Raw genomic sequence first — 65,717 nt, forward strand, 5'->3', positions numbered from 1 at the left:
TTTTTACGCAAAAGAGAGAGAATGCAGAAGAAGCAATAGCAAAAGTGTTCAAATGATGAAGAAAGGACGTATTTATCAGATTCGGAGAAGATTTCAAAATCATCGCACCGTTTCGAATCCCACCTTTTCAGGATTCAACGGCCGGATTTTACTGTCGCATTTAATGCAGTCACGCGCAAGGCACGTCCCCTAACGTCAGCCTCCCCCGTACCTTTATCCAGAATGCCGAAGTGACTCGCTTCGATGAAGTGATTCACTTCGCTTTTCGGGGGGGGGGTAGTGATGGGGTACGTACTAAACAAGCCCAATAGCAGTGGCGGCCCATCAGCCCAAGGAAGAGTATCAGTTCGGCATTACCAGAGAGTTCGGCCCTAGCCTACAGCTCGGTAAAAGCCGACCAATCAGTTCGGCATTACCAAAGAGTTCGGCCCCAGCCTACAGCTCGGTAAAAGCCGACCAATCAAGCTCTACTCTCAGATCGGCAAAAGCTGCTCGGCAATAGTTCAGAAGTTCGGTCTCAGTATTCGACCGAACTGGGAGATAGTGGACTCATGCAGAACCTCCACGACCTCCACTACACGATCTATTTAGTGGTGTCAACTCATGCAGGATCTCATGCAGGATAGCGGACCAAACAAAGAGATAGTGGACCCATGCAGGATCTCATGACCTCCACGACATCCACTACCTAGTTAGTGGTGATGCAAGCCACGACCTAGTTAGTGGTGATGCAAGCCACGATCTTAGTTCAATGTATAAATAGAACTTAGATCAGATAGAGGAGGGGCTCTAGACATCAAATAACATATAGCAAGTCTGTATTTGTAAGCTGTAAACCAGATCAAGCAATACAATCTTGCCCTCCTTTCTTCCCGTGGACGTAGATTTACTTCAGTAAATCGAACCACGTAATTCCTTGTGTCGTGATCTATATTCATTACCTGCATTTACAACCATCAAAAATTCGCCAAACCATCAAATACCATGATATAATAACTGCATGAGCCATGATGACAAATCTTGAAATATTGTTAATATTATTAATATTTGTTATTTTTGCCACTGACCGCGAAACCGCCCCAGGCGCCAGAGCTTCAACGAAAGTGCGTCTGATTCCAATATTACCCTCAGCATTGCAGTCAAATAACATATTTGCCCCTGTGGATTACATTGAGTGTGGCCATACTGCGAGTAGGAGCGGAGGGTATGAAGGAAAGGGTAAAAGGTGAGGGACGACATGGTCCGCCACGTGGCCGGCGATCGGAGAATAAAAATGGATCGCCGATCCAAACTGAAGTGAGCAAGGAGTAGCTCCACGTAGGAAGGGGTAGCCGTTGCCACGTGGGCCCCCCCGCCTGCCAGACATGGACCGAAATCTAAGGTGCCTTTTCACGTCCAACTTAACGGCGTTAACTTTGAGTGAGGGCCCTATTCGGTGGAAAGTTTCGCATCACAGTAATTATTAAACTTTAATGCCACCAAGAAATGATAAAAAATAGTGTAGTACTCGTACGACTACGAGTAGTAAAAATGTGTGTTCGCTATAGGGAGTACTAGAATTTTAATTAAAGTATTTTCTCTATTTTATATAAAATGTCTCATTTTTTTAGATTTATCTTACTAAAGATATTATATTATATTATATTTTTGAAAAAATTCTCTCACATTAATATGGTGTAAAAATATATTTTCTCTCTCTACTTAAAACATAAAATATTAGTTTTTCAAATCTCATGTTATTCTATACAGGTATAACATCTTTTAAGGAACAAAATAATACTTTCTCTGTTATACAAGAATATGCACTTTCTAAATTTAGAAATTCTTTTCTCTTTAATGAGATGAAACTCATTCTCCACTATCAATACTTTAATTAATTTTTTTATGCATCTCTCTTATTTACAAATTGTGCATTAAAACTCGTGTCAAACTAAAAATACATGTTCTTGTACGGAGGGAGTATATACTAATAAAATAAGAAAAAGAGAGATACCCCCTCCGTCCACCATTATAAGACCATATTTGATCGGGCATAAATTTTAATAAATGTAATAGAAAGTGAGTGAGAAAAAATTAGTGGAAGGTGAACTCTGCTCTTATGCATTAGTTTTATAATGAAATGTGAGTAAAATAAAGTTAGTAGAACGTGGAGTTCATTACCAAAAATAGTAAAAGGTAAATGGGACTTATATTGGTAGACAGACGAAAATATCAAAATAAAACACTTATTAGTGGATGGGGGGAGTAAAAGATAGTTTAAATAATGTTAGTGATAAGTGAACTCCACGATACTAGTTGTAGTAAATAAAATATTGTGTAGGGGTAATATATTATTTAATTATTTTTAAATTTTACTTTTCATAGTATTTTTTAAGGAAAGACTAATTAAAAAATAGTTTATGAAGTACTTTATAAGAACGAAAGGAGTATTAGGAGTATATTTATGATGATTATTAGATAGGCAGACGTAATTAATAATTATGATTTAATTGTAGTATATGTATATGATGGGGTACGAACTAAACAAGCCCAAGGAAGAGTATGAGTTCGGCATTACCAAAGAGTTCGGAGGAGTTCGGCATTACCAAAGAGTTCGGCCTCAGCCTACAGCTCGGTAAAAGCCAACCAATCAAGCTCTGCTCTCAGGTCGGCATCAAGCTCTACTCTCAGATCGGCAACCAAAGCAGTTCGGTCTCAGTATTCGACCGAACAAGGAGTTAGTGGACCCATGCAGGATTTCCACAACTTCCAACACACCCACTACCACGTGGCGTCAACTCAGGCCACGATCTTAGGCCATGACCTACACGACCTCCACGACCTAGAGTGATGATGTAAGCCACGATCTTAGTTCAATGTATAAATAGAACTTAGATCTGGTAGAAAAGGGTTAGAATCTCTCTAGAGAAATAATCATATAGCAAGTCTGTGTTGTAAGCTGTAATTCGCAGATCAAGCAATACAAACCTGCCCCCATTTCTCCCCGTGGACGTAGATTTACCTCAGTAAATCGAACCACGTAAAATTCTCTGTGTCGTAATTTATTTTTACGAACATTTATCATTATCAAAAATTCGCGGAATCATCACTGGCGCCGTCTGTGGGAACCAGAGAACCAAATTTGTGATAAAGCGAATTTTTGACCGTTTTTTTCAACCCAAAAAATGCATACCAGATCGCAGAGTACCCGTATTCCTGCCCGTGAGAACCAGGAGGAAGCCAATCCATCCCATAGGTCTGGAAAACAGCCTAGGGATAAATCCACCACCAGTTCTCATGGCGAAGGAACAAGCCGCTCCAAAAGCCGTCACACCGAGTCTTCCCAGCAGCCCGATTTGAACGAGGCTGTCAAGCTGTTTTTGGCTGAAAAGCAGGAGGAATTCTTAACCTTCCTGCAGAGAAGCCAAAAGCCGGAGGCGAAAACGGCGGATTCTCCCTCTCCCTCCATACGAGACAGTCACTACCGCAGTAGTATCATGTCTTCCAGAAGAAAGAATCCTCGGTACCGGAATCACAGGAGAACTCCATCTCCTCCATACCGAAGAAATGTCGGGTTCGCCATGTACGGAGCATTGAGGACTCCGTTCTCGGACGATATTACCCGAACTTCCCTACCACAGAACTACCGAACTCCGTCGATAACCTATGACGGACTCGTGGATCCTCATGATTTCTTGGGACGCTATCAATATAACATGGCCAACCAGGGTCTCAACGAGGTCCACATGTGCAAGCTGTTTCCCGAACTGCTTATCGGGAACGCAAGAAGGTGGTTCGATAGCCTCCCCAAAGGCAGCATTAGATCCTATCGAGATCTAATGGATGCTTTCCACAGGAGGTTCTTTCAGAAAGCGGAAGCCAGAAGCACTTCGGATCAGCTGCTTTCTATACGTCAAGGTCGCGACGAAAAGATCAGCGATTTTATGACGAGATTCCACAAGGAATGCCTACAAGTAGATAATCTCAATGATCTACTTGTCATTTCGGCATTCCAAAATGGAATCCTGCCCGGAGCTCTCTACAGAAAGCTCGTGGAGTGCGGTCCGCAAACAGCTCAAGAGATGTGGGACATTGCGGACAAGTTTTCTCGTGCCGATGAGGCAGACCGTCGAAAACGGTCTTTAGACAGCTCATCTAGAGAAGACAAAAAGAAGCCCGGTCATAGCGATCAGAGGCATCCTCGCCGAACACCTTCTCCACTAAAGGAGAGATAGCGGTCATCCGAGGTGATCGAAAAAGAGCAAGTGTGTTCGCAGATTGCGCTTAAAAGTGCCGAGCAATCAGTTCGGCACCATCGAGCATAGCAATCACAGCAGCCGGAATCAGAGGCCGGCGAAATGACCGAAGTCACACCGGAGCCGAACTCGATGGTGTACGGCACTGAAGCCGTGATTCGGTTGAGATCGGCATATCCAGTCCCCGAACTCAATTTCTCCTCAGAAATGAATGGTGACGGACTGAGAGCCGAACTAGATCTTGCCGAAGAAAGAAGAGAATTGGCCTGCCTAAAAGCAGCCAAGTACAAGGAGCAAGTAGCCCGGTATTACAACCAAAGGGTGAAGAAGCTGCAATTTCAAGTGGGAGATCTCGTCTTGAGAAACAACGAAGTAAGCCGAGCAGAAAAGCTGGGCGAACTCGAACCCACATAGAAAGGTCCATATCGGGTGTCAGAAGTCCTCGGCAAAGGGTCTTACAAATTGACTCACGCGTCGGGAGCACAAGTACCCCGAACATGGTACGTTTCCAACCTCAAAAAGTTCCATTTGTAAGAGACAGTCCGGTCGGTCAGTCTTATGTGTTTTCTTTGTTTTTTACTTGTTCTTGTCTCTACGTGCGTTGTGTCTATGTGAGTGTCGTCTCTTACAAATAAAACTGAGGTATCTCGTTCTTCAAAGGCTGATCCCCTTTTTAGAACATACAAGCCCACGATTGTGTGTCAAAGCTTCTAAAGAGGATACAAGACCACAATTCAGCTTAAACAAGCAGTTCGTCTGAAACGAGCTGCAACAAGCCCACGATTGTGTGTCAAAGCTTCTAAAGAGGATACAAGACCACAATTCTGCTTAAGAATCAAGCACTTCGTCTGAAACGAACTGCAACAAAAGTCCGATTCTCGCGATAAAACTTGCCTGAATTAGGACAAGGGAAAGTCCAATCCACGCGATAAAACTCGCCGAATTAGGACGACCAAGTTCGGTCAAAGCAGTTTACCTCATAAGACCGAGGACGACCATGTCTAGTCAAAGAGGTTTACTGCATAAGACCACTTCGGTTAACTGGGAAAGTCCGATCCACGCGATAAAACTCGCCGAATTAGGACGACCAAGTTCGGTCAAAGCAGTTTACCTCATAAGACCGAGGACGACCATGTCTAGTCAAAGAGGTTTACTGCATAAGACCACTTCGGTTAACTGGGAAAGTCCGATCCACGCGATAAAACTCGCCGAATTAGGACAAGGGAAAGTTCGATCCCGGCGACGAAAATCGCCAAATTAGAACACAAAGACAAGTCCGGTCAAAGATGTTTATTTCATCAGACCAAAGACGAGTCCGGTCAAAGATGTTTATTTCATCAGACCAAAGACGAGTCCGGTCAAAGATGTTTATTTCATCAGACCAAAGACAAGTCCGGTCAAAGATGTTTATTTCATCAGACCAAAGACAAGTCCGGTCAAAGAAGTTTACTTCATAAGACCGAGGACAAGTACGATGAAATTTTTTCGCTAAGCTGTAAATACAGTGTTAGAAGCGAAAACAAAAACAAAATTTCATTTTCAAATCTTGTTCGGCACACAACTCCGCTACCCTACAAGATGGCGTTACGCTATTACAAAGGACTATTCTACTGTCCAGGGTTGCTAAAGTTGAGCCATCTATTCACAAAATCCTCGTGAAGCTGAGTTCGGGCGTTCCAGGCAGCTGCAGAATAAGCAGGTCGACGAGATGCTCTAATCGACCTGCCACCTCTTCTCTGAGCCCGGGAAGCCCTAGCACCTCGGCGGCGAAGAGTCTCTTCACGAAGCATTTGTTGATCTTGCTCACTCATAATCACAGCTCCTCTACGAACTTCAGCCTGTTCTCGTCTTGACGTTTCCGGCTGTTCCAGAGTTCGTTGCTGACTTGGAGTACGGTTTTGAGCAAGTGAATCAAAGGTTTGATCTGGAGTGCGAGCATCTGTTGGCACGATATGCCGAAGGAATCTTTCTATGGAGGGGCGCCGAGAAAGAACAATGTTGTACCGAGAAGCCCAGCGCCGCAATGATGTCACGACTTGTTGGCAAGCCGAGCTCTCCAGCGCATTGTTCCTCCGGAGTACATTATATTCCTCCCACAGTTCGTCAACTCGACTCTGAACATCTGATATGGTCATTCCCCCGCGCACACGGATGTAATCCTCGTACGCAGTCCTCTCAGCAATGGTCGTATTCAGCTCGGCCTCCAGATCATTCTTATCGGACTCTAAGTCCTTATTATCGGCATCCAGCTTCACCAAACGAGCCAGAAGCTCGTCATTCTTCGTCTGATCGGCTATAGCTCTTTTCTCAGCTTCGTCTAAAGCCGAAGAGTACAGCCGCTTCCAGTGAAGTACCTCCAGCTCCTTGAGAGTTAAGAATACAAAGCAGCTACGTCAGTTCGGCATTTCAGCTTACCGAGCAGGTAGTAAACCACAACAGGAGTAAGAGAGTACGAAAGGCTATACGAAGACACGAGCAGAAAGAAGAATTTTTTCATTCATAAGAAAAAAAAATTTTTCTATACAAGGAGGGCTTCAAGGCCATTTTACATAAAGGAAGAAACTAAACTAAGAGAAGGGAGACGAAATCATACTTCGCTAGCTTCGTCTCCTCCTTCTCGGTGAGGTTCAGCTTCCTTCTCTGCTTCAGCTTCAGCCTCTGCCTCCTTGCTCTCCCCAGCCTGCTCGGCGCCACCGTAGCCGATCTGCTGCGTCTCCTGATCGGCTTCCTTCTCCGGATGCCCGGCTCGCTCGACTTCGGCCTCCCGCTCCAGCGGCTCGGCCTCACCCTCTCCGTTGTAAGTCGAAGCGGGTGAAACGGGTCCCACGGAGGCAAAGATAGCCTCCAGGTTCTCGTCCCGATCAGCTCGACAACTCCGGACTCTGTCTGCAGAAAGCAGGACCGAAGATGAAGCGAGCTCCTCAAGGAGCGGCAGATTCTGAAGCCGAGCTGCTATCTCTCGGCTGTACAGAGGCAGCACGACGTCGGCCCCCTGCTCGCCCTTATCGGCAATTAGCCTTACCAGGCTACCGACAAAGGCCGAGAACTGGCTGCTCAAAAAGAGTTTCTCCGTGTAAACACGGAGAGCCTCCCCTTGGGCAACCACGGCAGCAGCATCGCTCCGCTTCGCCTGCTCTCGCTGGATGACGAGCTGGTTTTTGGCAAACTGAGCTTCATCCTGGGCCGAAATCCTAGCAGCTCTGGCTTTCTCAAAGTTTGCCTCGGCCTGCTCGGCCCGATGACAAGCAGCCGCCAACTTCCTCTGCATCTCAGCATAGTCATTGGACGCTTTGGAGAGTTCGACGGCGACGAGCTTGGAGAGCATATCGTTCCTCTGAAAATGGATAAGAAAAAAAGTCAGCAGAGGGCACCAAAAATACAGGACAGAAGCCAAGCCAAAGAATCAAGGAGACAATTCACCTCGGCGAAGTCCGTGGGCCATAAAAATGGCTCACAGATATGCTCCGAAGGAGGCGCCAAGACCACGTCTTTCTCTGGCGCTCTCGGGGGCTTCTGGGTCTTCCCCTTCCTACTTGCCGAAGTCGACTCCGGCTTCTTTGGACCCGAAGAGGTCTTTTGCCTCTTCGGATTCTTCTCGGCATCAGGCGCCGAGCTGGTAGCCTTCTCTTTCTCCGGCTCCTCAAGCTCGGAGGACTTTCGGATAGCCTTATTCAGCATGAACACTGCCAAAAAGCAAGAAAACAAGGTTAGTTTTCTTCGTTAAAGCAGTAGAGCATAAAGATAAAGAGAAATCCTCACCCTCGGCCTCTTCGTCCGAAGACGAGATATTGAACACGAGGTCGCCCTTGACGAGCTCAGTTTCCGAATACTGTTTCCTAATCATAGGAATCTTATTGAGCTCGCCCTCGAGCTCGGCCAACGGTTCTAACCGAGGATGGGGAATCACGGACTTCGGCCTTCTCCAAGGAAAGCCCGGAGCCGAAGTCCTATTATAAAAAAAGAAACGGTTTTGCCATTTCGGCCACTTGGTTTTGCAGAAGGCCCTAAAAGGCTGTAAGGGGATCAAGTAAAACCAAGATCCCTTCCTTTTAAACTGGAAAAAATTAAGGATTGCCCTCAGAGACAGATCCTTATCTAGCCTACGCAGTTCGGCAGCAAAAGCCGATAAGTGCCTCCAAGAGTTCGGAGTCACCTGACCTAAAGGGAGTTGAAAAAAATCAAGAAGCTCTACAAAAGGTGGGGGAAGAGGAAAACGAAGCCCGCATTCTAAGCAGGCTTCGTAAACGGTGGCATAACCCTCCGGCGGGTCGTTAGCCCTATGATCATCGTCGGGAACCACCGCCTTCCCCCCAGGTAAAGAATATTTCTCGTGAAGGGATATCACAGTATCCTTACTCAAGATACTGTGAAAATACTCTACGGTCTTCTCCCCGGATTCTTTCCGGCTAGAAGACCCCTTATCCCCTTTCCTACCGCTACCCGACACCGAAGAAGAAGAAGAAGACATTTTTCTTACTTTTTGAAAGTGAAGAAAGTCTGAAGAAGCTCTTGAAAGCGGAAGAAAATTTCTCGAGAAAGAGAGAGTATAGAAGACGCAACAGCAAAGGTGTTCAAATGAGGAAGAAAGAGCATATTTATCAGATTCGGCGAAGATTTCAAAATCGTCGCACCGTTTCGAATCCCACCTTTTCAGGATTCAACGGCCGGATTTTACTGTCGCATTTAATGCAGTCACATGCAAGGCACGTCCCCTGACGTCAGCCTCCCCCGTACCTTTATCCAGAATGCCGAAGTGACTCGCTTCGCCGAAGTGATTCACTTCGTCTTTCGGGGGGGGGTAGTGATGGGGTACGAACTAAACAAGCCCAAGGAAGAGTATGAGTTCGGCATTACCAAAGAGTTCGGAGGAGTTCGGCATTACCAAAGAGTTCGGCCTCAGCCTACAGCTCGGTAAAAGCCAACCAATCAAGCTCTGCTCTCAGGTCGGCATCAAGCTCTACTCTCAGATCGGCAACCAAAGCAGTTCGGTCTCAGTATTCGACCGAACAAGGAGTTAGTGGACCCATGCAGGATTTCCACAACTTCCAACACACCCACTACCACGTGGCGTCAACTCAGGCCACGATCTTAGGCCATGACCTACACGACCTCCACGACCTAGAGTGATGATGTAAGCCACGATCTTAGTTCAATGTATAAATAGAACTTAGATCTGGTAGAAAAGGGTTAGAATCTCTCTAGAGAAATAATCATATAGCAAGTCTGTGTTGTAAGCTGTAATTCGCAGATCAAGCAATACAAACCTGCCCCCATTTCTCCCCGTGGACGTAGATTTACCTCAGTAAATCGAACCACGTAAAATTCTCTGTGTCGTAATTTATTTTTACGAACATTTATCATTATCAAAAATTCGCGGAATCATCAGTATATTCGAAAGTTTGGAAACGCAAGTAAAATAGATTGAAGTAGTAGAATAATGTGTTTTGCATTAGGCAACTTCAACAGGGAATTATTAGTTTAATGGAAAATATCTTATCAAATAAAAGTTTGCTTTACATGAAACGTTTAAAAATTTGATGTATCAACTAGGATTGGGTCCCGATATCGTATTCGTACCTCATTTTTTATTAACCGGAATTCAATATATTGACTGTCAAGATTAATGTAAATAAAATATTTAGGTTTTCATAATATTATTTAGAACTTATAGTTTAAAATACAATTTACCACCAATTAGAATCCTTATTTAGGAGTAGATTTAATCTTAGTCTACTATGTGGCAGGTTTGTTTGTTTATGTATCGTAATCCATAGATTGTTTGATTATCTTTGATTGCGTATCACATATTGCTTGGAACCATATATCAATAGATTGTTTGATTATCTTTGATTGCGTATCACATATTGCTTGGAACCATATATCAAGTTGATTGTCTATGTATCGCAGATTGCTTCCATGTGAATCATAGATTGTTCGTCTAGGTTGTCATTTTAACTATGGTGTCACAATAGTGTTCTGATTTTGTATCTCGTATTGCTTGTAACCATATGCCGAATTGCTTGCTTATGTATCACATATTGCTTGCATATGTATTGCAAATTACACATTACTTGTTGATTTTGTATCTCGTATTGCTTGGAATCATATACCGAATTGCTTGTTTATGTATCATATATTGCTTGGAATCATACGTCGAAAATCACAATATTTACAATAATTTATCAGTATAATAATACCGTTATTGTGATATTTTTTCCTACCCTTAATATTAGTAATCATACTCTAATAATCATGTGACTCATGATGCACATCAAAGAAAACAAAAAAAAACATCATAGAGCTTGAAACTACACTTGAAATTGTAGTCAGTGAATTACTTTTGAATTCTTGTACTGTGTTATATATATGTCAAATCCCTTTATTTTCTCCAACCTTTTAGTCTTATTTAAGTGACAAGACATTAGGAAATTAATGTGAGCGGAAATTAATTGGACTATGACCAGAGTTTAGGTCAAAAGTTTTGGATAATTTATCCGCATTGGAGAGAATCCAAAGGGTGCATTTTAAGTAGAACCGGGGGATGCACTAACATGCGCCGGAAGTATCGGCTCCGTCACGATGGTTCCTAGAAATCAACCACGAAAAATATCCACACAGTGACCGTAAATTGAATAATTACTCCATATGATTAAAATGAACAAGGCAATAATAATTATACTGTATTAGTTTTAAATAAAAGTTAGAGTAATATTTTTGTAAAGGTATTTTGAATATTTTGTAGTGCAGATTATTGGAATGTCATCGCAACTTGAAGCTCCTAATTTGACCCAGATACTCAGCTAAATTTAGAGGATTAAGTTAAAAATTTTAATCTGATAAATTTTCAATTTAATTAGACCGCAATTCAAGTAGGGTAGACCCATAACTTGTTTTGGATGATCCAATGGAATTGTCTTGGTTAATAGTTGATTTGATGATAATTTTGATAATGAATAGTTGTGCTAAAATTAAAATAAATTTATAGTAAACTTAAATTAATCCAATTTTAAATTATTTTTTCAATATATCACTCTATCACAAAATATTCTTTTATACCAAATCATTTAATAACTTGCGAGTTTGAAGAATATGAGCTCGAAGTGTTTAGATTTAATATTAAATTGTATTACTAGTTTTTAATAAACAATTAATCATGAGTTTAAAAACTATAATCTCAAAGCACGTGATCAAATTGTTACTCAGTGTTTAATTTATACATTATGAAACACTTTGATTTTACTAGATAAGCATATTATTACATAATTTATCAGCAATTTTAAGATATTTAATTTTAGAATTTTTTGGAATGTCTTGAACCATGAATTTTATGCTTGTGGGTATAAGTTATTATCTTCAACTTCTATATTAGTTTATATATTGAAAATGTAGGATTATACAAATAAAATATACACATAAATTTTCATATATTGCTTCTGGACAGTTGGACTAGCCCAAAATATGTACGCTTAGGGTTATGGTTGAAAATTTTTAACCGATAAAAATTCTGCTCAAAACATTGACCCGAAACTCGATAGGTGACCCGATTGACATCCCTAACAAATTGTAGATCATTATATAATTACATTACTTTTTAGAGTGATCAAAACATGTGTAACAGTGTGCTCTACATTAGATATGACGACGATAAGCACGAGTAATGTCATCAATTATAAGTTGATTCATGATATTTGTTATTTATGTTAATACTACAAAGATTATATATTTTAAAAAAGCTTTTTAAATAGCCCAACGGCTACTAACGACTCTTTATGTTATTTATTTAGTTTTAATTCAGTGTTTTATTTATAAATACCAAATTTCCCAACACCATTCACACCTAACATTTGTTGGAGTATATATATAATAACTTTGTACGAAACATATTTTTTAAATCATATGCACGAAGCAACCGCCACAATGGCCTCAACCTCAACTCAAGAGAATCCAGGTCTACATTGATAATTGCGATTTCATTTTACTAATATGGGAATATCATACCATTTGATTCGCATAGGAAGTTGTCGGAATGTCGATTAACTATAAGTCGATAAATACCTAAATTCCAATGAACCCCAAATCAATACTCCACTTGTATTTCCAATATCTGTTAATTCTTGTTGTCATATTTTATATTGAGTGTGCCTCAATTCAATATGACCTCTATGAAATTAGTTAAGGAATCAAAGTAGAAGCAAATGAAATTACATGTCTTATTCGGAAAAATTAAGTTGGAAAGAATAATTCATATTCCCCATTACATTAGCTTTTCTTAGAACCTTTCAACAAATCCGAAATTTATATTAAAATCCAATATTTCCCCCTTATTTTTTTTGTTTTAGCGAAAATCCTGTTTTAATTCAAAAAAAATTAAATTAAAAATTTGTTGGAGAAGTTATTGAATTCTTATCCAGAAAGGAATATGAACCAATTAATTTGAAATTGATGAAATATTTTTAATTTAAATCATTAATTGAAAAAATGGTTTTAAATATTTTACTTTTATACAAAACGGTATTTTTATTAAGATAATAATCACTTCTAATAATTTTTATTTTTATTTTAATTTCAGATTCACTATGACTTTTATTTATAACAATATTGACTTAATTACTTTTACTTTCAAGCATAATAAGAATGATTTTTAAAAAATTATGAACTAGTACTGTAAAAGTAAGTAATTTTTCGGATTGATATTGAAGAAGAGCTGACAATTTTTTTAGGACGAGAATGTCAAAATCGCTTTAAACGCGATAACATAAAGATTTAACAAAAAGCTTTATGTAGTCGCTTTATTGGATATTGTCATTAAAGAAAAATCGTCAAACGTAATTATCGAAAATTAAAGTGGCCATTAGGGTCAAAGAGTACAACTCTGAAATTCTGAATGAAAATCACTAGTAGCAAAGTGAGTGTGAAACCATAAATTACATTTTTATTAATCTTATGAGTATTTAACAGCATCAGTATGGTTGTTTGACTTAGAACCTCAATGCTAAAGTCTGAAACGGTAAATTTGGTCTCGATATTTATGACGATTTAATGTGGCCAGCCACAATTCCACATAGACCATCCAGCTCTCTATCAAGAGCATGGATGTGGGTACAAACCACATTTATTAATTTTTTACTATCTACTCTTTTTCAAGAGCACGACACCAACATTCATGCTCTTCTACAAGGACATGATCAAGGGTCTCACCATTTAATTATTTAATTTAAATACTTCAATTACTAAAAATATATTAAAATATAAAAATTATATAATTAAATCCTAAAAAATAAAAATTACAAACTTAAAATCCTAAAAAATAAAAATTACATAATTAAAATCCTACAAATTAAAAATTACATAATTAAAGGCTAAAAAATACCCCCGTGGAAGACTAGTCCTCTAGCCCTATCCCCAATATTTTTCGGAGACCCCGTATCATTGCCAAATGTGAATCAAGTTGCTCGGGAGTCATCCGAGACCTATCGGACAAATTGAGTTGAGCCAAAAGGGTCCACAATGTGTTGGTGGGGGTTGAGGTGGCACAAAGGTAGCGAGGGCGGATGGAGTCGCGACGCGACGGTGGTTGGCTATCGCCTTCTTCCTTCCTTTGAGCCGGGTTGGGAACTGCTCGGGCCGACGTCGAGGCTACCTAAGTTAGCTCCGGCAAGCTGGCTAGCCACCTCATCCTCGCCGACGTGGGATAGGGATACCGGCCACGACCGTTTGCTGGAGGAGGATGATACGCCTCCCTTATACTTCGGATGATGGCGTACCTCCTGTCAGGCGCTGAGGTACTTGAACGGTTTGTAATGTTGGGATTGGTAGGTCGCCAACGCGGCATTGATGATGTCGAGCTTGCTCCTGCCGCTCCCCGCCAACCGCTCTTCCTGGAGGTAATACCCATGAAACTTTTTGATTTCTTCGTTGCCTCTGAAGATGACATTGCACACCATACTCTCATTGCGCTCGATGGTTCCATCCGGGCGGTTTTCATTGTACCGGCGAGAGACGCGCCACCAAAACCTATCCCCGCTTTGGTTCGTGCCAAACTCCGGATCTTCGGAGATAATCAAATAGGCTTTGAATAACTGATCCATCTCCGTCGGAGTGTACGATGTGTGGACACCACGAGGAGTATGAGTAGGAGTAGAAGGAGTTTGAGAGCCGCCGCTCTATCCCGATCTGGGTTCGGGTGCCCACCCGTATCGCCCATTCGGGGCATCTTGGTCGTCCACCGGGTAAGGCCGGTAGCCAACCAGAACTTGAGAACCTTGGGTTTGAGGAGGGGCCGAGAATTGCGTTTCCGGACTAGGGAATGGTTGTGAGCCGAACCATTCGTGGTTCCAACCGCGGGAGTCGGATGGGTGATCGCCGGAGCCAGACATTTTTTTTGTAAGAGTGAAAGATTGAGAATTGATAAGAGAATTTAGATGAGAATTGTGTAGTGTGGTAGGAAATTTTTTGTGTGGAAGTGAGTGTACTTATAGATGAAAATGTGAATTTTGGAGAAAAAAAATTGAAAAATAAATTAAAAGTTGAGAGAAAACGGATATAATTTATTGGGAAGTGGGAAAATATTTTTTAAATTAAATTCGAATTTTTTTAACAAAAATTGAAAATGCCAACGGCTTTACCGTTGGCCAATCCCGTTGCGGATACTCTTATGTTGAAAATTGGTTCATTTAATACTAATTCAGTCAAATATTTAGTTAGTTAGTATGAGAAGTCTTCAAAAATTGTGATGGTTTTACTCTTGACTCAAATATTAAGGTGAAGAAATAGATTTTTTTGTAGTAATTCGAAATACTCTTATTTATTATTTTATTTTAATAAATACCAATAATTATAGTTCGAAAATGTGATTTACAAATGGTGACCTTATAAAAAATGGAGTACAAAAGAATGAATAAAATGCTTAGGAAATCTCTCAAATAAGTAAGAAAATGGTAAATATGTAAAATATTTTAGATTTGTGACAATTAATTCATTAGTATTATTATATAATTATTGTTTTATGTTTCGTCACGCAAGGATTAAATTACTCTTTAAACTCGCAAATCGCAATTAATAAAATCTTTCTGACCTTTTGGAAAAATTATTTAATACTCCTATGTTTACTTTGGACTGATTAGAGAGGGCATACAAAATTGTCACATTGCGGTTAATGTATGGAAGAATGATGATGAGGTGGTTCGATAGATATGGACGGCTGCCCACGTAAGGCCGCACCGCAACAAATGTAGCTTATCCACAACCTAACGTAAACCCCACCACTTATATTTATTTTGTTATTTATTTTTGGCCATCAAGACAAATTAACGTTGATAGTTTTACTTTTACTTTTACTAGACATTTAATAGTAAATTTTTTTAATTACGATATGGGTGAAACGAAACTGGATAATTAATCGAGATTTTTGGATACTGCAAAAAAGCTCAACCTGCAAACGTTGCGGTGCAAATAGGATATTATTCGGAGACGAGGAGAGCAGTTACGGAGTACTATCATTTTTCTTCCAACACAAATGCTCACCTTTTTTTTGAAAAAATACACGTTTTGTAGCTATTTTTGTTGAATCAATATTGCAACCATCCAAAATTTATTTTCATAAATGCATACTGGGAGTACTATTTTTTTCATCAGTGACAACCAAAATTCCTTAAATTCGCTTTGCCAATAAACTTAGAGCATCCGCAATGGCGGATTTCCCGGCGGACGTCAGACCGGAGTGCCGGGTGTTCACGTGGGACGTCTGCCATTAAACGTGAGAGGGGCGGATGCGGACGTCCGCTGCGGACACCGCATATCCGCGGCCTTCCGGCGACGTCCGCGCGGGACGTCCGCCATTGCGGTGCCACGGCGGACGTCCCGATATTTTAATTTTTTTTAATAATTATGATGTTTTTGTTTTAAATACAGTGGTTGCATTTTCTCCGTATTCGTGTCGAAATTTTAATTCCGTAAATTGTTTAATTTGGTGAATTTGTGAATTTTTATTATTGTGGATATCCGTCGGGACCTCCTTGGGGAGGTCCGCCATTGTGCAGTGGGATGTCCTTATGACGTGGCAGTGCAGTGAGATGTCCTTATGACGTGACATGAGATATTTTTAGGAAGTCCGTCGGGATATCCGCACCATTACGGATGCTCTGAGAATGGATGCTCTTATAATGTAAATAATGTCAACCAAAAATGGCATAAAAATTGACAATAATTTTGATGCTGATGCCAGTTAACGTGGACGGTGGACTCATCTGTACAAGAAGTTTTTCGACTTGTACTCTTAGAAAGAAATGATTGAATCATAAACTTGACGTTAATTTGACTTGAGGTGACCATATGTACACATTGGAGTGGGTAATTAAGAAAAGACTAAAGTCCAATTTTGATCCCTTATATTTGCCCTAAAATTCTTTTTGATCCCTTATATTAAGTTTGTGACTTTTTTATCCCTAACATATTTGTTTTAGTATATTTTGGTCCCAAACATATTGTTTTAGTTCAAAACAATCATTTTCTATTAAAATTAACAGCCAAAATGTTTGATCAATTTAATAACTTAATTATAATCTAGGACTAAAGTCCAATTTTGGTCCCGTACATTTTCCATAAAATTCTTTTCGGATCCCATACATTAAGTTTGTGACCTTGTTTGAGATCAAAATGTACCAAAACAATATGTTAAGGACCAAAAGACCACAAACTTAATGTATGAGACCAAAAAGAATTTTAGGATAAATGTAAGGGACCAAAATTGGACTTTAGTCTTAAGAAAATTAAAGAGTGGTGATAAGTGAGTGATGAGTTTATAATTAACTAGGCACAATAATTAGGTAATTTTTTTAAATCAAGACGTGTCAAATAGTTATTAGTAAATCCTCTTACGCCGCCTCATTACATCTAACTACATGTGTAATCGTAATAAATTGAAAATGAATTACAACAATTTACTTCATTGTCTGAATTTAATCGTAATGACGGCCGATGACAGAAAAGCAAAAACATGGAAGAAAAGGAAATGCCTTAATTGTTTGCCACTTGGGCTCATGATTTATTGGCTGTAAGACATATTGTGCCAAACAAGTATGATGATGTTGGTCCAAAAATCCTTAGGGTATGGCCCTAGCTACACCTACTATATAAGATTATCGTAAGTATAATACTATCATCTTAAATTGGTAGTGACATGTGAAATTATATTTTCAGATAATTATTAAGACCAGCTTGACGCATTTGATTAAAAAAAAGAAGACATTGTTTACGTAATTTTGTTGAATGTGTATATTCTATGATTTTCTATGACGTTGCTGAACTGTTAATGGTCGCTGTAATATTTTAGAAAAGTGTAATTCTAGTGATATAGTTAAACACACAAATTACCATTTTTAATCATTTTTTATACTTGTAAAGTTAGTTGGAAGTTTGTACTATATAGTTATTCCGTTTGTCACAAAATTAATGTCAAACTCTATTTTTAATTTGTCGTAAAAATTGTCATATTTTTATTTAAAGAAATCTTTTCTCATATTAATATATAAAAATATAATTCTTTTTATTTATAATAAAATAATATATTTTAAAATCTTGTATCATCATATATGTATTGGGATGGAGAGTATATAGGAATTGGCTGCCAATTTTTCGCTCTACTCAAGAAAAAGGTTAGTGACACTTTATGTTATTTGTATTATTCATGATATAATAATCAAATTGATGCTCAATTGTCAAACTCACATGTCATGCGGAATCCAAAAAGTAACATTAAAATACAGTGTATTCTTCATTTTTACTTTTTATGGAAATGAATGGGTATTGGTTCTCACTACACTACAAATTATGATGAGAAATTACGTATAAAGATTACAGAGGAGGCACTTGAGTTTATATATATATATATATATATTATACAGAATTACATGATACATTGATACTCCTAGTAGTATTTTTTTAAAACGATCATATGATCAACTTAAATCAGGCAAAATAAAGGAGCGTGACAAATTCCAAATTCCGAATTCATCATCACAAGTAATGGCTCTGTGCTAAAATAATACCAACCGTGATTAAATATAAAATGCAATCGACAACCAAATCAGAGCCATATCCATACCTACTTTATCAAATGCATATTAACTACTAGTAGTTTTGTCCAAACAATCACAACTTTTATCAAATACACATACTGATACAGGTATAGTGTGCGTGGCTGCTACTTGCATGCCCATAATTAAATAAGATAAATAGCATAACACGTGAATTAATATGGATTAAGGGCACCCGCAACGCGTGCCGCCGGAATTCCGTGTGCCGTTCCGCCGGAACGGTTTCGCCGCGGAACGCGTTGCGGCGCACCGTTCCGCTCCCATTCCGTTCCGCGTGCCGACGGCACGGAACGCGGCACGGCTTGTGCCGCCACGCGCTCGGGCGACGTGGCGCTCCCCGCTTCGTGCGTGCTTCCCACTCGCCGGCCCGCGGGTGGGACACGTCAGCGATGACGCAATAATTAATTTTTTTTAAAAAAAATATATTTTTATAAATTTTTTTTAAGCGGTCATATTACCGTTTTTTTAACTTTTTTTAATTTTTTTTATTTTTATTTTTATTTTCTTATTCTATAAATACACCTAATTTATTACATTTCACACACAACTACACATCTACTCTTCCTAAACCAACATCAATTCCTCTCCAATTTTCTATTTCAATCTCCTTCACAAAATGTCCGGCGACGGGAATTACGGCGGTGGCGGCTCCGGTGGGTGGGATCTCAACGCGTTCGGCGATTGGGAGACCATGTACAACACACTAGGTGGTTCCGGGTCGTCGACGCCGGGCACCCAGGGGTCGGCGACGCCGGGTGGGTACCAACCACCCACTTTCGATGTGGATGCCTACGCTCGACCACCCGGCTCGCGGCTTTCTCAGGGTTTGTCCCAGATTCGGGAGGATATCCCCGTAGAACCCACCCAGGGAGGAAGCCGAGGCGGTGGAAGCTCTAGGGCTGAGTCTGAGGCACCCGAGGAGGAGGAGGAGGAACTAGAGGATCTGGGCCGGCATCCGTACAACAACGAAGAAACTAAGGCGGTGTACACCGCCTGACTCACCGTCTCGTACGATCCCATCGTCGGGAACCAATGAGCCGCCAAGTGCTTCTGGGAAAAGGTCCGTGATGTCTACCACCAGACTAAGCCGAAAGGGGCCCGGAAGCGCAAATATACAATGCTCCGTGCTCACTTTGGCCGAGTCGACGCACATGTCAAAAAATTTTGCGGCATCTACGCGGCCGAAGCGGCGAACTACCAAAGCGGAGCTTCGGGCGCCGACATTCTAAGGGCGGCTTTGCGCGTCTTCTACCAGGACACCGGCCTACAGTTCAAATATGTTTATATTTGGCAGCTCGTCAAGGACGAGGAAAGGTGGGCCGGCGGTGTCCGCTCGAGCTCGGGCTCAACCTCAAAGCGCACGAAGCACACGGCGAGCGGCCGCTACTCGTCTGGTGACACCGGTGAGGCCAGCGAGGGTACACCGCAGGTGTTTGGGGGTACGGGGGATCCAATGCCCGACGAATACGGGGGATCCAGCCGTGGGCGCCGTCGGCCGCAAGGGACGAAGGTGGCGAAGACGGCTAGAGCGAGGAAGGGCCGAGGCGAATCAAGCCAGTCGGCCTCGGGATCGGGCTCGCGGGGAGGCTCGGACACACTTATGGTGGCGTACATGACCGCCACAATGGCGGACACTTCCCGCTTCTCGTACGCCCAATTCACGGCCTGGTGGAACGGAATTGTGTATATGGCATCACAACTTGGCCTTCCGACTCCCCCTCAACCTCGACCGCCTCCGGAGGATGATTCGCCGGCGGAGTAGTTTTTTTATTTTCCCACGTTTAATTGTGTGTTTTTTATTTTGTGTTTTTTATGTTTTTACGATTTTAATTGTGTGCTTTTTTTATTTTTTTTTTAAGTTTAAGTTGAATTTTTTTTAATGTTGTGTGTTTTTTAATAAAGTGTGTTTGTTTTTTATTAAAGTGTGTTTATTTAAATTGAATTGGGTTTGAAATAAAAAAAAATGAAATTGAATGAATAGTAATTTAAGGAACGGTTAAAGAACGGTTAAGGAACGAAGGGTTGCAGGTTCCGTTCCTTAGTTAAGGAATGGAGTAAAAAAGTACAGTGGGACCCTCAATTAGTGGTTTAAGGAACGGTATAGGAACAGCGTTGTGGATGGCCTAAGCACGTACGCCACTTGTAATAAATCATTGTCTTTGTGTCAATTAGTGGTAAGTTTTTTTTATGGATTATTTTCCTCATAAATGGTGTCCAATCATAGTTTGTCGAATTAAAACTTAAGGTTATAGCTTGACCTACTAATATAAAGTACTCGTATTTGTTTGAGTGAATTACGAACGAAAAAAATTATTACTGTGGTTGGTTCATGAACTACTACGTGTACCTTTATATTAGGTTCATTATATTGAACCAGTCAAAAAGGTTGCTTCTCCAAATATGAAAAGTCACGAGGCTCTTTTGCAAGTGTTTTCCAATTTTTTTAAAAAATAAAGATAATCAAATATTTCAATTTTTCAGTAAATTGGAAGAATGAATTAGTAAAGCTTCAGTCTTAACTCTTAACTCTAAATTGGATTACACTCCTCGTGTAAAGTATCTAATTCAGTAATATATAAATGGTTAATTTTTCATAAAATCATGAAATTTGATTAAATTCTAATTTTTTTCTCATATCGAAAAAATTTTGAATGAAAAATTTTGAAGTTTAAAAAAATCTCGATTGTCAAATCTGATGCTAAATTGGTGAATGCGTAAAATTTTGGTGATAGTCAATGAAAAATGAAGATAATGGGAGTTTGGCAATGTGTGGAACTAAAAACATAGCTAATTGGAAAATTTTGAAACTTTCTAATTTATCATTTATATTTTGAAAGATAAGGAAAACTATAATTTGATCAAATGACGATAATGACTTTATTATTCCTAATTAAACGGAGGTTTTTATTTCAGTTGATTTCCTACTTTTGTAACTAATTAGAACATATCCTTATTAAATTGTGGGCTTAATTGGTGGAATGGCCATTTCGCAGCAAATTAAATTTCTCTAAAACTCTCGTATTGAGATAATCTATATACATCTATGCAGAACAAATCAACTGATAATTGATCTTAGTGGTCCTTAGAGTATCAACATCAGTGCTCTTGTCAACGAGCACGGATGTGGGCCTGACCCCACTTTTACTCCATGCTCTTAGATAAGAGCACAACACCCACATCCGTGCTCTTCCGCAAGAACGAGCAGAAGAGCCTCACCATTCCATTATTCAATTTATATAAAAACATTTCCACAAAATTAAAATTCATTAAAAATAACTGAAATAATATTACAAATTACAAAAAAATTAAAAATTACATAATTAAAATCCTAGAAATTAAAAATTACATAATTAAAGTCTTAAAAATTAAAATTTACATAATTTAAATCCTAAAAATTAAAAACTACACAATTAAATTCATAAAATTAAAAAAATCCACTACTCGTGGCCGAATTTCGCTCAAATGGATGATGAATGTGTGTATTTATATATGATTTTGAGATTAATTTTTTTAAAAAATTTTCAAAAAAAAAATTCAAAAAAATGGTAATAAAATTTGTATATTTTTGGGAATCCAAAAAAATATATATTTTTAATTTTGGTATTATTTTCGATTTTTTTAAAAAGAAAAAGAAAATACCAACGGCCAATAGAAACGTGTCACGTCGCCCTGCTAGCTGGCACGGACGTGCTCTTAGCTAAGAACACGTCCGTGCTAGCGGCAAGAGCTCAGCGGCGGACAAGCGTGTCCTTGCCAGCGGCACGGACGGACGGAGCCTACTCTCCGATGTGGATTCTCTTAATCTTGAAATTAGAGACTGTCACACTAGTATTGGTTTATATATGCTTGTATAATGAGAGAGAGAGATTGCATGAATATAATTAGTGGATCTCAGTCTCCATCACTGTATTATCGTATTCAATTTTTAATCAGTGGATTTATAATCATCTCATAAGATTGAATATTTCATTCTACCGCCTTTTAAATTAGGATTGATAATGGTTCACAATTCTTAATTACTCTCTCCGGGATGTCGTCAATTTTCATATAAAGTAGACTGTAAATAAGTCAAGCCAACTAAACAAGTTTTAGGTTGTTAAAACATCTTAATTTATCTAGACACCATTTGTTTTATTTAGGATAGAGTCGAATGAACTCAAAATGGAATTTTCAATTACAACTGACTGGGCCTTAGGTATGGGCCAATATTACTATAACGGGCTTCCATTTATCTGATTGCTTGGAGGAAAGTTTGGGCCTCATAAAAATACGTGTATTCCTATTTAATTGCTATAACATTCGTTAAGATTAGTAGTAGATGATTTGTGACCGATTAAACACTATACTCCCACTAGTAATATTAAATTAAAAAGATGAATTTGCTCTTTTATTATTTCTCGGAGAGTTTCATTAGTATAAAATATCGAAATAAAATGCAGCCCAAACCCCTGATTTGATTAGCAGCGATCTTTGATGGGATCAATTTCCTCATCGGAGAAGTAGGAATCAGTTCCAATTTCAAAATCCCAAAATTCGAACTAAATGCAGCAGCCAGCTGCTCCACCACCGGCGGGAAATGCCCCGCCCAAGCAGGTGGCGCAAGCGCTGGAGCAACTCGGCCAAGCTGGACGGCTTATTGCCGATGTGCGGCTCGGGGCCGACCGGTTGCTGGAAGCCTTATTCTTCGTGGCCGAGAAGCCTCATCGCCAATATTCTGCCAAGTGTTTGAACTTAATCCTCAAAGAAGAATCCCTAATGCGCCAATACCTCGTGAATCTCCGCGCGATTGGTCAGTATACTCACATAACGTCTATATGCATCCATGATTTCATTTATACAAGTTTGTTGAATTTTGTTTGAACCTACTATTAATTGTGTGTAATTGGAATTGATTGCTCACATTCACAAAACTTGGTAGAAAGCTTGAGTTGGGGTGTGATTTTGGGCATTTTGGTGTGATAGTTGTAATTTCACCCGCTAGCATAAGGAATGCGAATGATATTTATGCACAAATGGCCAATTGTTAGTTAGCTTAAATTTTGGTTGAAATAAAGATGGATTGTAATGTATGACACGGATATACTCAGGGAAATTAGATGTGATCATTGTATGAATCTTTCATTTGTGTTTTCCTTATGATTGTTTCTTGTGAAAGTTTAATAGTATATCACATGTTTTTATTATCTAGTGTTAGTGTGCTTTTCTCAGGCTCTGTAGATTGAGCCATTGAGGAACCTTAAATAGTAGTTTCTGGATGTTGTATCATAGGAGCTGAGATATAAAGCTGCAGCCCAATTAGTTATAATCATAGTAGTAATACTTCAATTTCTTGTACACCAAACTCCATTTTGAAATGTTTGCTAACCTTTTTGATCCATGTTGGTAGTCAATGAAGTCATGGAAAAACTTTAAAATTTGATGGGTATTTCCTATGGTTTGATGGGCTTGGATTATACAAACCTGTTGTATATATCTTGTTTTTGTTGCTCTTTCACCTTTCTTTTTGATTGCTGCATATTTGGTGCATTTTGATATGGACTTCATAATGCAAAATTTGACATATTTTGTGAACCAGCTTATAACATTTTTTTCTCTGTGGGTCTTCCCTTTTATCTCAATCTGCACGGAGGGAAAATTTCTCACTGTTTGTGGTCATAAAATGTGATTTCACATGATATGATTTTGTGTTTGTTAGGAAGACAGCTGGAGGAATCTGGTGTATTAAATGACTCTCTCCGTTCACGTAGTAATTCTTGGGGTCTCCACATGCCTCTGGTCTGTCCAGATGGAGCTGTTGTTGCCTACGCATGGAAGCGGCAACTTGCTGGCCAGGCTGGTGCATCTGCTGTTGACCGAACCAGGTATGCTTATTTGATACTGAAGCTAAAGGTGCCAAAAGTTGGCTATTGCTGGGCATGCCTAAAGAAAAGGATATGCAGCAACCCCAACCTGGGCTAGCTTTAGATATCTTGGCCTGTTCCGCTATCTGACCTGCATATTACAGATCAAGGCAGACAGTTAATCCAATTCGAAATGCTGTTATCCATGGATATTTACTCTGACTAGGAATAAAGTGCAGATAACAATTGGGACTGCAGGTATCCTAGAGCAGTATCCTGAAAATTTATATTGGATGCTTGTGACACTCTTCTTTAAACACATGTTTCTGATTTTAATCAGATTGGTGCTCACTCGTTCATGTTACCCTTGTAGCACAATAATTTATGCAAATCATTTCAATTGACGCCATTAAAAGTATAACCTTAAATATGACATAGTTATATTGTACTGGGTAAATTGATTGCTCTTGTCTCTTAGTATAATTTTAATCTGGATTGGATGGGTTTCAAATTTCAATTAATTGAAAACTAAACATTCATGCTTATATGTGAATGTATATCTCTCTAACAGAGTTCAATATATTTGTCATAAGTATTTGTTTATTTGTGGTTTTGCATAGGCTGGCACTTAAGGCGTTCACAGATCAAAAGAGGCAATTTTTCCCGCACCTTGCCGACGATTCTGTTTTCGAACCAGCAACAAAGAAGCACTGCAGTCCTCTGCCAATATCTTATGAAGAGATTGGTGATTTAAAAACCGTGAGTGATATGCTGTCTCATCTGGAGAAAGAAGTTCCAAATCTGCAAGCATGTACTTACCAGCGGATGGAGTGGTTAAAGAGGGCATCATCATTGCCCTCTTCGGCAAATGAAAGCCCCACTGAGTCAACAAAAGATCTTAGCTTCCCAAGCGCAAGCAAATGGAGAGAACGTCCAGAAATGCATGCTGCAGATAAAGCTGCTGTGATCGAGTTACTTCTCCCCTCAGTTTTCAGAGCAGTAGTATCATTACACACAGCAGGATCTGTGGATCCTGATGCAGTAGCTTTCTTTTCACCTGATGAGGTGACTTATTAAGCTATGCTTGAACGTGCTTTATTTTCTTATTCCACTAATCATTAACTATATTGCTTGAAGCGGTTTTCCTTGCTTCTGGCGAAGGCTTCAGTGAACTGCCTTTGCAGTTATGTTTTGTGCCTTAAGAGGCTCATTATCGTGAACATATAAGGAAGGAGATAAAGGCTTTGTTGTGATAGTCTGCTAGATACTGTAGTTTAATAGTAGTTTATTGAAGTAACAATGGGAGAAAGCCCAGCTTTCACTTGAAATGTTTCTGGTATGAGCGCCTACTGCTAGATGTTTTTGTTAGTCTTCCTGTTAATAATATTGCTTATTTCCTGAGTTTTATGTTTAAGAGTTGTTTTTTTCATACCCAGTCTGAATTTCAACTTATATCTGATGCATTACTGTTAAATTTCTTTTGAAGGGTGGCAGCCATTTGCATGCACGAGGTTTTTCAACACATCATGTATTTAGGCACGTCTCGGTAAGAGGGCTTTCAGCACTGACGTCTACCCATTCCCAGTACATTTGGATACTGAAATTATCTTCTTGATAAATTGTTCCTGCAGGAACATGCTTCTATGGCTCTGCAGTTCTTTATCTCCGCCCATCCAAAAATGGCCTTGCAGCTTTTGCTGGTACTCTTATTTCATCCATAACTAAATACTTGAAGGTGTTTAAGGTTTAAAATTACATTTTTCATTTTGTTGCAGCACTGGGTTTGCAGTTATCAAACACTGTTTGTGAAGGTGTGCAGGTAAATATTCCTACACTCTTTCTTTCTTCCTCGTGGAAGAGTATTTTCCTAGTAGTGAGTTTCTGGTGATTACGACTGTGCAGCAAGTGTGGGAAGCTACTAGCAATGGACAAACAATCGGGGTTGGTATTGCCTCCCGTGAAGCGCCTTTACTGCTTCACTTCTGGTACAAGTACGTCAAAGAACTCGACTACTGAAAAATGCAACCTCAGTCTCATCCAGGCTTTTCACATAGGCTGCTTTTCAGAGGATGCTTAGTTGCGGGTCTCTCTCTCTCTCTCTCTCATGTTGTAGTCTTGTAGATTGTAGAATCAGATTTTCAAAGAGCGACTTTTGCGTTGTGCTCCTTTTATGTGGGATATATTGAAGTGAGGATAATTGTCGAACACGGAATCTTTACATTGTATATTAACTCACTTGTTGCTTTTTATTTGTCTGGATTTATTGGTTTTGAAACAAAATTATTCAATATCATATCACAACAAGAATATGTAATGTTTCTATCTCCTATTTTCTTCACATTATGACATCTATTTCTGCAATTTGTTGATTGGCAGCAAATCACCACTCAACAACACATATTGCTACTGTACGAATCATCATTCAACTTTTCACCAAAAACACTAGCTCATTAAACATGATTCAATCCTCTGGAAACTTAACACAACTGTATAATTTAATAACAGAGAATCATCATCCCTTTCCAATGGAGCGAATACACATGCATATTTTACAAAGAAAAAGAAGTCATTTTTGCTTGGAATCTAGAAAACTCTATAAATCCAAACAGAAAAAGCTTTAATTACCTGGTTTACTCAGACAACTTTTCATTATCCCTTGCTAAAGTATAAAGTCATTCTCCCCAAGCAAATATGCCAAACCAGCAACACAAGCAACTTGTCCAAAGTTGATTAATTGCTGCATATTAAGTTCTATTCACTCCCTATAAATATACTCCATAAGTTTAGGCTCAGAGAAAATTGTGCACAATAAGAAATATTTGTTTGTAGCATTTTTGTTTCATATTGAGCCTCAAATAGTTTGTTCGAAAATGGACGTTGAGCGTGATAGGGGTAGGTATCATAGTTCAGCCTCGGGTCTTACCGTGGTGGCTCACTTCTTTGGCATACTAGCAACCATTCTCATGCTGGTGTGGCTGCTCCACTATCGCGAGGGCCTCGACCTTGATTCAGATGACGCCCGTCGCGTCTTCAACGTACGTCCTCGCCCTCTTCTTCTTCATTCTCAGTCACATACATGTTTGTTTCCAATTAATGTTTGTTCGTGCAGGTTCATCCTTTCCTCATGTTCTTTGGGTTCATATTCATGGCTGGTGAAGGTATGAATAAAACAATCCAAACCAACAAATTCTGTATATATACCTATTATGAAACAGCTTCGATGAATCAATTGTGTCTATTTTCAGCTATGATGGCGTACAAGACTGTTAAAGCAGAGTGGCAAGTAAGGAAATTTGTTCATCTCTTCTTCCACTTGGTGGCTATGGTGTTAGGGATTGTGGGGTTGCATGCTGCCTTCAAATATCACGATCAAGTCGGCCTCACCGACATGTATAGCTTGCATTCTTGGATTGGTATCGGCACCTTTACTCTCTTCTGCGCTCAGGTATGTATCTATCTATCTATCTATGATTCATTGTTTACTAGTTTCTTGCATCGCACGAGAGTGAAACTAGTATATTCCTTATGGCAGTGGTTGGTTGGACTCGCTGTCTTTTTGCCTCGGAGCTCCCCCTCGCATTCAAAGGCAATGATCGCCCCGTGGCATGTCAATGGTGGCCAAGCTCTCCTCTTCATGGCCATCGCCACAGCCTTGACGGGGCTCATGGAGAAAGCCACTCTCATGAGGCTGCAACACCAAAACGAGGGGCGTCTCATCAACTTTCTTGCCCTCTGCATTCTGCTTTTCGGCATCTCTGTCAATTTTTCTGTCTCTCTTGCTCGTTATGCATGAGCCATTTTTACTTTTAAAAAAAAATCTTTTTCATGATTTGGTATCATGTGTATTGGTGATTTGTGAGTGATTGTTTGTTGTAGGAATGATTGATTTGTACTATATGGGAGTTTAAATATTGTATTGTGCAAATAAATGAAAGGAATATTCATAGAGTTGTTAAAATAATAGTATTGTATTAATATGTAGTTTCGCATATAAAATGGTAGTACTATTTCCTAGATGAAGGGAAGGAAAGTAGGCTTTCTCTGTCACAATTGCTTGATCATTAAACAATTTGGTGTTCGAAATCATACAAACAAAACATAAGTTGAAACAGAGTATTCAAAAATCTTGGTTTCTTCCAAAACAAAACAGAGCATCTGAGCCTAATATAGGGAAACAATACTTAAACCAACTGTTGCTTCGTTGCTTCCATTCTCTTGAGCAATCCAGAGATCTCCGACTGCATTCTGATCTTCATCTTGTAGTAATCGCAGTGCGAATTCTCCAACATCTTGAGTTCCTCGAGCTTCTTCCTCCGCCTCTCCTCTGTCTCCTGCAGACACAGCTTTGCTAGCTTCTCGGCATACTCCTCTTCCAGCTTCTCGGTCTTCAGCCTCACCATCCGCCTGAAATTCTCGATCTCTGTCCGCGCCTCATCAGCGCGGCTCTGGAACATTCTGGCTTCGGCTTCCTTGATGCGCACGAGGCTCGCCAAGCTGTCAAAACCGTCCTTCTTTATGGGCTTGACCGACCATTCGTCCTCAACAATCTTGTCACTCATGGGAGGAGCTTTTACGTCGTTGTGGTAAGGATCAAAGGGAGATGACTCCTGCCGCCCGCGCGAGGAGTTCATGTTGTAGAAAGATGGTGAGGAAGCGAGAGCGTTGGAGGGTGGGAGACTCGAAGCATCTTTTGCAAAGCTCGGTTGATCAGTTAAATCTTTCGAAGACATGCTTGAAGCGCCCATTTCCAAGAGAGAATCTGCAGCTGCATTCAAGCAAGCAAAAAGGCAAACAGTAAAAATCGGAATCATCGTTGAGTCACAGCTGCCATGGAAACAAATAACACGAAAATGTACATAAGAAATCTATCAAAGACGAAGAAATTGATGAAAGCCAGTCTTGTTTCAGAGTTTCCAATTCAATGTTATGACAAGGGATGAACGTGCTAAACCATTCATGATCCAGATTGCTTCATAGTATTATCTTTTCCAAATGGAATAGCATTGTAAATAATCAATAAAAGTATTTTGTTAACAATGGCAACCAATTTGAATAATGAAACGATACTCTAGAAAAACCGATTCGTATAGATGACAATGAATGTAAATCATGTTCAACATCATAAATCATATATCTAACCAAACTAAAACAATTTCATGACATAATAGACAACACGAATACTATAATCATATAACCATAGCAAGCCAAGCCTTCTGATCCTAAGTATTGGACCCATCAGAATACAACAATTCAAAATATATCAATATGGTCTAACTAAGATTTCTATTTTGAATCTTTTTACAGAAAAGAACAGTTATCAGTCAAGTCATTAAATGGCCAATCAGCCGCATAATACATTGCACTCGAGAAACATAAAACCAAAAATCACTGGCACGACTTTAATGAGCATAATTAGTGACTCAGACAAGCAGGAAGAAAAGGTTTGAGAACTCACAGTTAAAAAATTGAAAGATAGAACTGCAGACTTCTGGAGGAGTAATGATATTGCTCCGAAGTTTGCTGATCATCTCATCGGCCTTGATATGCAGCTCCTTTCCTTTGCGATCTTCGCTTCCTCCAAAGACCTTCCTAACACAGTCGAGCTCTTTGATCAGGGTTTCTAAACCCCAATCCTTGGCACAAGACATGAAGACATCCTTAACGAACCCAAACATCTCAGAAGCATGGCCGCAGCCAAGGCAGTGAAATTGCATCTCGGTTGCCCCCGAAGACCCTTTCAAGCAGGGACCGGGCTTTATGAGGTTTCTTTGAAGGCCACAGGCCGCATGACACCAATGTGAACAAGCATCACACCCAACCCAACTGCACGTGTTGCTGGCACAATCGAAATTCAAACACACGGGGCACATGCATTCACTGCAAAATCCCTTTTTCGTCGAGCAAATCTTGCAGTCACAATCCTCAACAGGTAATGACCGCCTGCAGTTTATGTTCCGGCACCTTTCAAGCAAGAAAATTTCAACTAATTCAGATACTGGGAGTCGGTTCTTGCTATGTAAAAAGCTTCCTAGTCCCATTTTAATCGCGACCAAAACTTCAAGTTGGCTCTTTTGGCACTTTGAGAGAGTCTCGTTGGTGCTAAGGTCGGATCTTCTCTCAAGTCTCTTCTGGAAAGCCACCAATTCATCTTTCCTCTCAGGACTGTCGATGACATTCTTCAAGTACTCTTTAACAGATTCAACAATTTCATCGGTGAGCTCCTGCATTACCTGAGCCATGACAGAAACAGACTCCGAAACAATCTCTCTTAGAATTCTCTCAGGTCGTGAAAGCTTACGCCCTTTCACCACATCTATATCTTCTGAATCTCTCAAGTTCTCCAAGTTTCTTCTCCTCGAATCACCCAACTGACCATCTGTCACTGGTCTGGCAGGCAGCTCAGACGGGAAGAATGAAAGATTTTCAGAGCTAGCTGTCCTATAAAGACTATTGTTACTAGAATCCTTATTCAATCCATTGCGATTACCCATCCCAGCCCCTCCTCCTCCACCCACATGATTGGTAAATGCAACAGTGCCATCTCCAATCGGCCTAAAACGGCTGTGGACAGAACCATTAGTTCCCTCCCCACAATTCCAGATCTGATCACAGTCCCTCCTATGACTTCCACCCGAGTATTCATAATTCTCAGTCGAGTTCCTAGTAAGCGAGCAGCTAGGATTATGCGAATGGGGATGAGAATACGAGTAGGAAAGCGAGGCCGCTGTAAAGTCATTCGAGTAAGTCGTCTGCGTAATATTGTTATACGACGGCCCCAATGACTGAACACTCCTACTAGGCCTCAATCTCGAGGGAAGATCCCCCCCATTCTGAACACGATTTGACCCGGCCAAGGACAGGGAAACATCAGGAAGAGCCAAAGATAGGTTCAAAGACTCAACCTTTGGCTTCTTCTCCCTATTCTCAGCATCATTTTCAGCATTCTCAGCCTCCCTCTTAGATGAATTCCCTCTGCTCTCGTTCAACCTAAGAAAATCCCTTTCCACCCAAACATTATTTTCCCCTTCATTTTGATCCTCAGCCGCCGCTATCTCTTTCCCCTTATACCTACCACTAAATTTATCAAAAGAATTCAGTAACGAAGCATCTTTTTCAAAGAACGGTTTCGAATTTTCGCAGAGATAGCTAAGAGTAAGCTCCTGACTCCCTAAATTCCCAGCCCGTTTAGCCTTTTCATCAAAACCACCGATCGAATTAATTTTATCTTGCGATTTTTCTCCAAGAAAATCAATACCCTTATCAAAAAACTGAGCTTTTTCATGCGGGCCATCCCTATTTTTCTCCCCTGACAGCTCATCAGAATGATCTCGCTCTCTCTCCATTTCCAACTCAAAACCAGAAACCAAAAAAAAAGTAAAATGATTGGAAGAGAGAAAGAGCTGAAAACTTACAGAGACGGAGCAAATTCCGTAAAATTCAAAAGAATCTTAGGGCTTGGTTGAAATTTTAGAGCATTGACTCTACTGCTCTCTCTCTTCCTCGCTGTATATAATATATTTGGCAAGTTGCAACGGCTGAATTCTTTTTTTCTGTGAGTATTCACACTTTCAAGTCTTCAACGCGGATGATTTGGTTTTGTTGGAGGGCTGAAAACCCTAAAATGCCCCTTGAGTAAGTCAAATTAACGCTTCGAGTGGTCCTAATATCTCATTGTCTGGATGACTTTTATGACCTTTTGCTTGACTGCCAAATACTCCCAGTTATTCATCTATATATAATAATGTAATGTCTCATTAAATAATACTCTGTCTTCTCCTTTTCTTTTTTTCTTTCACCAGAGTGTGTCTCACGACTTTTTTATATTCCTCATTAAATGAAATTGCCCTCTTTTCAATAGTGTAAAATTAGTATTTATTCCAACTCATCATCATAGATTTTAATACAAAGTGGTTGAAGGATAAGTTAAGTTATATTTTATTGATCCTTTTATTTTTCTATTTGAGAATGGTTGCATTCGCTTTAAATTCATCATGTATAAATTTGATGCCATATTATTAGTATTTAACAATACTAATATAAAATTATTTCCATCCAGTCATAGACAATTAATGGATGTGTTCACTTTGTAATTAATTAATGAGGGAACATCATTTTTGTTCACGAACTTTGCCAAAGTATCATTTTAGGTCCGTGAATTTTGAAAATATCATTTTAGGACCGTGAACTTTGAGTCAGTATCATTGGATGTACATTTTACTATTTCCAATTTTTTTTGGACGAAAATACCCTCAATACCTTAAAGTGTATATATTTTTAATAAATTTACCATATACTCATAATTTTTTATAAATATATTTACAATATATTTTTGACAAATTTTCTAAATATAATTTGACCTTAAATATTATCACTTAATTTTGTGACATGCAAGTAAAATTGCTTCTTCAATTTTTATATTAATTATTTTTAAGAATTGAATAAAGAACTTTCTTTAATAATAAAAAATTGAATAAATCTTTTCTCACAAAATTAAATGATAATATTGAAGGTCAAATTATATTTAGAAAATTTGTCAAAAATATATTGTAAAGATATTTATAAAAAGATCTTTATTTAATTTTTTATTATTAAAGAAAGTTCTTTATTCAATTTGTAAAAATAATTAATATAAAATTGAAGAAGCAATTTTACTTGCATGTCACAAAATTAAGTGATAATAATTAAGGTCAAATTATATTTAGAAAATTTGTTAAAAATATATTGTAAAGATATTTATAAAAAAATATGAGTATATGATAAATTTATTAAATATATACACTTTAAGGTATTGATGGTATTTTCGTCCAAAAAACTTGGAAATAGTAAAAAGTACCTCAAATGATACTAACTTAAAGTTCACGGACCTAAAATGATACTTTGGCAAAGTTCGTGGACCAAAAATGATGTTCCTCTTTAATAAATTTATCATATACTCATAATTTTTTATAAATATCTTTACAATATATTTTTGACAAATTTTCTAAATATAATTTGACCTTAAATATTATCACTTAATTTTGTGACATGCAAGTAAAATTGCTTCTTCAATTTTTTATATTAATTTTTTTTAAATTGAATAAAGAACTTTTCTTTAATAATAAAAAAATTGAATAAAGATCTTTTCTTGCATGTCACAAAATTAAATGATAATATTGAAGGTCAAATTATATTTAGAAAATTTGTCAAAAATATATTGTAAAGATATTTATAAAAAGATCTTTATTCAATTTTTTATTATTAAAGAAAGTTCTTTATTCAATTTTTTTTAAAAACTAATATAAAAAATTGAAGAAGCAATTTTACTTGCATGTCACAAAATTAAGTGATAATATTTAAGGTCAAATTATATTTAGAAAATTTTTCAAAAATATATTGTAAAGATATTTATAAAAAATTATGAGTATACGATAAATTTATTAAAAATATATACACTTTAAGGTATTGAGGGTATTTTCTTCCAAAAAAACTTGGAAATAGTAAAAAGTACCTCAAATGATACTAACTCAAAGTTCACGGACCTAAAATGATACTTTGGCAAAATTCGTGGACCAAAAATGATGTTCCCTCTTAATTAATTAATAGCTTGATCATAAAAATAGAAATAACGAAGATAAAATTTGGAGTATTTAGGCCATCCACAACGTTGTTCCTATACCGTTCCTTAAACCACTATTTGAGGGCCCCACTGTACTTATTTACTCCATTCCTTAACTAAGGAACGGAACCTGCAACCCTCCGTTTCTTATCCGTTCCTTAACCGTTCTTTAAATTACTATTCATTCAATTTCATTTTGTATTTTTATTTCCAACCCAATTCAATATGAAAATTGGAGAGGAAATGATGTTGGTTGTATGTGAAATGAGAATGAAGTAGGAGTATTTATAGAAAAAGAAAATAAAAATAAAAATAAAAATAAAAATAAAAGTTAAAAAAACGGTAATATTAATGTTATAAAAAAAATTAAATTTTTTTTTAAAAATAATTATTGCGTCAGCAGGTGACGTGTCCCACTCGCGGGCCGGCGAGTGGGACCCACGCACGCCGCGGGGAGCGCCACGTCGCCGAAGCGCGTGGCGGCACAGACCGTGCCGCGTTTCGTTCCGTCGGCACCCGGCACGGAATGGGAACGGAACCGGGACGAAACCATGCGCCGCAACGCGTTCCGCGGCGAAACCGTTCCGACGGAACGGCACGCGGAACGCCGGCGGCCCGCGTTGCGGGTGCTCTTATTTGAATAATGTGAATGACTTGATTGAACAAGTTGACGGAATATATTAAATTCGATATCATATGCATAAGTCGTAGGATATTCGGGCTAGGTAAGTTGTAAAAATGCATAAATGAGGCTTAACTGATTATTTCAGTTTGACAGTCATTAGAAATGGTTTAAAGTAGCCATAGATAATAGTAGCATGCATATCAAACTTGCGTGTTACTAGTACTACTATAATGAACCCTAAATTCATTCCATATGAGACCACAAGTATAGCATTCTGATGTGGTTTCCACCAATTTATACAATGCATTCGAAACACACGCCATCCAGTTCAAAAGATTTACTCTAAAATATAAAAATTATTTCCTTATTCCTTCAATACATCACCCTGATCTTGATATGCTTCAATAAGAGTACAAATTGAGTGGATTACAGAAAGATATAAATGGAAATTTCAGCAGTATTATAGTCGACATTAGAGTGATAGTACAATATTAGTGTTCTTATCCCAACTACCAAATTATAGCATCTCCACACCAAGAATCACTGTTTGAAGCTGCAACCTCTAAATCATCACCATCTCCACCACTCAAATCTTTGTACAATTATTTATGCATCACATGTAAAACTCCAGTGCCAAAAAAATTGTCAAAGTTTGAGGTTTAGGTCAGGAAGAGATGAATGTTCTCTCCTCGGAGGCAGAGCCGCCCCGCCCGCCATATCCGAGCCCTGCCCCGATTCGAAGGCCGGATGCCCCCGGAGACCCTCCATTTGTCGGAAGCTTCCCGGCCACGATAGCTCCCCTTCTTCGTACTCCATACAGAGTGGCAATCCGAAGTAGCCTTGATCTATAAACCTAGCACCGCCACCACCGCCTCGTATCCCCTGCTCCGGGTGCATTGAAGCATGAGCCTGGATGCCTAGAGACCGGAAGGCGGATCCGTGGAGGGGGAGGGAGGCGAGGCTGGCGTATCTGTCAGAGAACATCTCCATACGCATGGCCCTCTTGGCGAGCGTCCGCTCGCGCTTGTGGGCGTTCTGGTGGCCTCCCAGTGCCTGGGAGCTGTAGAACTTGCGGCGGCAGTAGTTGCACGAGAAGACTCGAGAGGAGGGTGGAGGGGGGTTGTTGGCGACGGCATCACTGGGGGGTTTGAGGTCGGGTTCAGGGGAGCCGTTGAGGCCGAGGGTGAGGTCTAGTGTGACGGGCTTGTTGATGAAGCTGTCATCGAGGCAGGATGAGGTGTTTCGGCTCTCTTCCTTGGAGTAGACGGAGGCGTTGGAGGCGACCTGGCTGCTCACCTCGGATTCGTCCTCGGATTCCATGTTCATATTTGGAGGCATCATAGCTCGGTTCAACCAACGCCTAGTTTACTCACTCACCTGAAATTAAGAATGCTTAAGCTAATCAGTTGAGGTGCTAGAGAGAAAGGAAGAGAGTTAGTTCTCTATCATTAACATTCCATATTAGCATATATGGATTGATCAATTTTTAGATCATTTGGTCATGTAATCCTTCAAATACTGAGAGTAATTTTTATCAAAGGGAAGCCAAGACTCTAAATGTAAGAATAATTCTGCATTACATTTTCGAGATTAAGTTCCAAGTTCATCCAATTAAACAAGGAGAATGAATTTGTAATCCAACAAATCAAACACTCCTATATTGCAAATTGAATTAGTCGTTCCGAGGAGAGAAGCAGGATATGAGGAACCGTACTAATCTGGGATTACAATATAACTGAACAAGGAAGAGATAGTTTAGTTCAGAGCAAAATGATAATCCATTTTGAAGACTATTCAATTATGTAAAAACAATGAAAGAGTAAGAATCTGCAGATATTATTTTAACTTGTAGTAACTGACAGACCAAAATTGGAATAGAATTTCAAAAGGTAATGCTGTTATACAAGGTAAAATAGTAGTTTACAAATTACAAGTACTACAACATTCTTACAACATGACAAACTTGAGCTATATATGTACCATAATATCCGATTTCCTTAACCCTATTTATTTATTTTGCTCGAAGTAAGGATTCTTAATTCATTGTCCAAAATTACTTGGTGCAGACACACGAAATAAAGAGATAAAATAACCCTAGATTCATACTCAATAAAGGCTTTAGTTGGAAACAAAGGCGCTGCATCTCGCAAAACAAATAAAACCATCTTTAAAGGAATCAAAGTTATGAGGTTTCCATAGAGGAAAAAATGAAGCTATCCAACAAGAAATTCCCAGATCACAAGTCATATCACAGCATCAGATTTCTGTTACAGAAAAAAGCAAACAAAACCAAACACATCCTCAACAAAACCCAAAATCAGATCCATCATCAAAGAACAAGAAGAGGATATATATATGGAATAAAAAACAAAAAAAAAACAGTTAAACAGAGAGTCCAATCATGGAAAAGAAGTAGGTAGAAAAAGGAAAAAGGGAGGGTTTGTTTGAACTCTGAAGTTAGAAGAGAAGGAAGGTACCTTGAAGCAGCAGAAGAGGGGGCCTCAGCTTCAGAAGTGAAAAGACAGAGGTTCTAGTTTTTACCAAAAATGGTTTAGGTTGAGGAGAGGAACACAAGAATTGGATGGGGAGATAAGATCATTGGAGAGAGAGAGAGAGAGAGAGAGAGAGAGAGAGGGGTAGTGGGACGTCAGATAAGTCAGAGAGAAAAGCAGATTAAACACAGAGACAGGGGAGGGGGGGGGGGACTGTTTTTTGTTGGCCTCTACTATCAAATGAAAAAAGCGTTTGCATTATGACATTACATATTCATGTACATAACTATAAAGACAGGCACCAGAGGAGAGAGAGTGAGAGTCCCACTCACCATAGAAACTAGTGTCTATTCTATACCGTAACGATCCTTTCAATCTCTTACACCGCCCACCAACGATAAACATAAACCCTTCTCAATTTCTCATTTACTACTATTAAACTCACAAATGAAATGGGGTAAATTATTTTGAAATAGGAAAAAGACATTGCCCATTCTAATAAACCATAATATCCAATCATTGTCTGCTACTTATATTAAAGAAATAGGGTGGCTAAGGGGCAGGATGATATTCACCTACATATTAACATAGATATGTTTATTTATTTAAGTATTTAATAAAAAAACAAAGAAAGTCACATGTGGGACTTCAATTTCTATTGGATTCTTCTGGCCAAATGGATGCATGGTTTGTCCACATCATATACATATTATATACTCATTATAATAATTTTGTTTCGTAAATGGAAATCTATCAAACCTGTGAATTTGATAAACATATACAATCAATTATTGCATTATTTACAATCTTGTAGTAGTACTACATTATTGGCACCAAAATCTATCTCTATATATATGTGTGTGAGAGAAAAAGTCTCAACTAAATAAGATAAAGGGCATTAGCAATGGGGCTCCCCACCAGCAGTGGGGCGCCCTAAAGCGCGCCACGTCATCATTTTTTTAATATTTACAAAATCCATACGAATTTTAAAAAAAATAATACATTAAAATACGAATTTCAAAAACTTCATTTCATTTAATAAAAATTAATACATTACAATGCGAATTAAAAAAAAAGCAAACTCAGCGACGGCGGTTACGAGTCCACACTTCTCCAATCATGTCGCTCATGAGCTGCGCATGCTCCTGTTGGTTGCGCATTGAGGCCTGTCTAGATAGAACCTCTTCGAAGCCTAACGGTAACCCTCTATCGGGTGTGTCGGTCGATGTGCCAGAAGAGCTAGATGCACGGTCGTCTTCATTCCAGTCGATGATGCTTCCGCCTTCACTCTCGACTATCATATTGTGCATGATTATGCACGCATATATGACATCGGCGATGACTTCCTTGTACCAGAAACGAGCCGGCCCTTTCACAATTGCCCACCGTGATTGGAGCACCCCAAATGCCCGCTCGACATCCTTCCGCGCCGCCTCCTGCTTTTGCGCTAATAAAACCCTCTTCTCACCAATTGGACAGCTGACCGTCTTTAGGAAAACTGGCCACCGTGGGTAGATGCCATCGGCCAAGTAGTACCCCATATGGTATTGGCGTCTGTTGGCAGTGAACTCGATGGCCGGGCCGTTGCCGTTACATTGGTCGGTGAAGAGGGTGGACGAGTTGAAGTTGATGTCGTTGTTCGACCCGGCTACGCCGAAGTAAGCATGCCAGATCCAGAGCCGATGGTCAGCGACGGCTTCGAGGATCATCGTCGGGTGGCTGCCCTTGTATCCACTTGTGAATTGGCCTCTCCACGTTGTCGGACAATTCTTCCACTCCCAGTGCATACAATCGATGCTCCCGAGAATCCCGGGAAACCCGTGCGCCCTCTTCTGCATCAGACCCTGGCAATCAGTAGCTGTCGGCTTGCGCAAATATGTGTCGCCATAGGCCTCTACTATCCCCCGACAAAAGCTCTTCAGACACTCGCGGCATGTAGTCTCCCCACAATGGAGTTACTCGTCAAAAAGGTTCGCCGTGGTGCCGTATGCCAACTGACGAATAGCAGTCGTGCACTTTTGCAATGGTGTAAGGCCGGGTTTCCCGATGCCGTCCTCCTGAAACGTGAAGTATTCATCACGTGAAGACAATGTACGAACAATGCTGAGAAAAAGGTACCTCGACATTCTAAACCGGCGGCGGAAAACAGTCGGGCCCCATCGCGGTTGATCGGCAAAATAGTCTTCAACCAGACGTCTGTGAGCTTCCTGGTGGTCGCGTCGGACATACGACCTATGTCGAATAGGCCAATGGACTTGCTCAGCCGCCGCGGCCGCCGCCTCCTTCTCGCGCTGCATTTGCGCATAGCATGCCGCCATGGCCTCTTCAACGGCTGCATCTAATGCTTCGTCAAGCGAACCACCGGATTCAGACGAACTAGAACTATTAATGTCATCGCCGAGATTCATGTTGGTTGGATGTAGAGAGAGAATATGTAAAGAGATAGTCGATATGTTCGTATGCACAACTGAATGAGAAACGAGATTTAAATAGAAAATCAAAACCGTGTGCCATCGCCCGCGTCGATCGTCCGCGACCTCCACAATGGGGCGGACGATGGCGCGGCCGATGGCCATTGTCCGCGCTATCCTCCGCGACCGAAGTATAGGGCGCGACTATCGTCCGCGCCCTATGGCACGCACCTGCAATGGGTGCAACCGATGGATGGCGCGGACGATGCGCGCCATCGGGCGTGCCATCGTCCGCCCATTGCGGATGCTCTAAAACGCTAAGAGCATTAGCAATGGGGCGCCCTATGGCGCGCCACGTCAGCAGTTTTATCCTCCTACCTCCCCACCTGCAGTGGGGCGCCCTAAGGCGCGCCACATCATCATTTTATTGTTTTGTTTAATTAATTTAACTGTTTTCAAATAACAAGTAACGAGTAAATAAAAAACGGTCTAAATAACAAACGGTGAAGTTTTAATGAAAAAAAGTTACATCATTGAACTAATAAAAAAAAAACTAAGTCGGACCAATTCCCAACTTCCGACGCAGCTCATCGAGTAACGCCCGGAGATATTCGGCTTCGTCGGGGTCGGTACATTTCTTGAGGGCCCTGTGCGTCTGCAACATCGTCCTTGCCATCGACGCTGTTGCTAACGACTCAAACGCGGTGGCCGTCTGGGTCGGGAGCTCTACCGGGACCAGAGCTTGGGTTGCAGCGGTCGACGATGAGGTCGCGGTCGCCTTCCCCTTGGCCTTCGCAGCCTTGACGCCGGGAAGACGCCGGAAGGACACCGGTGTGCCGGAACTCCCTTCATCCACGTACGTCCGGTTGAGGTCAACCGGGTGACTGCCGCTGCCGCTACTCGTGTAGTCACCAACTTCGGTGACCTTCGTCCTCTTCGGCGCACCAGTGTGCAGAATTCCACCTTGGAACTTCTGCTTCTCCCTCAAGAGCGCCCAGATGGCCTCGTGCTTGAAATCACCGAACATCGATCGGTACGACAACATCGTTTTAGTGCGCACGTCGCTCGCGCTCTCGCCGCTCACCTGTGACCGCGTGAACTTCTCGAACTCCGCCGCGTACAAGTTCACTTGCTTCTTGACTTGATCCCAGTGCTTGCGGAGTTGCTCACGCTTGCGCTTGTACGCGGTCGGCGTCTTGACCGAATTGTAGAGGTCTGCGATGCGTTCCCAGTACGCGATCTGTCGCTGGTTGTTCGCGAATATCGGATCTTCCGATATATCTACCCAACACCGGGCCAAAGTGAGAGTTTCGTCGTCGTTGTAGTTCGTACGGCCGGGGGCGTACTCATCGCAATCACCGGGAGGCGACAACTTCTGCGCCCGCTGCCGGTTCCGCTTCTTTCTGGCTGGGGCGGAAGCGGTCGCGGCGAGGTCGGGATCGACCGCTGCGGTTGGGCGGTGCGGAGACGGCTCCATGTCAGACAACCCATACGATTCCGTACTGAAATCAGGATCGTAATGGGTGTTGGTGTCGAACGAACGATAATCGTCGGGTTCTGTACCTGGCCAATGCGCCCCTACGCTAAACGTAGGACTATTGGGGTTTGAATCCATTTCGTAGTAATTATGTAAATGTAAGTTTCGAAAATGAAATCGCGTGAAATGAAATGTTGCAAATGAACGGTATTTATAAAAAAACGAAACCGCGTGCCATCGTCCGCGACCTCCACAATGGGGCGGACGATGACCATCGTCCGCGACAGCCGCAATGGGGCTGACGATGGCCATCGTCCGCGCTATCCTCCGCGACCGAAGTATAGGGCGCGACTATCGTCCGCGCCCTATGGCGCGCACCTGCAATGGGTGCGAACGATGGATGGCGCGGACGATGCGTGCCATCGTCCGCCCATTGCGAATGCTCTAAGCACGCCAATAAAAAAGCTAATAAAGTTATAAATAAAACGATCGGATGTGTGAAGAAGTGGACAATACTTTATAGAAAAAAACTTTTTTGAAAGTTAAAACAAGCATCATTAGAGTTAAGCTTTTATTGGGCGTTCAGACGAATAGGTACTGGTCTTTCAAAGTAGAAACAAAAATAAGAATATAAAGACAACAACTTTGATTGGTGATATTTTTACTCTGAGAATCAAGTTGTACTCCTTTCGGTTTTGGATAAGTATATTCAGATAAAAAAATTTAGTCGCCTTCTTATTAATTGTCGTGTGGAATATGAAGTGCCTCGTACTACTATTGATTAATCGAATCAGAGTAATCTTTGTATTTTGTGTTCATTAGTACTGAGTTTCCAATGAAGAATTCATCTTGTAATTAATATAGTCTATAGATATACTTTATGTATTGGGATTATATATTTATATTTTTTTATCAATGTCTATTAAGTCTCTAAAATACAGTACTATGATTTTGGTTCCATAAATCTGCTCCCTTTATTAGTGTTTAAGTAATTTAAATATTATTCTTTACGCGAAGATGCTCTATTAAAATAATAATTAAGATATCATATGTTCCTTTTACTAATTACAAAAGATTTAATAATTGGAATATATAAAGCATCACCAGGCAATGGTTAGACTAAAAAAAATGTGGACATTTTTATTCCTTGAAGTTTGAACAGTTGAAAATTAAACTTGAAAATATGATGCGGCGTTAGTTGGATGGAGTCAATTAGAGTCAATTAAAAATGCATTATTGTAGATTAAATATCTTCCAGTGGCAATATACATGAATTTAATTTTAAAAATAAATGTATGTCGTTTTATGATCTCTCAACTTTCCACAATGAACTAACTCGACGTCAACGGTCAACGTATGGTTAATAGTAGTAGTACTACTCACTCCACTACTTATTAAAGGATCAAAATAGTGGAATCATTTTCTGGGTCTTAAATACGAGGTTGATATCTTACTATCGCTTCAACTAAATGTCATTCTATGATTATCTCACACTTTCCACAATTTAAAATAATTAATACTAGTAATGTTTTTACTGCAGTGCTCAAGCTGTAGTAAAAATTACCAGATAATTATTTTATTTGTAAATTAGCTATTTACCAAACGATGCAGAAGTCCGAAACATGCATGTTAATTATCAATTCATAGTTATATTAGTACCATATATAAATTATCAAATTTCCTCCGAGCGGTAATTAAAAGTCGCCTAAGAGCATTATATTTAATGGTATGTCTTTTTAGTTCTACAATAAAACTCCTAAATTTATTAAAAAAATAAAACTTAAGGAAATAAACTAGAAAGCAAATAAATTATCAAAGTTCACTTCAAGCTCCAAATAAAAGTCGCCTAAGAGCATAATATTTAATGGTTATGGTATGGATCAACCAACTACGCAACCCCAAATGCGGAGTATCTAAAACATGAACTCATCTAGAAAAGCTATAAGCAAAATGGGATAAAAAATCTGCTGCAAAGTTACCTTATCATACACATGCCGAACCACGCCTGAGCCAAAATCTTGAAGAATGTCACGTACCTTTTGTACTAAAGAGCGACAATTAGTCGAGATATCTAACAAAGCTAAGCGGTGTCTTTTTAGTTCTACAATAAAGAATCCTAAATTTATTGAAAAATAAAACTTAAAGGAAATAAACTAGAAAGCAAACCCTAAATTGTAGAAGTAAATGTAGAGGAAGATAACTAGAAAAAAGAGTTAAAAATGAAAATAAAAAAGGAACCGCCACAAAATGGAATGGGGAGCCATAACTTTGGCATTCCCATCCCATCCCATCCCATGCCTCCTCTGTGATGAGTGAAATAATAAAAATGATTGTGCAGCCAACACAGCACATGTAAATTTCCTCTCATCGATCATTCTCCTATTTTGCCCACACACTAAACCTGTGGACCATTCCCACTTATTTAAAGTTGCATCATTCTCTCCAATCTATTTATTGCACATCATCAAATCTTATACTATTATTACCTATATTTACTCGTCTGCACTCTGCAGTGACGACTACTTCAACCAACTAATAAAACAGTTCAAATGCACTTTTAAAATCTCTTATGTGAAGTTTAGTCTCGTAATACGATGTAGTACGTATTGTGGGTCTTACTAATTTTCCACATTATGTGGTGGTCTAGTATAATTCTCACCGTCTACGATCGTTGTAATATTTTAATTGATTTATGTGCCATGTAATTTAAACATAAAATAAAACAGTTCAAATAAGGGAAATTGGTCTCCAAAATCATGAAATTTGACTGAAATTTGGTGTTGTTTACTTTATGAACTTGGAAGTTGATCACAAAAATTACAAACTTTGACCCCATAGCCAATTTCCCACAATTTAGATTTATTCGCATATCTATACTGACATGAAAACTAGGAAAGGTGGAGTAATATATGAATGTATCAAAAGTTCAAAACGTTTCATCATTTTTAATACCTTAGATTAATAAAAATGGTCTCTAAAAATTTAAATTTTGGCCAAAATCTAGCAGTAGTACTATTTATCATGAAAATTTATGAACTTTGACCTTATAATTGAATACAACAAATCGACATCATTTTGAAGAACATGCACAACGATTTGAGTTTTTTGTTTTCCTATTTGAGAGTCGGATGTGTTTAAGAAATTGGAAAACTGAATCAACGGTTTATTGGGTTTTGAGGCTATCCGCATCGCCGTTGCAGTGGTCGTCAATTAAGAATTCGGTGACTTTGCAATGGTGTAATGGAAGATTTTGGTGGTGAAGAGATAGACAGGGATGGAGAAATGAAATTGGAGCATAAACAAATAATATTTTAATTTTACCTAAAATTCAAAATAGTAGTATTTGATAGAAGGTCAAAGTTCGTGATTTGTTTGACAAACTTAAAGTTTGTGGGAAATGTCATATTTTATCAAAGTTTGTGATTTAAATTGAGTTATTTTGATGGATTAACTTGCCACTCCATCTTTAATTTGGTCACATGCTATTCTCAAAATCCTATTTCCATCCCTTATAATTTGTCATCATTTAACTCGGCATGAGTTTTAAAAAATGTAATAGAAAGTTAGTTAAAAAAACATTATAGATTTTATATACTTAGTTTTACAATAAAATGTATGTGGAAATGAGTTAGTAGAATGTGAGTCCATTATCAAAAATGATAAAAATGAAATGTGAAAATTTTTTAGGGGCGAACGAAAATGAAAATAAGTGATAAATTTTCAGGGACATAGATAATATATCATGAGAAATTGACTATGAAGTCAAAGCTCAAATTTTTATAATCAAATTTTAAGCATGAAAAATAGTAGTAAATTTATATTGATCAAATGATGTTTTATCAAAAATTCCAAACAAAAAATCTTGTTCCCCATCCCCACAAAAGACTTTCGTGTACTTTTAAAAGACAAGTAATTGGAGCACTAGCTAAACCCAATAGCTAAAGTCCACAAATTGCGTATTAAATAAACATTATCCCAAACATATCTAGATTTGAACAAGATCGCCTCATTTATAATCTCTTTCTTTCTTTATTCCTAATTATTTGTTCCAAAGCATTAAATTAATGACTAAGTAATCTCGTAACCATAAATTATTAGATAGTGGAAGGAATGCTGATTCCCATCGAGCCCCTAACCTTAATTTTAAATTGGTGTTGTACTGTTTAGACCTTTCTAAACTTCATGAGCTGTCGTAATTTATAGTAGAGTGATGCTAAATGGTCATAATGTAGCCGGCCATAAAGAGTTAATTTAATCCATTTACATGTATAAAAAAAATTAGAATTACCGATATAAACTTATATGTGTGTGAATGGACTTGTGAGTTGATACTTATCTTTGAATTCCATTACGTAAAACACATTAATATCACGAATTAGTGTATACGTTGAACAACAATCAAGAAATGACAGTAGTAATAAGTTGAGCAAAAACTACGAAAGAACAACACTAACATGTTGAGCAACATATAATGAAGATTATATAAAAGTAAAATCAAGTAGTATTAAACCATAAATTTGAAAAAAAATTAATTTTTTTATTATTTAATTAATTTATGGCTGGTCATAATGTGGCCGCATAGCATTATTCTTTATAGTAATAGTTTAATATTGTACACCATATTATTATACGATTATTTGTACGAACTCCCATACTATGATAAAATCGAGCTAATTTTTCATTAAAAATAAGAGAAATCAAATGAAAGAAATATGTGGCGATGGTATTCAGGTGAAATAGAGTGTGGATATTTATATGGATGAGACATTTATAACCTACCACTTGTGAATGGAGAATAATAATTATCATCTATTTTAAGATCTCAGAAAATCATAATCAAGGTGTGGACTAAACTTGACCTAATTAGGTCCATTTTTTCTAGCCCATACTAGTCTCGATTGCTATCCATTTTCCCTTTTCATGTGCTGTATTTTTCGAGACGATTTGAAACTAGTTTGAATTTATTATATTATCAGTTTATGTGCTAAACCGTTGTTACAGACTCATTTATTTTAAATTTACAATGTGTTATATCACCGGGAAAAAAATCTACTTGTATAAGACTCATATTTATAATTGATTGTGAGCAAAATATTTTTTAACAATCGAAGAGTATATTTTACATTCACAGCTATTAGTATCTAATTCCTTATCTAATCAGAAAAATTTTAAGGCGTGAACAAAACAGTGTAATAAAATAAGCCCAACAAATATTTGGGCCTGTACGGTCCAATCAAGAAAACTATGCTGGATTTATTTTGTCATTCTTAGTAGTACCTTTATTTCTATATTAATGACTACTTCCACAAAAAGTAGGACTTTAGACGACGTATGTTTCCCAAGTAATTAAGGTTAAATGCATGTTTATTTTGACGAAAGAAAACAATAAAGGTATACTAAGAAAATTATGCTTTATATAGAAATTTTAAAAGTATGAGCACAACAACTTGGCCCATGTGATGCCAAATACGGATATTGCATGCATAGCATTATCTACTTTAAGCACAAATGATTATCAGATAATACGATTACTATTTTCTAAAAGTAAATTCCACATTACATAGTTGTGGAGAAAATCTCGCAACTTATCCAAATTGGCATTGTTTTTCCAAAGTTGTACAAATTGAGCTAGGCTAAATTTATTTTTGTTGACCAAAACATTATAGGATTCCACATTTGCTATGATTAAGGTTTGGTGCCATAAGATGGTTGGCTTTGAAATAATTAAATAAGACAAAATAACCTCTAAAGTCAGCTAGTTGATAGTGCTTATTAGTCAAAACATGATTATTATAGTATAATAATAATTAAAAAAAAAACCATCGAAGTCAGCAACATGTCCATGCATTATCAAGGGTCTAGATATTTCAAATACGATAGTGAATGTTTTTTACACTTTTAAAAAAAAGAGAAAGGTTTTAAAAAAACTAAGACGACTAAGTTCCATGACATAATTATGCACAAATAGCTACACATCATAACCAAGGTCAGTTCAAACACACTTAACTCCACAGTTATGTTGATTTTCACCTTCATTTTCGTTAAACTTTGTGATTATATTATCTTTATCTTTTTAAAAAATAATGAATCAATAAAAGAATGTAAATTAAAAACGATAAATAAAAAATTAAATATTGTATTTATCTTTTTAAATTGAAGAAGGTTATAAAACATCTCAATTACCATGCAAGTTGGAGAAAGCATTTTCACAAAAAAAATATAAATACGATAGTTATTATTTTTATCATTCTATTTATCTTTCATTGAAGTTGCTTTAAGTTAATTGACGAGAGAGGGGTAGTGTTCAAGATACACAAAAGTAACATCGATTTTTTATTCTTAGATTAACTTTTTTTACTTTTGAATATATTTGAAAGTGATTCAATTTTTTTAGCGAAAAAATATACTCCTCATAATTAAAATTTAACAAGAGTGAACTACACAAATGGTCCCCGAACTATGTGCTTTGCATGCAAATGATACCTAAACTTTAAAAATATTGTGGGTAGTCCCTGAACTAAGGTATAATCACAGTTTTGATATTTTTTCACTATTCAGCACATTTTTGCACCAAAAATGCCCCCAAGGCATGAAGGGCAATTTTAGACTTTCATATCTAGATACTAGATTTGATATTTTCTTTATTTTTCTCTCTAGTACTAAATATGATATTTTCTTATAGTTTGAGTACCTAAAATGATACTCCCTCCGTCCCAAGGAAGATGACTCATTCCTTGGGCTGGACGGAGTTTTATGCAGTTTTATTCTGTGTGTTGAGTGGAGAGAGAGGTAAAGTAAGAGAGAGGGAATAAAGTTGAGATAAAAGTGTTTCAATTTATAATAATGAGTCACCTTGGATGGGACGAACCAAAAAGAAAAGTGAGTCATCTTTAGTGGGACAGAGGGAATATTATTCACTTCACTTTTTTAATCAATCTATTTCATATCTTTTTTCTCTCTCATTCTCTAAAATTTTAGGAAGTAAAAAATTACAATAAAAAATAGTATGAATTTCTTAAATATATTAGTTATAAAAATAAAAATTATAAATTTAATTATAAAATAATTTGTAGCAAAATTTCATTTTGATTTTGATAGTGATTTGATTATTTTTTTTAGTATTAAAAATTATTATTTTTTAATTAAAACTAAATTCTTAATTTTCAATTAATCATAATATTTAATATTAAAAATTATTGAACCATAATCAAATGAAATTTAGATAAATTTTATTTTGATAATTAAATTTATAGTTTTAAATTTTATTCCATATTTAAGAATTTCATAGAGTATTTTTTTTATTTTAATTTTTTACTTCCTAAAATTTTTAGAGAAAGAGAGAGAAAGAAATAAAGTGGTTGAAAAAAGTGAAGTGAATAATATCATTTTAGATACTTAAACTATAAGAAAATATCATATTTAGTACTAGAGAGAAAGACAAAGAAAATATTAAATCCAGTACGTAGTTATGAAAGTCCAAAAATGTCCTTCATGCTTTGGGGGTATTTTTGGTGCACAATATTGTTAAAGTTTAGGTACATTTACGTGCAAAACACTTAATTCAAAGACCATTTGCGTATTTCACTCGTTTAACAATTATATTCACCCATGACAATTGAAATTAACGAGTAAAAGCTGTTTGCGTTGACAAGTTGAGAGAGAAATAGTTAGAGTATCCACAATAGCGGACTAGCCCGTGGACTAGCCGCTAGTCCGTGTGCTAGTCTACTATTGTGGGCGGCGAGCGGGTGACGGACATCCCAGGAGGACGAGAGGTCGTCCGTCGGATAAGGCGGACGTCCGCCTCCTTGTCCGTGCGCTCGTCCGCTATTGTGGGCACGCGACGGATAAGAGGCAGGACATCCCATTTTTTTTAATTTTTTTAATTTTTACTTTTTACTTTTTTATTTATACTCAATATTTAAAACTAATTGCACTTCATTTTTTGCATATTTGATAAACATTAACAATTAAAATGAATTAATCGTATTTTTCAATTTATTTTATTGGCTAGGGTATCGGTTAGTCCTAGTGCTAGTCCACTATTGTACAGTGGAAAGTCCTAGTGATGTGGCAGCAGAATGGGAAGTCCTAGCGACGTGACAGAAGATGTTTTTGGAAAGTCCTAATGCTAGTTCGTGGGGAAGTCTGTCCTATTGTTGATGCTGTAATGAGTCTTAGTTTGATTTGAAATGGTAAAGAAGGGGGACAAGAGCGTATCTGGGAAAATCCTGAAATTCGATTCAGTTTACTTAAAAAAGTGAGCTATCACATTAAAATGATATTTTCGGGCCCCCCAATTAAACAATGTGAACTCAACCACATCATACTGGAGTACACTGAATCCAGAATTGGGTAGCTCTTTCTTGCTAATATTTTACTTGTGTTTGTGTTTGTAGTGAGAAGAAAGCAGATGGGATGGTCAAAGATGAAACCTTGGGCAGTTTGAGTATGCGTGAGGTAATATTTTAAGGGAGTGAGGGCAGAGAAACGTGCTTTATTTTGTCTGTCTCTTCTTGAAAATTATGTTCGCGCTTCAATAGAAAATCTATGCATGATTAGGGGTCTTCTTCTTTGTTTAGGGTTTAGGGTTTAGGGGTAATTTTTCTTTGGAATTTGGGGAGGAGGGTTTCGTCTTTTGAGGTCTGCAACAAGGCCATGCTTTGCTCCTTCATCATGGCATTGTGATTTGTGAGAAGAAATAATATTTAACTCTTTCTTTGAACAAATTCCTTCAACTTAAGGCTTTTCTTCTAGTTATGGGGTTTGTTCAAATCTGTGAAATGTGGATGATGCTTGTACCACACCACAATATTGCTGTAATGATTCACCTTGAGCCGACGAAAGGCCTCTTCTTTAAATTGTTGTTGCAGGAACAAGCGAGTCTTGAAAAGCTGTAGCAAAAAACCTCATGAGTGTGTGTACTTGCGTGTCTTTTCTTGAACTCTTAGACTCCCTTTGTATTTGAGGGAGGGTGAGGATTCTTAGTTGAAGTGAAAAATAAAAGGGGGGATTTTTGGAAGATGAGTGAGAAAAGGCAAGGGTGCCACACAGTGGCTGTGAGGGTGAATGAAGCAGCTGGTACTAAGACCAAGAGAAAGCATTCTGCTCTTCTGACTTACTGTTCGAACCGTGGGGTTTTGGGAATCTTGATCTTGCTAACGTTATTTTTGAGTAAGAATATTTATGATCATATGGATGATGAGCAGCAGAAGAGGAGGAAGGAAGTTCTTGTAGGCATGTGTGATCAGAGGGCTAGGATGTTGCAAGATCAATTTAGTGTTAGCGTTAATCATGTTCATGCCCTTGCCATCCTCGTCTCCACTTTTCACTTTTACAAGAATCCCTCTGCAATTGATCAGGTTTGTGGCATTCTACACTTTCTTTACCATAGAATTTACAAGAATCTTGCTATAAGGACTTTGGTTTTGTGTTAGAAATGTGAAAATTTGATTTCATTGTAATATGGAGTATTATGGAGTGGAGTATTTGTTATATCTAGTGAAACTGACCAAGGTCTTCGTAATGCTTCTAGTGAGTTAGAGCACTTTATTAGTTGAGAGTTGATACATAGTAAAACTCAGTTGGATGTCACACTTTGTTTCTAATTTTGAATTCGTTGCTCGTATATGAGAAAATATATGATGGTGGTAAATGCAGGAAACCTTTGCCGAATACACAGCTAGAACAGCGTTTGAGAGGCCTTTATTGAGTGGGGTGGCCTATGCTCAGAGGATTCTGAATTCAGAGAGGGAAGAATTTGAGAGACGGCATGGATGGACCATTAGAACAATGGAGGAGGAAGAGCCTTCCCCCATTAGGGATGAGTATGCTCCAGTAATATTCTCTCAAGAAACTGTTTCCTACATTGAATCACTTGATATGATGTCCGGGGAGGTAATTGAATACATTTTTTGATGGAGTATATTTTTTTGGTTGTGGCTTGTGAGGGTTTTCATCTTCTGACTACTAGTTCCTTTTGTCAACACAGGAGGACCGTGAAAACATACTGAGGGCTCGAGCTACTGGTAAAGCAGTACTTACTAGCCCATTTAGGTTGCTAAACTCGCATCATCTTGGGGTTGTTTTGACCTTTCCGGTTTACGATTCCAAGCTTCCCCCTAATCCCACTGTGGAAGAGCGGATTGATGCAACGACAGGGTAAGCAGTTGCTCTGTCTATTTGAATTGACAAATGGATCACTCTTTCATGCTCTCATAGTGAATAATTATCCTATGTACTGTTTCATTTAGATCCATTTCCTAAATTCCATGTGTTGTGACCAAACGGATTACATTTGCATCACTTTCAGATTCTGATACCATCTAAAGTAGCTCTGCTTTAGCTACTTAATACTGAAGTAAATATTGCGAGTTTAATGATAAACTACTGAATTATAATTATGGAACAGTAAAAATAACAATTTCTCTAAACTTGTAAAGTTGTCTTCATTTATGCATTACACTTGCATCCCATTGTAAATTTCCGATTCCAGTACCATCAGAAGTCACATTGTGTTTACTACAGTTCTATAATTAACCTGAAGTAATTACTCTGACATCAATGAAAATTTGAAATCACAACTATATAACAGTGGGAATCATACTTGCTTGACTCTTCTAGATTTGTAATATGATATGGAATTCATGCATATGTCCAAGTATGTTATAGAAAATAGTGACTCTTGATTTGTTTATTTTTTTGTTATTTATTTAGTTATAGATTTATTGATTGAAGTCTGTGTAAGCACTTTCATAGAATTTGGACATCAATATATCAATATCTAGTTCTCCTCTCTGAATAGAGATAGGGGGAAAGCACAATTCTTATTTCTGCTTCAGTTGAGGTTCCTAATATCACACAGTAGTTTTTAACCCAACACTAATGCGAACAGTGTTTGCTCCGTGCGTTGCATTGCCTTAACTGGTGTTAATCCAACACTACTTTCATTTAGGTACCTAGGTGGGGCCTTTGATGTCGAGTCCCTTGTTGAGAATTTACTTGGGCAACTTTCTGGGAATCAGGGGATTGCTGTTAATGTATACGATGTTACCAACTCTTCTGATCCTCTGATCATGTATGGCCATCAATCTCTAGAAAGTGATATGTCACTTAAGCACATGAGCAGGCTGGACTTCGGAGATCCATTCCGCAGACATGAGATGATATGTGGGTAGGTGCTCAAAACCCTTAAATCATTTCTTAGTAAGTTGATTGTACAGAAATATGTAAACAGAAATGAAACTTGATTCTTCTTATTTGGATTCTGTCTTTAGGTACCTTCAGGAAGCTCCAACATCGTGGATTGTGCTAACAACATCATTCTTTGTTTTCGTGATTGGCATATTAGTTGCATATATGATATATAGCGCCGCAATCCACATTGTCAAAGTTGAAGATGATTTTGATAAAATGGAGAAACTGAAAGCTCGAGCAGAAGCGGCAGATGTAGCCAAATCGCAGGTTTTTCATTCAGTACTTGCTCTTCAAAATTATGTCAATCTGCTGCTTCTCGATCTTAATTGGCTTTATTTAATTTTCTGTATTCTTGCAGTTTTTGGCTACTGTGTCACACGAAATAAGAACTCCCATGAATGGAATCCTAGGTATAATGTTGTCTTCTGAATTCTGATTTATAATATTATTCTCATTTTTGACAGATAATTGGGATATGTAACTCAGTTTTTGCCATTGCAGGAATGCTACAGTTGCTACTAGACACGGAGCTGAGTTCAACACAAAAGGACTATGCTCAAACAGCTGAAGCTTGTGGAGAAACACTGATAACCTTGATAAATGAAGTGCTTGACGCATCGAAGATTGAAGCTCACAAGTTGGAGCTTGAGGCCGTTCCATTTGACCTTAGGACAATTTTAGATGATGTTTTGTCCTTGTTCTCTGAGAAATCTAGGCAAAAGGGTGTCGAGGTTAGTCTGGAAATTTGTTAGAATCAAATTTATTGCCTTTCTCTTTTTTACATTCGTCCTCTTCAGTGTCTTATTTGTTTAGAACTTCTACGTGCAAAATTATGTAATTAACTGGAGAGTGCAGTTGGCTGTTTTTGTATCAGATATAGTACCCGAAGTTGTTGTCGGGGACCCCGGAAGATTTAGGCAGGTCATTACCAATCTTGTTGGAAACTCAGTAAAAGTAAGTGTCATGATCAAAGCTTCTAACTTCCACTCACTGTGTATTTGAATCCTCAGTCTTGAAAAGTTTGTTTTTTTCTGAACAAAAAATAAAATTAAAAGCCTTATCTGTTGAGCTGAAATGGCCCCTTTGCTCATGTTCTTTATTTAAATATTTTGACAGTTCACTGAGCAAGGGCATATATTTGTTCAAGTCCTCTTGGCTGCACAAGCAAAGTCGGTTATGGATGCGAAGACTGAAAGCTCCACGAATGGAGAATCTGAGTGCAAGGTGCAATCTTGTGTTAGGCAGTACAATACCCTTAGCGGCAGACAAGCTGCCGATGATCGGAGCAGCTGGGAAACGTATAAATATTTAGATAATGAATCCAGTGATGCTTCGAGAATTGTGATGAACTGTGATGCTTCTCATGGTGTTGCCTTGATGGTATGTGTCGAAGACACTGGGATTGGTATCCCTGAACAAGCACAAAAGCGGGTGTTCACGCCTTTTATGCAGGCAGACAGTTCTACTTCTAGAAATTACGGAGGAACGGGTATTGGGCTGAGCATTAGTAATTGTCTTGTAGAGCTAATGGGCGGTCAAATGGACTTCAAAAGCCGTCCCCAAATAGGGAGCACCTTCTTTTTCTCTGTTGAGTTTCGAAGCTTTAAGAATAGTTTAGTTATAGATCTGAAGAAATCTTTCCTTGATGATCTGCCTAATGAGTTTAAAGGGATAAAAGTACTTATAGTTGATGGCAAACCTGTTAGAGCAGCTGTTACAAAGTACCACTTGAAGCGACTCGGCATAAAGCCTCAAACTGTCTGTAGCATTGCAAAGGCAGTTGCCGTTTTCAGAAAAAATGGCTTCCTAGTTTCTAGGTAAGCACATGTATTTCTTGTTTTTCTAGTAGGGTATTTGCTAAATTTCACTATATATCCTTTGTTTTGGCTATGAATCTTCTTGCTGTGTGTACATCTCTCTGTTTTCTGACAAAGGTAACCTAGCAATCTAAGTTGTTGTTTCCTTTGTTTTGTGGGGCAGAGATGAAAGGCCGCCAGATGTATTACTAGTTGAGAAGGATTGCTGGATTTCCGGTGAAGAAGATGACACGATGCTGTTATCCAGCGGGAGAAAAAATGGTCACTCATATAAGCTACCAAAGATGGTCCTGCTTGCAACCAACATTACAACTGCCGAGTGTGAGAAAGCAAAGGCGGCTGGATTTGAAGATAGCGTCCTCATGAAACCTCTGAGAGCGAGTATGGTGGCTGTGTGCTTGCAGCAGGTATTGGGGATCAGCAGGAAAAGCCAGCACGGAAAAGACACACCGAACAAAAGTATAGGTAAATCTGGCTTGCTATCTGGCAAGAAGTTGTTGGTGGTCGACGATAATGTGGTGAACCGCAGAGTTGCTGCCGGTGTTCTAAAAAAATTTGGTGCAGAAGTGCACTGTGTTGCGAGTGGCCAAGAGGCTCTGAAATTTCTCCAAATACCACACGAGTTCAGTGCCTGCTTCATGGATATTCAGATGCCTGAAATGGACGGGTGCGTGTTACTGTCTCTCCTATGCTACGAGCATGGAACGTATATCTAACTTCTTGCTTCCTCATGCTGCAGGTTTCAGGCGACTACTCTTATTCGGGAGATGGAGCATAGCGCAAATGCACAAGCAAATGGAGTGAAGGGCAAGTGGCATATCCCGATATTGGCAATGACAGCTGATGTTATATATGCCACACTGGAGAAATGCTTGAAGATCGGCATGGATGGATACGTGTCTAAACCTTTCCAGGAGAAGAGTCTGTACGAGGCTGTGGCAAAGTTCTTCGAACCAAAGGCAGCAGTAAATGCTTCTTGATTCATCTCTCCGACAGTGCCAGCGATTTTTTCCTTACTGTGCCGCCTGTGGATTTGCTGAATGGCAGGTAAGGGCGGTCGCCTTGACTCCGTTGGCAATGCGTGGACAATGTATATTGATTAGGGAAGATGTAAATGTTTGAGGGGTTCCACGAAATGTGAGTCTTGGTCACGAAGTCTCTGTAGTATTTCATCATTTATGTATGTTAGTTATTGTGTTGTAGAATTTAAGTGTGTAAGCGATAGTTGCTGCCATTCATAATCATAACCTCTTTCATCTTCATTATTGTGACCTCCCAGTCTGTATGTATATATTTTTGATAAATGCATTAATTTATACAGTTCACTCAGAAAAGGAAAAGTGATAATCAAATCCATACATGATTAGGTCTTTAATGCAGAAAGCTGAAAGGGACAAACCTTAGTCCAATATACAGCTTAGGACAGCTAAAAAGCAATAATTAAGTACAGAGAGACAATACGATAAGATATAACTACCTAGCAAGCATTACACACTGCTAAATTTGACGTGGAAACAACAATATTACACACAAAAGCAGACAATTGAAGGACATACAGAATAATTAGACTTTTCTTCTAACTCATGGAACTTTACTTGCAGGGAGACACTTCCAAGAAACTCATTTTCATGGCCAACCCCATAAGATATACAAACAATGAACCACGAGATCAAGAAAAGCGATTATTACACACTCGACTCCGTCTAGCGGTGTGTGGCACCTAAAAGAGCCAGAAGGAACGTTCTGTAATGGCTTGATGTTTCTGAGTGCACTGCATCGTTGAGTGACTTTCCGTATTTCTTTTGGTACTCTGCCTTTATATACTGCAGATCAATCTCAGCTCTTGTCACTATCACTCTGGTAATAGTTGTATCATCACTTCCCATACCCTTCATTGCCTTGTGCAGCATCTGTAGTACAAAGTGAAACTTGCAGTCATTACACATTCATCATGATATAGTCAAGAGATATTGCAAATCCTGGAGAGAATATAATTAAGACGGTTCGTAGTTTACCTTTGCAAAATACTTCCCAGGGTTTTCAGCACACTGTAATACAGTCAAGAGACCAAGTTCAAAGTTCCCAGAGGTTTCACTTTTTATGGCCTGCAGAATGATTCGTAAATGTTTATTCATCCAACGGACAGTTTCTACACGCAAGATTACAGTCTTTAAAGGAGAGAGTACCTTTTTAAGTGAGCTTCCATACATGCTATGATAAGCAGAAGAAACAGCAGCCAATTGCGCCCGGCTTCGTTCAGCAAAAATGCGTATGAAAGTGTCCTCATCAGTTCCAAGCTTCTTCTCACCAGCTTTAAAGAGAGACTTAGCATCATGTTCTGCTGTCGCCCTGTCTACCTCCGGACCTTCATAACGAGGAGCACTAGCGTATGCAAGTAGCAACTGTAGTGTAGAGCAGGGAAGGACATAAGCAAGGATTTTAGAATGAAACTCTTTGTCATGATTATATCATAGATTGTGAATATTTTTTTACATCTTTGCATTATTATTTGCTACACTTGTATGCATATGCTGAACATTTTGTTGCTGACTAATGAGCATTTCGCATTTGATAAAATTTTTTTTGTTTGTCAGTATAGCTAAAGAGTCTACCATTCTTTTAGAAAAATTAAAACGAAACAAAAATTGTGCCAAAATTCAAGCAAATCTTGTGAGAATGAATCAAAAGAAAAGTAGACAAGGAATTTGATGGAATAAAACAGGGAGGTATCTTAGATATGACTCAGTCACCTAGTGGTTTATTGACAGAAACCGCCAAGCATACTCAAAACAAAAACAGAGAAAAGTGTCAAGTGAGTGTGAAACACCATTTTATCCACATGGATTTCGTTGATGTGTTAATATGTGCATCTGATGTGTGTGTGTGTGTGTGACAGAGAGAGAGAGAGAGACTGGACCTTTTTTAGATCACCGGTTGCTTGGAATTCAATATCATGCTCAAGGTAAGCCTGAAACTTGGCATGATAGATTTGTTTGAAATGTTGTATTTGAGTTGAAGTACGCGAACAAATGACTTCAGTAGCAGCTTTCAGGTCAACGAAATCACCAGTCAGAGCTTTCCTTACTACCGTTGCATCACGTACAGCTGGATCAGGCATCCAAAGCAAAATTGCTCTCTGATAACATTTCCAAATATAAACATGAAGATTGGTTATAAAATAGAAGCTGTTGGAAAGACAATTCTATAAGTTAATATTAGTGATAGCTTATGAATGGACAGAGAGTACGGATAATCCCCCTTTGTACCTCAATATCACCCCTGAGTTCTGAAGCCAGGCGTTTAGTAAGTTCTTCAGAGTATATAGTTTTGTACTCTTGCTCGATGAGAGCACGTTGCATTGCATTTCTGTGAGCAAGAATATTAATCACTTCTGCAGTGTCACACCCAAAACCTGAAATTTGCCATCATCTGTTAGACTAGCTAGCAGATTTTCTTTTCATCTCTAACATTTAATGTACAAATATCTCAGATGCTCCTATACAACATCAAGATGAAACAGAACCTCCAGCTTATTAGCACAATGATAAGAAGCAATTCAAGGGCAACAATGTTGGCTGGTAGTCAACTAAGTAGTTGGATTCATGACTTCATGCTAATGTCATGAGCTTCACGACAGATGTTCTGATCTTATAATGGTTGATCAACTATCTCATTTACTGGAAACATTCTCCCTAAAACCTTTTCGCATTCTATTAACCAGCCCTTTCTTTAAGTCCTAGCCAGTATATATGTGATTCGAGTCGGAATCAGTTTGCTGATTAACAATCGTTGTTCAGGTTACAAATTACTTGCAGAATATCAAATTTCACGAGAGGATTACAATAGGCATGACAAATTAGAACCTAATTACAGATCGAGACTCAGACCTAGCTAAACCCCCAAAAATGCTTTACATTTGGAAATTAATACGCTGTAAGTTACCCTTGAAAGCGCGGTAGAGTGCCATAGCATCATCGCGAGGGGAAGTCAACACAGGAGGAACGCTCAACGTCGCCATCTTTGATCCTTTCTCTCTCTAGTCAATCCACTCTGATAATGAAGTGGAGACTAAGCAGGTTCACTTATTAATAGTACTACTTGTCACTGCACAAGCGCGTAAATTAGTTCAGCAACGCGTTGATGATGACTTTAACTTCACTTTATTACCTTATTCAACATATATCCAATCCAGATTATTGGCGTCTAATTGCTTGTTTATTTCCTTCTCATTATTTCATTTATTTTAATTTTTTTCTACCAACCAAAACACGTTAACTATTTTGTTTTTATTTGTATTATTCAAAATTATTGTATATCGAACTATCTCACCACCGATTTCTAAAATAACCGAATAAGTAACGTGCCACTCGCCTCAACACTAGGCACACCATTGTATGCTACGTTTGTTTGTGGCTATGTTAGAGTGTCCACAATGGTGGCCCTTGAAGGCCACCAAAGTTGGTCCGACCATGAAATGTGGCTCTCCATGGTAAATAAACAAAAACAACAAGGGCCACGAAATGTGGCCCTCTTAAAAAAAAATAATTTTTTTACTTTTTTAATTATATTTTTTAATTTAACTACAACAAATTTAATTAGCCTAATAATTTGGAAAATAAACATAATTTAATAAAAAAGTGAATTACAGATAAATTTTCTTCGTATTATAGATAGAGGAAAATTATACAACGAAAATTTTTAAAAAACACTACACAAAAAGACGCCACCCAGCCGCGGTGGAAATTGAAATGGTAGTATTTATAAAAGAATTTTCGAAAATTAAAAAAAAAAAATAAATTTTTCGCGGCCCAGCCGCGTTTTGTTGCCCGCTGCAGTGGAGGGCCGCGGCTCACACGGCTCAGCCGCAGCTCCCTCGTGGCTCTCGGCCCTCAGCCGCGAATCGTGGCTCTCTGCAGTGGGGGCCGCGCACCCGAGCCACTGGCCGCGGCTCCCCCACTGTGGACACTCTTACGGATGCCCTTCATATCAAGTTGGATGTCCATGCATATTCATATAAAATAAATGGATATGGATATTATCCGTTTAATATACAAATTTTTCATGGTTTTCTAAAATTGCACGCAATACTCTTTTTTCAACACACTCTTTAACTTATGTTTTTTATAAATTTGCACATGATTTTAAATTTGAACAGTCACAGATTCATACGTAGACTAATTTGACAATTTGAAAAAAAATACAGTAGCATAAAATTAACTACTACAACGATACAATATTGGATGATTAGATAACTGCCAAATCGAGGTACATCAGATGCATACGCCATTATATAATGTGAATCCTACAAAAGATGTCTCTTTAAATGAGTAATTATTTTTTATTAACATTGTTCTCTAAAAACAATGTGTGGTGTACATTATTACGTATACATCACTAAGAGCGTCCACTATAAGGTGGACGCGGCGGTCGCCGCGAGCGGGGCGATGGCGGGGCGGAAGCGGGGCGGCTTAGAGTGGGAAGGGTGTCCGCCGCGGGGGTGGACGCGGCGGGTGAGGGGAGGGACGGCGGACGCGGAATCGCCGCGTGCGGGGAGAGGACGCGGCGACCGGGCTATAGCCGCGCCTATAGGCGCGGCGCCTATAGTGGCACGAAGATGAAGCCGCGGCTATTGCATGCGATTTTTTTTTTTTTTTTTTTTTACATTTCAATTCATCTATAAATACACCCCACTCCATTCATTATTTTCACACCATTCAAACACAACATCTATACAAATTTCTCTCACTACAATTTGGGGTCGGAAATGAACAATTTGTGCAACACCAGGCCGTCCAGGAGGTAGCGGCTCGTTTGGTGGAGGAGGCGGAGGATGCGGAGGCTCCGATCCCTCGCACCATTACTCATCGGCGAACAATCCCACGAGACCACGTCGGTGCTCACCAACGTTTAATGGATGATTACTTCGTGGATAACCCCCGTTTAATGTAGTGTGTGATTTTAATTTTAATTTAGTGTGTAATTCTAATTTTAATTTGTATTTTATTTTTATTTTTATTTTTAATTCGTATAAGAGTCCGATAAATTTGTTCTTAATTACTTGAAATATTATAAAATGAAAGTTGATTATAAAATTTGGGACTATTGGAGGTGTCCACTATAGTGGCGGACACAAAATTTTGGGGCTATGGACAAAAAATTGGGGGTAGGGACAAAAAACTGGGGCGGGGCTATTGGGCGTGTCCACCTTATAGTGGACACCCTAAGAGCGTCCACTATAGTAGGACGCGGCTATAGCCGCGTCTTGGGGGCGGTGGGCGGGCGGCTATAGTGGGGAAGGTGGGCGGACAACTTTTGGGGCTATTGGGGGGGGGGGGGGGGGGCGACGCGGGATAGCCGCGTTCGCGGCGAGGACGCGGCTATTGGAGGGATGTGAAAATGTAGAATTTTGTATTTGGAATTTTGGGGCTATTGGAGGTGTCCACTATAATGATGGAAATAGAATTTTGGGGCTATGGACAATAAAATTGGGGCTATGGACAAAAACTGGGGCGGGGCTATTGGGCGTGTCCACCTTATAGTGGACATTCTAAGAGACGTGTTTAAGACATGTACTCATTAATTAAGAAAAGTTGAAAATATAACATTAGGATACAATGAATTAAAAATATGATAAACAGGTGTTTAAGATAATTTACAAATAAAGAATGCAAAATAAGCTATACTATTGGTAGTATTTAGAGTACATATAATTGTCAAGCTCAATCAAAATTACCACACATCTCAAAACTGTATAGTACTCCATTAGTATATGGGAATTAGTTGAACATATTTAATAATAATAATAATAATAATAATAATAATAATAATAATAATAATAATAATAATAATAATAATAATAATAATAATGAGTAATGACAAAATTGATATTTTTATTGCATGCCATGAGGTTTATGTATTCGTACTATTATTGTGTAATTGTATTGATGTCATTACTTGGAATTTTAGTAAGTAAAACTTAAAAATTTTAGTCGTTAATCGATATCAATAAGTTTTGGGCTCGGCCCAAAGTGAAACGATCAAACACCACAGTCGAACTAAACGGCCCTACTACAAAAATTCGATTAGATTTAACAATTAAAAACATAAATTAATAAAAACCCTAGTTCATTCTTTCGATATAAAAAAGAACCAGTGCTAGGGTTGTCGCTCTCCCTCAAGAATTTTTTTGCAGCGGCTTCTGCTTTGCTCTCCAGGTTCGTCGAGTTGTTTGTATAGTGCTACTTTTGATTATTTCCTGGCGTTTCTTCAGTTTTTTTTGTAGCAGTTTCTGGTTTCAATTGTTTTTGTATGTTGTTCTCAATTGCTGCTCGCTTCCGTTGTAGTTTTGAACGGCAGAATTATGTGAATTCTTAATTTTATTTCCGCGCTGCGTGAGCTAGATAGTTCGTGGTGTTATTCTACATTAGTGGAAGCCATTCTAGAATTGTTGAAAGCATTAAGTCTCATCGATTTTTAATTAATTCGTATTCTCTAGTTTTGATTCAATATTCTCAATAACTATCTTCAATTTTAAATAATTTGTATACTCTAGCATAGCTATCCTATTAGAATTAGATTAACCTAAATTAGGATACTGGACGCATTCCTCTAGCAAGTACTGTATGTGTGTCCTAAACTATTACTGTATCTTTTGTTTTTAGGAAAATAACAAATTGGCTTAATATCCCCTAAACCAGGAGCAAATAGTATATATGCTCCTAGAAGAATCTTCTGTTTTAGTAAAAGACCAAATTAGCTTAATATCTGGATGTTTATCCTTTATCAGGATGGAATCACAAATCAAGCATGCTGTGGTTATCAAGGTCATTGGCAGGACTGGATCTCGTGGGCAGGTCACTCAGGTCAGGGTGAAATTCATTGATGATCAAAACCGTTTCATCATGAGAAACGTAAAGGGACCCGTTAGGGAGGGTGACATCCTCACCTTGCTGGAGTCTGAGAGAGAGGCGAGGAGGCTCCGTTGATTTTTGCCCCATTTCTTGCTATGGCAATACCTTTTTGAAATTTTATTATGATGTAGTTTGTCTCTGGGTTTTGGTAAACATTTTAGATGCAAAATATCACCTCAAATGCAAGCACTTATTGCTGCTTCTGTTTCTGAATCCGCTGTTTTGATCTTTGCCACAATTGTTTGTTTAATATATTTATGTGCTTGCAGTTTAATTTGTTAAATAGAAGTGCAATTCCTTTTCTGAATTTAGCAATTTGACTTATACAAGTAGAGTACATGCTTTGATTTCCAGGTTAAAGAATTCAACTAGACATGCACACGGTTCATAAACCGCCGGTTCCGGTTCGGAATCGCCGGTTCACGGGTTATCATTTCCATGAACCTGAACCGGCTTGCAAAGGGCTCCAGTTCCAAAAACCGCTGGTTCGGACGGCGGTCCAGAACCACCGGTTCCAGGCCGGTTCGGCTATTCATAATTTTTTTTTTGCATTTTCTTATTTATTTATCTATGAAATGTGCGTAAATAAAATTAAAAAAATCATGATAAAATTGCAATTTTATACAAATCACAAAAAATTTCAAGTCTTGAAGTCTTAAACAAAAAATTTAAATACAACAAGACTATTAGTCTACAACGAAGCTAATTACAAAAAAGACTTAAGTTCTGAACAATAAATTTATAAGTATATATACTCTTAGTCGGCGAAGGAGATGTTTCTACATAACTAAATTGAGGACATCTTTAGCAATTTAACCTTAAATGTTGAGTTTAGTCTAACAATCAACATTTAATAGTAGAATTGTCAAAAGTTTTCCAGATTTAGCCTTATAGAGAAATCTACTTCACCGACTAGAGTATATACAAATACAATTATTTAATTGTATTTGCATATTTTTAAAGTAGAAACAAATAAAAAAAAGAAATTAAGGAAAATGTACTTGAACTCAACTTAAATTTAAAATTTAAGTTGAAGTGCCTACGTATCCCCAATGCTCATTTGCATTAGGGAATCAAAGCCCACGTAGTTCTCTTACCTTACTTACCTATATGGCTTTGCCGGCGGTTGACGGTTGGCCTACGATTCATCCCCGGTGAAATCTTCTTGTGATTCCTCATGCCGATCATCCCAATCATTTTCTTATTCTTTGACATCAGCTTTGGCCCAATCATCAAGTAACATCACGGCTTCCATATTTTTCGCGGAGAGCTTACTTCTTGATTCATCCAACACACGTGATTCAACATTAAAAGCGGACTCGACGGCGACAGTGGAAGCCGGAACCGAAAATATCTCCCTGGCCATTGACGCAAGTATGGGAAAATCTATCTAGTATTCCCCACCAAAGGAAAAGTGTGAATCGAAATATAAATCTAACTCACTTACCATACCTGTGGTCGACCTTCCGCCGGTGCTGTAGCTGTATAGGTCGGCTAATTGGGATTGCGCGTCGGGGTCATCATAATCAGTTTGAAATGTGAAGCCAAAATTATGTTGTTGAGGAGGGGTACGTCTTCTGACTTGGTGGGTACTGTTATACTTGGTTTCATATTCGGTGTAGAGAGCACGCAAGTTAAACTCGAAGGTTTGTTGGACAATTGACTGGTCCGGGATGTTTATTTGAAATGTTTCGGTTAGGTTTACTCCCCATTGGTCATTGGTATCCGCTTGCAATGCTTGAAGTGGACCAAGATCAATAGAACTCAAATTGTTATAATAAAAATCTAAAATCCTGGAGGTACTGGCTAATTTCCATATGTCGAATTCCATCTATGAGACACATCAATGGTAAAATTCGTATATCTTACATTCTTTTGATGACAATACTTCTTCCAAGCTTTGTCAATAGGCGGCTTTTGTTGGATTAATCTAACTACAGTTCTAATAGGACTAACATGCTTTTGCCATAATTCAAGCGCATCTTGTACACATAAAAAATATGACATATGCACATTTGATGAAAATACTTACCACCAATAACCGGAGCACAAGCCGCAATCAAGTCATTAATACTTGCAGTGTTAGCAGTTGCATTATCAAAACCAACAGAAAATATCTTATTGCATAATTGAAATTCATTCAAAACTTGAATAATTAAAGAAGAAATTTCAGGTGCAGTGTGTGGTGTCTCAAATTCTCTAAAATCAATCAAACGCTTGTTCAAAGTCCAACTATTGTCCACAAAGTGAACCGTAATGCCCATGTATGAATGTCTATTAAAAGAATCAGTCCATACATCTGAGCAAATGTTCACTTTGTGTCCCAAGTTGAGTAAATAACGTGATAATTCAACTTTTTTCTCCAAACATTGTCGAACGGTAGATCGTTGAACGATCATTCGACCTACTCTTTTGACAGCTACGTTCAAACCACTGTGCATAGTAATCTCAAATTTTTTGTCATCATAAACATTAAAAGGAAAATGCTTCATTGCAGCCCATCTAGTCATAACATCAGCAAAATTTTTAGGGTCATATTTAAAAAGAGGCGTACCTGACGAACCTGAGCCACCGGGTTGGAAGTTTAGTTGGGTTTGGGTAACGGCAGTGCCACATTCTACCGGATGCTTTGTCACCAAATGACGACTGAGGGTGCCATATCCCCCACCACTCGCAAATTTGTAGACTTTATCACAATAGTTACAATATGCATGAAATGCCAATGTCTCTTGTTGAGGTAGCAGATCATTAGGACTTGAAATTACCACCGAGACCTTCTTGTAGTGTTTAACAAAAATATCAGATTTCAATGCTTTTTAGTGGGTGGATCAGGGGGAGGCATGTCCTCATTTCCTCCGGTGCTAGACGGAATACGAGAACGAGATCTATCATCATTGTTGTCCGAGTCCGACGATATGCCACATCGTACTCGTCATCTTGTTGCACGGAACTACCACCGCACCCCACCTTGATGCATTTTAGCGAGGAGCATGACGGTCCTATGATCTTCTTCTATCTATAAATATATGTTGAAGTTTTAATTAGGAACACAAAAAAAAAATTTTAAAAACTCAATCTTATGAAATTATGAATTGTAAAAATAATTTTATTTTTTAGAACTTACTTGCATGCGTTCAGCCGCCACTTGGGAAACCTCTTCCATAACTTCTCGAAGACTAGGTCATTTTGATTTTTGGGGACGACTACTTTGATCTTGGGAAATTCCTTTGCCCCGATCACCACGTCCTGGTCCACCACGAGAAGAAGACATAATGCAAAATAAAAGTAGTATGGAATATGATGTATTGAATAAATGGTAAATTACGAACACAACAACAAATATAGTAGTAAACAACTTGAGTAATTAGAGAGAATGAGGATAGAGAATAGATAAATTGAGACTGAGAAGGAAATCCTTGTTAACACAAGAATGGGGTGAGTAAAAATGATGGGGGAAGTGGGGTATTTATAAGAGTAAAATTGGAAGAAAAAAAAAGTTCAAATTTCAAATTTCGGCCGGTTTACCGCCTGAACTGATGGTTTCGGACTGAACCGGCGGTTCAGTCCACGGTTTCACAATTCGGAACCGCCGGTTCCGGTTCAAGAAAATCTTGAACCTGAACCGGCCCGTCTTAGGTTCCACGGTTCCGGTTCCTGAACCGTGAACCGGCAGTTCATGTCAAGGTCCGGAACCGTCGGTTCCGGGCCGGTGCGGCGATTCATGTATTTATTTATTTATTTTGTTAACATTATAATTCAAGTAAAAAATGTAAATATACTTGTATAAATAAAATTAGAATAATGCGATGTACAAATGCAATTTTATTGATACAAATTACAACTTTAAAATTACGAATTACAACTTAAAATTTACAAATTACAACTTAAAAATTATAAATTACAAAAGACTTAAAGTCTTGATTACAATTTACAAATTACATATTCGAAACAAATGGGAGAAAAAAGAAATAAAGGAAAAGGACTTGAGCTCAACTTAAATTTAAAATCTAAGTTGAGATGCCTACG

General features: G+C 38.5%; 6 protein-coding genes across 7 annotated transcripts; 3 read left to right on the forward strand and 3 right to left on the reverse strand.

The window, feature by feature from the left end:
* The first annotated feature begins 22,696 nt into the window (after positions 1–22,696).
* On the forward strand, positions 22,697–26,417 carry LOC121769928 (mediator of RNA polymerase II transcription subunit 27-like). Its single transcript, XM_042166713.1, has 7 exons — positions 22,697–23,117; positions 24,024–24,189; positions 24,789–25,233; positions 25,655–25,714; positions 25,800–25,868; positions 25,944–25,987; positions 26,071–26,417. The coding sequence occupies exons 1-7, from the start codon at positions 22,871–22,873 to the stop codon at positions 26,243–26,245; spliced, it is 1,206 nt and encodes a 401-aa protein (XP_042022647.1). The 5' UTR covers positions 22,697–22,870; the 3' UTR covers positions 26,246–26,417.
* A 545-nt stretch (positions 26,418–26,962) lies between these two features.
* Positions 26,963–28,129, forward strand: LOC121771753 (probable transmembrane ascorbate ferrireductase 3). Its single transcript, XM_042168617.1, has 4 exons — positions 26,963–27,203; positions 27,278–27,326; positions 27,414–27,613; positions 27,701–28,129. Exons 1-4 carry the CDS (start codon positions 27,039–27,041, stop codon positions 27,959–27,961), a joined length of 675 nt encoding a protein of 224 aa, XP_042024551.1. The 5' UTR covers positions 26,963–27,038; the 3' UTR covers positions 27,962–28,129.
* Positions 28,130–28,204: 75 nt separating this feature from the next.
* On the reverse strand, positions 28,205–31,709 carry LOC121771752 (protein OBERON 3-like). The gene is made up of 2 exons (XM_042168615.1): positions 29,624–31,709; positions 28,205–28,933 (listed from the first exon to the last, which is right to left on the reverse strand). Exons 1-2 carry the CDS (start codon positions 31,509–31,511, stop codon positions 28,350–28,352), a joined length of 2,472 nt encoding a protein of 823 aa, XP_042024549.1. The 5' UTR covers positions 31,512–31,709; the 3' UTR covers positions 28,205–28,349.
* Positions 31,710–34,827: 3,118 nt separating this feature from the next.
* Positions 34,828–37,081, reverse strand: LOC121772180 (zinc finger protein 4-like). Of its 2 annotated transcripts, none has more exons than XM_042169181.1 (2): positions 36,866–37,081; positions 34,828–35,765 (listed from the first exon to the last, which is right to left on the reverse strand). In XM_042169181.1, exon 2 carries the CDS (start codon positions 35,727–35,729, stop codon positions 35,034–35,036), a length of 696 nt encoding a protein of 231 aa, XP_042025115.1. In that variant the 5' UTR covers positions 35,730–35,765; positions 36,866–37,081; the 3' UTR covers positions 34,828–35,033. The 2 variants fall into 2 exon arrangements, with proteins under 2 accessions (XP_042025115.1, XP_042025116.1); XM_042169182.1 differs by lacking the exon at positions 36,866–37,081 and adding an exon at positions 36,495–36,828.
* Positions 37,082–49,010: 11,929 nt separating this feature from the next.
* LOC121769742 (histidine kinase 4-like) lies at positions 49,011–55,046 on the forward strand. Its single transcript, XM_042166492.1, has 12 exons — positions 49,011–49,228; positions 49,642–50,130; positions 50,429–50,665; positions 50,760–50,929; positions 51,723–51,941; positions 52,045–52,231; positions 52,323–52,374; positions 52,466–52,695; positions 52,820–52,918; positions 53,081–53,781; positions 53,945–54,448; positions 54,521–55,046. Exons 2-12 carry the CDS (start codon positions 49,792–49,794, stop codon positions 54,759–54,761), a joined length of 2,979 nt encoding a protein of 992 aa, XP_042022426.1. The 5' UTR covers positions 49,011–49,228; positions 49,642–49,791; the 3' UTR covers positions 54,762–55,046.
* A 28-nt stretch (positions 55,047–55,074) lies between these two features.
* Positions 55,075–57,880, reverse strand: LOC121769743 (annexin D5-like). The gene is made up of 6 exons (XM_042166493.1): positions 57,724–57,880; positions 57,048–57,193; positions 56,699–56,917; positions 55,968–56,183; positions 55,797–55,886; positions 55,075–55,691 (listed from the first exon to the last, which is right to left on the reverse strand). Exons 1-6 carry the CDS (start codon positions 57,797–57,799, stop codon positions 55,485–55,487), a joined length of 954 nt encoding a protein of 317 aa, XP_042022427.1. The 5' UTR covers positions 57,800–57,880; the 3' UTR covers positions 55,075–55,484.
* Positions 57,881–65,717: the final 7,837 nt, after the last annotated feature.

Source organism: Salvia splendens, chromosome 16 (assembly GCF_004379255.2).
Source record: "Salvia splendens isolate huo1 chromosome 16, SspV2, whole genome shotgun sequence".
NCBI classification, from domain to species: Eukaryota; Viridiplantae; Streptophyta; class Magnoliopsida; order Lamiales; family Lamiaceae; genus Salvia; species Salvia splendens.

Excerpts from the sequence above, each read along its gene's own strand:
- LOC121769928 (XM_042166713.1), top strand. The coding sequence starts at position 22,871 with ATGCAGCAGCCAGCTGCTCCACCACCGGCGGGAAATGCCCCGCCCAAG. Across the intron at positions 25,234-25,654 it reads CTTTCTTTTCACCTGATGAG|GGTGGCAGCCATTTGCATGC; the intron begins GTGACTTATTAA and ends TTTCTTTTGAAG. Across the intron at positions 25,988-26,070 it reads CTGTTTGTGAAGGTGTGCAG|CAAGTGTGGGAAGCTACTAG; the intron begins GTAAATATTCCT and ends ACGACTGTGCAG.
- LOC121771753 (XM_042168617.1), top strand. The coding sequence starts at position 27,039 with ATGGACGTTGAGCGTGATAGGGGTAGGTATCATAGTTCAGCCTCGGGT. Across the intron at positions 27,204-27,277 it reads ACGCCCGTCGCGTCTTCAAC|GTTCATCCTTTCCTCATGTT; the intron begins GTACGTCCTCGC and ends TTGTTCGTGCAG. Across the intron at positions 27,614-27,700 it reads TTACTCTCTTCTGCGCTCAG|TGGTTGGTTGGACTCGCTGT; the intron begins GTATGTATCTAT and ends TCCTTATGGCAG.
- LOC121771752 (XM_042168615.1), bottom strand. The coding sequence starts at position 31,511 with ATGGAGAGAGAGCGAGATCATTCTGATGAGCTGTCAGGGGAGAAAAAT. Across the intron at positions 28,934-29,623 it reads TATCTTTCAATTTTTTAACT|CTGCAGATTCTCTCTTGGAA; the intron begins GTGAGTTCTCAA and ends GCTTGAATGCAG.
- LOC121772180 (XM_042169181.1), bottom strand. The coding sequence starts at position 35,729 with ATGATGCCTCCAAATATGAACATGGAATCCGAGGACGAATCCGAGGTG.
- LOC121769742 (XM_042166492.1), top strand. The coding sequence starts at position 49,792 with ATGAGTGAGAAAAGGCAAGGGTGCCACACAGTGGCTGTGAGGGTGAAT. Across the intron at positions 52,919-53,080 it reads TTGTTGGAAACTCAGTAAAA|TTCACTGAGCAAGGGCATAT; the intron begins GTAAGTGTCATG and ends ATATTTTGACAG. Across the intron at positions 53,782-53,944 it reads AATGGCTTCCTAGTTTCTAG|AGATGAAAGGCCGCCAGATG; the intron begins GTAAGCACATGT and ends TTTGTGGGGCAG.
- LOC121769743 (XM_042166493.1), bottom strand. The coding sequence starts at position 57,799 with ATGGCGACGTTGAGCGTTCCTCCTGTGTTGACTTCCCCTCGCGATGAT. Across the intron at positions 57,194-57,723 it reads ACTCTACCGCGCTTTCAAGG|GTTTTGGGTGTGACACTGCA; the intron begins GTAACTTACAGC and ends GGCAAATTTCAG. Across the intron at positions 56,184-56,698 it reads CAACCGGTGATCTAAAAAAG|TTGCTACTTGCATACGCTAG; the intron begins GTCCAGTCTCTC and ends TCTACACTACAG.